At 50.8% G+C, this 70,440-nt stretch overlaps 1 protein-coding gene across 2 annotated transcripts; it reads left to right on the forward strand.

Annotated features, from left to right (window-relative positions):
- Nucleotides 1–24,110: 24,110 nt before the first annotated feature.
- On the forward strand, nt 24,111–53,354 carry FAIM2 (Fas apoptotic inhibitory molecule 2). 2 transcript variants are annotated; one of them, XM_021704810.1, is made up of 12 exons: nt 24,111–24,300; nt 27,676–27,871; nt 30,475–30,575; nt 31,039–31,103; nt 31,515–31,568; nt 37,166–37,216; nt 37,545–37,584; nt 38,116–38,153; nt 38,685–38,772; nt 39,042–39,137; nt 40,840–40,893; nt 53,176–53,354. In XM_021704810.1, the coding sequence occupies exons 1-12, from the start codon at nt 24,286–24,288 to the stop codon at nt 53,323–53,325; spliced, it is 948 nt and encodes a 315-aa protein (XP_021560485.1). In that variant the 5' UTR covers nt 24,111–24,285; the 3' UTR covers nt 53,326–53,354. The 2 variants fall into 2 exon arrangements, with proteins under 2 accessions (XP_021560485.1, XP_021560486.1); XM_021704811.2 differs by lacking the exon at nt 53,176–53,354 and adding an exon at nt 42,208–42,802 and having other exon boundaries at nt 24,206–24,300.
- The last annotated feature ends 17,086 nt before the right edge of the window (nt 53,355–70,440 follow it).

Raw genomic sequence — 70,440 nt, forward strand, 5'->3', positions numbered from 1 at the left:
CCAAGTATTGCTTTGAGAATTATATTGATAATTTCCAGCCTCAGCAGAGTGAAATTTCTCCAAATTGAAGTTAATAAAAAACTAAAGAACTATAATGACTCAGGGAAGGTTGTCTAATTTGGCATGACTGCCAACAGAACACAAATTATGTGAAAATCTCAATTATAACCATATAATCAGTGATTTTCCTATGACAAAGGCAAGAAAAATAAATTTTATTGAACAAACATGTCATCACTTATGAATTCTGCATAATTACGTATAAATTTATTGCTCAACTGAACATTGCCAGCCCATCAACAGCACTCCCAGACAAGCACAATAATAATTAATTTAGTCTTCCAATGTTTTGTCAATTTTCAGCTCTATAATAACCATAACTTTACATATTTAAAAATTTTTTGTCATTGTGAAAGTATATCATCAAGGTAGGCTGAAAAAACATGTTTTATTTAACACTTTGACACTTTGTCAGCTTAACTGATAACTCTCCCATATTTAAACACATGGTCTGGGAACCTTACCTGGGTCCCGCAAAAGTTAAGAGTGGGCCTGGTACTACACGCTGGGTCATCATTCTTATAGAAGTTGGCAAGAGTTTCCAGAATGTTCAGATCCCAACACCCCCACTCCCCCAATCAACCACTTTTCACTCAACCTGGTAATTCTGCTACCAACAAAAGAGAAGAAGGTGTGGAATCCCCATTTCAGCTGGAATTGTGGTGCTCACTGCCTTTTCCATTGTCCTAGAATTGCCTGAGCAGTGTGAAAAGTCACCATCCAGACACAAGGAACCTCTTGGAGAATGCAATGCAAGGCAAACGCTTTATCTAGGCGGAGACCAGGACAGGGAGACCACCTGAGACACTCCTCCCGTCCCCCAGCACTCTCATGTGGGCTGCAAGGATGAAGTCCAGAATGCGAATGAAGGGCAAGCATCTCCCTAGAGCACAATCATCATCCTTGCATGGGGCTAGGTCTCTGGCTGTGACTGGGTAGGGGTGCTCCAGGCCCGAGGTTCCCTGTGGCTTGCCAGGTGTGTCTGCCCAAGCTTGCCCAGACACAGTTTCTCAACATGGGTTGCCTGCCAGTCCAGGAAATCTGGGTCAGAAGGCCTTGCCCAGACCTTGGCTCTCTTTCTACACATCTCCACAGAGGCTGCTCAGGAAAAGAGCCAGGTGGGGAGCCAGGGATAGAGATGTTGGTCAGGGGGCACCCAATGGGAAACCAGCTCAGTGTCTCACACTGTAGAAGATGGCATGACAGAGGAAGCCTGTCCCCTTCACCTCATCTTCATGGTCCAGCTTGACCTCCTTGCTTTGTCTCATATTTTTGTCTCCCAGCCTGGAAGGAAGGCTAGGAAGTGGCAGAAGAGTGACCCTGTCAATCTCTGCTGTCCCCTCTGCTCAACACATATCAGTTGAGTGTTAAAGGACAGAGAAAGCCATGACCCTGGGTCCTCCTCTTCCTCTTCCTCTTCCTCCTCCTCCTCCTCCTCATCACCAGTTACCTCTACTGGGTGCTACACAAGGTTCAAAAGGTGATGCCATTTCCTACCCCTCAGGCATCTCAGGGCCAGGAGACCAGGAGGTCAGATATGCCAGTCTCCACCCAGGGTGAAACTCAAAAAGATTTGGGAGCTGATTGGACGAGGCAAAAGGGCTGAGGGAGAAGGGCAGAGATAAAGGCAGAGTTGGGATGTGAGGCAGATTGATTGTTCTGGGTTCCAGCCCAAAGAGGCCTAAGTGTTGGAGGCCCTAGGCTGTGGCAGGGTGGGGTCAGAGGCTGCAGCCATGCCCTGTTGCCAATTCAGTTCTCATGGGCACCTGCTACCTGCCAGACCTTGCTCCATGCAAAAGTGGTCTCTTTCCTTATAGTACTTAGGTTGCTTTCAACTAAGATATACATCTATTGAGCCCCTACCATATACCTGGCTTAGAGTTGGCCATCAGGGTCTCAAAGATAAATACAATTCTAAAGAGCTTACAATAGAGTGTCAGAGTCACCTGTATACAGAGGTCAGTGTTAAGTAACAGAGTGATGGGAGTAAATCACTTAATCTCCAGAGGACTTAAGTTTTCCCATTTATAAAATGAGGGGATTTGACTTTTGTTACTTACATCTGCCTGCTTCCAAAAGATTTTGAGATCGCTTCCAACTAATTACACATTTACAATAATTTTGTTAAACTCGAACTAAAAAACTGAAAAGCAGATGGAAGGAGAGAAACCAGTTGAAGGAGAGAGAGAAAAATGGAGCTAAAATGAGGTCAGATTGGGTTAAGAAGTCAGATGTCAACCTCCCTAGTTATATCGTTGCTGTAATGGACCATAAAATATGGCTCTGAGCTTCTTGGTAGCCAAGGCAAAAAGAAACAGGAAGGGTTGTATAATTACCACTATCTGGTAAAATAAAACATACCAGGTTTTCAGGAGAGATCATTTTTTCCTGGTAGTAAATAATAAAGATAATTTGCTGGGTGGGTCCTTCCTTCTATAAGTAATATAGACTACCAGAGTAGATAATGCATTTAGGGGTAGTTTTTTTTTTTTTTCCTAGTTCTTTCCTGTTTATTCTCGGCATAACATATTGAATTCTCTGTATTTCCCATATTCTTCAAGAAAAATATTTTTTTTATTCTTATGTTAATCCCCATACATTACATCATTAGTTTTAGATGTAGTGTTCCATGATTCATTGTTTGTGCATAACACCCAATTTAGGGGTAGTTTTTCCGGAACAAAAACAATGCAGTGATTTTTATATGGTCATTTCTTTCACCAAACATCAGTGGATGCTAAGAGTATAACATTAAACTGGAACTGGGCTGAAGGCATCTTTGCATATGGTCAGCTAAGCTGACGTGGTTCAACTGCACGGTTTTCTGCCAACATGAACAGATACCAACATAGAACTCTGAATAGAGGAACGGTTACAGAACAGGGTGTTTCTCCAAGCCATCAGAGCTTGAGTATTGACAAATGGTGCCAAGCAGAGAGGTGCAAAAGTGATGCCTAAATTCTAGTTGGCCTTTGTGTCTCTTCAGTTATGAGTCATATCAAACATCCTTCACAATGTTTATTGGCTTTATTTATATTAAGTAAATATATCGATATTTTTATTGATTTCTTGATAGTTCTTTTTCTGTAAACTACTTGTCTATATGCTTTGACTATCTTTTTTTTTTTTAAAGATTTTATTTATTTATTTGAGAGAGAGAGAATGAGAGACAGAGAGCATGAGAGGGAGGAGGGTCAGAGGGAGAAGCAGACTCCCCACCGAGCAGGGAGCCCGATGCGGGACTCGATCCTGGGACTCCAGGATCATGACCTGAGCCGAAGGCAGTCGCTTAACCAACTGAGCCACCCAGGCGCCCTTGACTATCTTTTTAAACTGCTTTTGGGTCCTCATCTATAAAGTGGAGATAATAGGGCCCCTGGGTGGCTCAGTTGCTTAAGCGTCTGCCTTCAGCTCAGGTCATGATCCCGGGGTCCTGGGATCGAGTCCTGCATCGGGCTCCCTGCTCAGCGGGAAGCCTGCTTCTCCCTCTCCCTCTGCCCCTCCTCCCGCTAGTGCTCTCTCTCTCTCTCTGTCTCTCAAATAAAGACATAAAATCTTAAAAAAAAATAAAGTGGAGATAATCATAGCACCTGTCTCATAGTGTTAGAAATTATAAATCAATTCATCCACACTTTGTTGTGGAGCTTCTATGGGTTTATTTATTACACTTAAATCTTTGATCCGAATAGAACTTGTTTAGGTCTCATCTTTATTACCACCCCAACAATAATTCAGGTGTCCCAACGCCATTTATTGACTGTTCTCTTTTCTCTGTCGATTGAAGTGGAAATGCTCAGACCTTTCACTAGCATTCCCAGCACTTTCCCTAACCTAAAGTTCCTTTTGGTCCTAATATGTCAGGATGGATGCCAATGCACTGGAAGAGACAGGCGTGGATGGGAGCACTGGGCTGGGAGGTAGACAACCTAGGTCCCAAATCTCTGTACCGTTAGCTGGATGAGGGATCTTAACAATTCATTTCTGCCTTGTGGGCTTCCGTTCCTCCCTCTATAAAACGAGGAGGTAAGCCTAGATGGTTCCTAAGGTCTCTTCCAGCTTTAATGCTGTTTGATTCCAGGCATTACAGAGAGCGTGTGTGCCTGAGAGCGTGAGCGAGAGCGGGAGGTGGAGGCATCTGTGGTGTGCATCAGTCTCTCCAGTGCCAACCCTACACCCCCCTCTCACCATTCATGCCCCCATCTCCTCAGCCCAAGGCCCAAAGGCCTGGGAACCAACTGCCTGTCATCCCTAGAAATGCTGGCATGGAAGGCAAGGCCCAAGAGAAGCTGCTGACTGAGGGTCAGTGGACAGACAGCACAAGCCCCTGAGAAAACCAGCCCCGGGAGAGCACTGCCGGAGTGTGCCCGTCTCCAAGGCCCTAAATCCAGAGAGGGAGGCCTGCAGAGGCCTGGAAAGCCCTACTCTGAAGGTTAGAAGTGACCATGCATGTGCAAGCATGCACACGTGTCATCCCACAATGCACATGCCCGAAGGAGAGCCAAATTACCTAGGCTTTGAGGTGAGACAGACCTGGGTTCAAATCCCTGCTCCCCATCGCTTAATCTCTGTGACTAGGGCAAGATACTTCACTCCCAGAGTGTCCTAGAGAGTGAACTTCACAAGATTTTTGTGACAACTCAATGAATTCTCACAGTGCCCGGGACAGAGTGAGAGGCCACTTCAGGATACTCCAGGTCCACTCCTGCTCCTTCCCTCGCCATCCTGGATGCTCGAGTCTTTGAAGAGGCCATAGCATGGAGCCCTGAGGAGAGAGCTGGGCTTTGTTAGCTCACATCCCTAGAGCACCCAGCATGGCGCCTGGCCCTCCATGAGCATGCGCTAAGTGGTATTAATGTTACCACTCACCCAGGGCAGCATCCAGGTGGGTGATAGCAGGACGGGGCATCCAGACCTGGAGGGAAGAGAGGCTGACTGGGAGCCTCAAGCAGGCCTGAGTGTGAGGGATTTGAAGGGCCTAAGACAATCATGTCACGGCCCCAGCGGACGTGTTGGCAACTCATCCTCACATTCGATTCAGGTCTACACAGCCTTTGCTGAGCCGTTTCCTGGCCCCACATCCCTGTCATGCCCAGCCAGCCAATAAACTGTCATCAAAGAGGTTTCTAGATAAAATCCAGGATGCACGGTTACATTTGCATTTCAGACAAACAAATCACATTTTTGTGTAAATGTGTCCTGAAGGGTGGCAGAACATGCCCAAGGTGCCACTCTGACGGGAAGATTATTTTGAGCTAAATAAAGGCCCTTGAAAAACAGCAGACGCAAGAAGAGCAGCCTCACCTCCCTTTTCTTCCCTGTGTGGAAGATGCTCTCCCTGTACCAGGAAAACAGGAAACATTCTTCAAAGGTGAGTCAAAGCCAAAAGACTTTGCTAAAATAAGTTGACTTCCTTGCCTTCCCTTATTTTGGTTTGGTTACTTCTCCCCATTTGCCTCTCTCTGTTCCACCCAGTATAAAAGCATGTGGTTTCGCCATTGCCTCGGGTCTCCGCTTCCTTACGAGGCTTCCTGTGTCCTGGGAAACTTACATACATGTGTGTGCTTTGCTCCCGTTCATCTGTCTTATGTCAATCTGATTCTCAGGCCCGGCCAAACAACCCTAGAATTCTGCCTCCCCTGCGGTCCCCAATACTGTGTGGGACATACTTACGCTAAAGAAAAAAAGTTGTTTATCTGAAATTCAAATTTAACTGGGTGTCCTGGGGTTTTATTTGCTAAAGTTGGCAACCCTAGCCATTGATCGGCCACCACAGCTTACATTTGTAGGACACTTTAATGACCATCGCATCAGCTGTGTGCTGCCCTTTGCGGCCAAGGTCACATCCGCGGGCTGCTACGATCCTCCTTTCAGCAGATATGAGCTGGTGGTACACCGGACACCACAGTGGGGGGACGTGCAGGCATTGCTGAGGGGACAGTCAGAGGCGGACGACAGGAGAGTGAGCTCAGAGGTGGGTGGAGGCTGGCTCTCTGGGAAGCCCTCAGTCAACAGTATTATTACTTCCATTTACATGCAAGGAAACTGCAGTGCATTCATTTACAAATAAAGCTCAGCGCTTCTCAGGGCCTGGGAGGAGAGGTTAACGGATTTGCACAGGGTCCTCCGCAACGGCTGACTGAACTCTGCAACCCTGGGGGTCACCTACCTCTCCTCCTTCTCACAATGCCGCCCACTGGAGAATCCTAAGCGATCCACTGTATATGAATTAGAATTTTCTGTGTGTCTGTCGCCTTCCCTACCCAGCTTCTCCCCTCCCACCCCACCCCAGGCTGGGCCCCCAGAAGGCAGGGACAGTCTTATTCCCCTTGAGAGTCCCAGTCAGGAGCTAAGAGTAGGCGCTTAGTAAATGAGTATTCCAGGGAAAGTTACTCGCAGGGGTCCTCTCTTTCCTGGATGTTATACCCTAAACCACTGCTTCCCCGGAGTAATGAGGATAACCCTGGCCACCGTTCCCCAGCTGCTCTGCTCCCTTACCTTCAGGCCACAGAGGAGTCAGGAAAGGAAGTGCAGGTACCTGGGTGGGACAGAAGACTAGGACAGGTTGGAGACACTGAGGATTAAGGAGGTATGCATACCTAGGCACGTAACCTTATGTTCGATTTAGCAGTTCTGGCAATTAGGGTACAGGTGGGTCCCTAAAATTAAAGTTCAGTGGGAAAGGAGTTAGGGCAGGGACGGGTTCAGGATCGAGATCAGGGTCAAGATGCTCGGGCAGGGCGGAATATGTCTTAGCATTTTGGAGCAGCATTCCATGGCTGTCCCCTTCCCCAGTGCAGCCCCAACTCTGGCCCCCGGCTCCAGTCACATTGGCTCCCTTGCGCGCATGCTCCCACAGCAGGGCCTTTGTGCTGCCTGTTGAATCTTCAGAATGCCCTTCGGCCAGGTGTCCACCCAGCTACTCCTGGCCTCCTTCAAGTCACCTTCACAGTGGGCCTGGCCCTTGCCCACGCTGCCAAATGCTGTAACTTCTCCCCGGGCTCACACTCCTCATTGCCCTTGCCCGGTGCTCCTTTTTTCCTTCCCAGAAATTTTACTTATTTATCTTGTTGTTTTGTTGACTAATGTATCCCCAACCTACGGAATAGCACCTGGCATAGTGGGTGCTCGATAAATGTGTGTTGTATTGAACTTGAACTGGATCTGGAAGGGACCTTGATAATCTAGTTGTTTCTATTTTGGAGTTTCCCATGGAACTCATTAAGATACCCCAATCAGGGATGCCTGGGTGGCTCAATCAGTTATGATCCCGGGGTCCTGGAATCGAGTCCTGCATCGGGCTCCTTGCTCAACGGGGAGCCTGCTTCTCCCCCTGCCTGCCGTTCCCCCTGCTTGTGCTCTCTCTGTCTCTCTAACAAATAAATAAATAAAATCTAAAAAACAAACAAACAAACAAAATGAAATACCCCAATCAGAGTCCTTTCCCTGGACCTTCTGAGTGAGCTTGAAATGCTTGCTAAGGCTTCTAATATAAAAGCCCCTTCTCTCCTGCGGTCCCCTCACTTAGCAAGGCAGGCCCCCAGAAGGGCATAGTTAGGGCCCAAGCCAGCATTCTGGCAATTCTCTCCCACTGGGGTCCTTTCTAACTCTTCAGGCAGATCTGGGCACCTCCTAATCCAGTGTGGGGGCCTTCAGGTCAGAATATTAATTATCAGAGTCCCTGGTGGTATTGATCTCTGTCTAGCTTTCTCCTAACCCAACTAAACTAGCACATAGTTGGAATTCAGTGAATTGGTTCTTATTACTTACTGTGGTAGTCTTTGTAAGCAGAGATGCCTGGGACCTAGGCATCAACCCATTTGATCTTCATCTCGCACTCCCTAACAAGACTGAGCAGGAGCAGGGCTGGAGGAATCAGGACCTGAAGGATGCCCCTGCCTCTTTCTTTCATTATGCCCTGATTTGGGGAGCAAACTCCTATGGTGTCTGGAGCACTGGGCTTGGGGCCCGTCATTAATTGCTTTGTGGCCTGAGCATATCCCATAACCATTCCAAGTCTGTTTGCTAATCTGTAAAATGGGCTAACTTCCAGGATCCACGTGAGGCTTCCATGTGACATGTACCTCTGGTAGTTCCTGGCAAACCACAGATCATCATACAAACCCAAGTTATCATGCATCAGCCTTCTTGCTCAACGCCTCCCATGGCCCCCCAACCTTCGAGAACAAAGTTGCACTCCTGAAAGCTGAGGTTCTTCTACCCAGCACCTCCCAACCCCCAAATCCATGTGCTGCCACTCCTCCCTACACACCCTTCACTCTGGCCAGAGTTAGTCACCACCCTGAATAGGCCATACCCTTTCATGCCTCCACACCTTTGCACAGACCGTTCTTCCTGCTGGGAATGCCCCCCCCTCCCTTTGCATCACCTGCTTCCTTGTCTCCCTATACCCGAGGTGGAGTTTGGCGGTCTGGGTTAGACTCCTGGCTCTGCCACCTGAGTGACCTCGGGCTAAGTTTCTTAACCTCTCTTAGCATTGGTTTGCTCATCTGCAAAATAGAGATAATAACAAGACCCACCTCTTCGGGGCACCGTGAGGATGAACTGAGATAACACGGGGCCTGACCCCTGCCTGGCACACGGCAGGTGCTCAGGATATGAGAGCTAATATTGCTGCTCGGAGTGTGCTTTTCAATACCTCCTGTATCCCAGGTGTGCCCAGGATCTCTGCCCTCCCCACCAGCCCAGGAGGTCCTGGCCTATCCTCAAGGGCTACCCGAGGGAAGTCTTTGGGAAAGCAGAGGGAACTTCCCTGCCCTTACTGATGAATAAGGCAATTAGGATGAGAGCCATAATGGCAGTATAAATAGAACTGGCCAAGGACAGCTGCATTCTTGGAGAAGAGATCTCCATCTCAGCAGGTGAGGGAAGCCCGGGGAGGGAGAGACCACAGCTGCAGTAGATTTGCACCCTCCCCCAAGTGACTGTCCTCCGTTTTTGAGGGGAAGTGCCAAGAGCCAAGGACAGCCCTGCTCGAGCTCTGGAACCTGCCCTGAACTTCTACCTGTCTGAGCCTGCCTTTTTCCTGGGTACCTCCTTGCCCAATCCCTCACTCTAATGGGGGTTACTTCTACAACCACTGATAATTCTCACTAATTATGCAACTACAGGCCATACTGTGAAAATAGGGTGCTAGCTAAAAGCCTGGGCTTTGGTGGAGTCAGGCCAAGTATCTGGCATGATGCCTGGCATGTAGTAGGCATATGATGAATGATCATCATCATCATCTCAAATCTCCACAATAACCACTGGATGACAGCATGCTTTGGAACCAAAATGCCCTGGGTTCAAGTCCCTGCTCTACCACTTTCCAGGGGTATAAACTTTTTTTAAAAAGATTTTTTATTTATTTGACAGCAAGAGAGAAGAGTGAGAGAGCACAAGCAGGGGGAGCTGCAGAGGGAGAGGTAGAAGCAGACTCCCCACTGAGCAAGGAGCCCGATGTGAGGCTTGATCCCAGGACCCCGGGATCATGACCTGAGCTGAAGGCAGCCGCTTAACCGACTAAGACACCCAGGCACTCCTCTAACTGTGTAACCTTGACAAACCGCTCAACCACTCTGCTTCAGTGTCTTCCTCCTCTCTGAGATGGGGATAAGAATAGCTCCTACTTCACTGAGCTGATATGAAGATGAAATGTCATCATGTCTTTAAAGTACTTAGCACAATGCTTGGAAGATGGCAAGCACTCAATAAATGTTAGTTATTATTAACTGCTTCTCTATTTGGGGGATGAAGAGATAGAAGAAAAGAGAAATTAATTAAGTAACTTGACCGAGGTCACCAAACTTATAAGTGGTAGAGCTAAGATTTCCACCCCAGGCTGTTCGGCTCCAAGGTCAGAGTTCTCTTGGCTTTCCCATGTTGCCCCTTATTTTTATTGCCTTCATTCAATAAACTTAAGCCAGAAAACAATTAAAAAGTATATGCTAGCTATAATGACAATGAGTTGAAGCCCTCCAAATATATTTAAATCCATGCAATTATGATCTTTAAAAAATGGATCACTTTTGGAGATGTTAAGAAAAGTAACTCATTATTTTGAAAACCGTAAAGAAAGGGAAAAGAATCAAGCCCTGACCTGCTTTTCCTGTATAGTTTACAAAAGTTAACTCAGGTTAACGAAGTAGTTGAGAGAGGGAGGTTTCTCTCTCTTTTTTTTTCCCAAGATTTTTTTATTTATTTGACAGAAAGGGGGCCCAATGTGGGGCTCAATCACAGGACCAGGGGATCATGACCTGAGCCGAAGGCAGACACCTAATGACTGAGCCACCCAGACGCCCCTGTATTTTCTTTTTTAAGCTTCTAGGGTATTCTGGGATTGGGGAATCCTGAGCCACCCAGGTGCCCCAAGGGAGGTTTCTCTTAGTAAAGGTGTTTCGGCTAGCAGACGCAGGAGGAATTACAGACTATCACTGTTTTGCAACCCCTAAAGAAATCATGGATCTGAGCGTTGATTATCAACAGCTGCTTACAATGTGTATCTCTTGATAGAAAAAACGCACCACCACGTGTGGAGTAATTGTCCCAGATGTTGAACCTGAATCGCATCAAGTTTCTACGGAGAGAGATACAAACCGAACTCCAGACTGTGGGAAACTCTCCCAGACAAATGACCTGGTTTCTTCAACGAATAAATTTAGTGCAAGGGGGGAAAAAAGAGAAAAAGGAGTACCTGTCATTTAAAAAAGACTGGAGTAACATCAATCATGTGCATTATATAGACTGTATTTGGAACCCCAATTTAAGCAGATTCTTTCTGAAATGAGACAACTGGAGAATTTGAACGATCAGATATTTGATGACATTGACACACTGTCGTTAAATTTTTTAGGTGTAAGAATGACAGCAGAACTACTTTTAAGTCCTTTTCTCTTAGAGATACATTCTGAAATATTTATAGATGAAATGATGTGATAGCTGAGATCTGCTTCAGAAGAACCCCGCGGTAGGGCAGGGCTGTAGATGAGACTCAGTGGGCCAGGCGTTGATAATCATTGAAGTGGGGTAATGAGTACGTAGGAGTTTACTATATTATTGTTTCCATTTTTATATGGTTGAAATCTTCCATAATAAAAGCTAAAAGAAAAAAACCCAAATGATAAAAAATAATTTTGTCTTTATAACTGAGTCTTAGTTATTACTCCTCTCGGGGCTTCACGTCCCCAGCCGTGGAGCGAGGGTTTGTAAACATGGTGTCGGCCATGTGCCAGGCACAGTGCTAGGCCCTCGACTGGTTCTCAGTCATTGAATCTCGGAACCATCGTAAGGGCAGGAAACCTGTATTGTGCCCATTTTAGAGGTAAGGACGCTAAGGTCGAAAGAGGTTAGTTAACTTGTTCAGGTCACACACAGCAAGTGGAGAACCTGAGATCTGAGCCCAGGCATTCCAGCTCCAGAGCCCTGGTGCTTAAGTTCTGCTGGAGGCCTCAACATGCAGTCCTAACCATCCGACCCTTGGAGCCCCTCCGGGGTGCTTTCCAAATTCACGGGCACTCCCTGACCCTCCTGCATCTGTACGCTGCCTTCTGCCAGGCAGGAGGAGGCAGGCACTGTGGGAACCTGCCAGGAGAACCCCACCTCGAGAGTGGAGGTGTGTGAGAAGAGTGCTCCTGAGAGTCTCTGACCCTTGAATTGGGCAAGGGCGGAGCCAGGCAGGAATAGTGGAACATTTCCTCCTTCCCCAGGCTGCCACGGCAGCCTTCCCCATCCCGGCCTGGGTGTGCGAAGGCCTGATGAGCCCTCGCCCAGGTGTACGTGCCTGTGGGGAGGACCAGGCCCGAGCTAGCAGGCCGATGGCGGCAATGGGCAGAATCTGCCCCTCCGAGAGGGGGAAGGAGGCAGGAGAGGATGACATTCCGGTGTCCTCACTGCCCGTTCCCAGTCGTCTCCCCACCACTGAGAGGTATAGAAGAGTTTGGTCTCCCGGCTCTCTGGAGATGACAATCTAAAGCCCTGGAGGATTAAAATCTCCAAATATTCTGAGTGCTGTGGCCACGCAGGCAGGCCGGCCCCATCTCAGCACAGTTCTCATCTCTCCCCGTCCTCTCCCTCCCCTCCTTCATTAATTCAGTGCATGCTTTCAAGTGCTTACTCTACGGCAGGCACGGTGCCTGGCACTGAGGATATAAGGGTGAATCAAACAAGATTTTCTTTCTCTAGGGAAGCTCAAAGTCGGCTAGGGAGGCCGACCCAGGAACGGAGAAATAGGAGGGTGACAGACAGAATACCTGCTCCACACTCCCTTCTCCCCAGGAGCCCCGGGGAGCCCCATGGGGCTTGGCAAGCCGTCTGCCCGCGGCCTCTCTGGGTGGGTCACAATCCCTCTGCGAGGCTCCCTCCTGCCACACCACATACCTCCCCGTGGGCCTTCCCTTAGAAGAGGAAGGAAGATAGAACGGCTCGGTCTAGATCAGCATAGTTCAACAGAAAAATAGGAGACACAAGTGCGAGTCATGTCTGTAATTTAAATTGTTCTCATACCTGCATGAAAAAAAGCAAAAAGAACAAGTAGAATTAATTTTAACATATTTTATTGAACCCAATATACCCAAAATATGATCACTTCAACATGTAGTCAATATAAAAAAATTACGAAGGAGACAGTTTTCGTTGTTAGCTTTTCATACTCTCTTGGAAATCCAGTGTGTATTTTACACTTAGGGTACATCTCTGTTTTGACTGTTCACATACTAAGTGCTCGGCAGCCCCAGGTGGCTAGTGGTTTACGATACTGGACGGCATGGATCTAGAAGATCGGTTTTGGGATTTGGTCTGCCCGACTTAATTTTGGAGCTGGAAACTCAACTCCATTACCCAAGAAACAAGCTCTGTCTCCTTGCCGGGAAGAAGTGTAGCTATAGCCTCGCATTCCTGCCCAGAACACAGCCCCAGCAGGCTTTTCCCATTTCCTGCCAGGCAGGAAAATGGGCTGAGGCTGGGCCAAGGGTGTGGCCCATTAACCAATCTGAGGCCCCTCATGCCTTTCCACTCCTTCCTCCAACCGTGTCTGCGAACATGTTGCCTTCGAAGTGCTGAAGCTACAAAATCAAGGGAGAAAAGAAAGCAGTGTAACATGGAAAAAAGACCAGAAGAAAGTATACCTACATATTTTCTTAAGATTTTATTTATTTATGGGTGCCTGGGTGGCTCAGTCGTTAAGCATCTGCCTTCGGCTCAGGTTGTGATCCCAGGGTCCTGGGATCGAGCCCCGCATCAGGCTCCCTGCTCCGCGGGAAGCCTGCTTCTCCCTCTCCCACTCCCCCTGCTTGTGTTCCTGCTCTCGCTGTCTGTCTCTCTGTTAACAAATAAATAAAATTAAAAAAAAAAGATTTTACTTATTTATTTATTTGAGTGAGGGAGAAAGAGAGGGAGCACGAACAGGGGGAGGGGCAGAGGGAGAGGGACAAGCAGACTTCCCGCTGAGCGCGGAGCCGGGATCCCAGGACCCCAAGATCATGACCTGAGCCAAAGTCAGCCGCTTAACTATATAACTGACTGAGCCACCCAGGTGCCCCAGCACACCTATATTTTAACCATGATTTTCTCTGGGTTATGGAACCAGGTAGCTCTTTTTTTCTAACTTTTCTACATGTTCTTAAAAATTTTTAAATTATGAACACATTTCAATGACTTATATAACTGGAAAAATAAATCTGTATTAATATATAGATTTTGCAAATCCCGTCTGGTCTTCAAAGACCAGTTAAAATGCCAACTCCCTTGAGGGCTCCCCGGACCTCCCTCTGCCTCACTTTCCTCTGTTGTGGTTCTTACTACAGTCTGGCCAGTCCTGAGTGTAACCATGGGCTTGTCTTCTCTCCTGTCCAGCCTCCCGAGGGTAGGGTCTGTATCTTGGCATCACCATAGGGCCTGCCTCAGTGTCTGCCTCTCAGCAGGGCCTCTCTAGCTGTTGTGGAATGGATGACTGATGCAAGCTAGAGCCCGAAGGGCTCCGACTGGACTGGACGCCTTAGGGCTCAACAGAGTCCTGCTGTTCCTTTTTCGTGGTGACCAGCCAAGCTACTCTGCTCCCTGACTTCCATCATCCAATATATCACGAAATCCACAGGTGCCAGGGACACACCTTGAGAGTTCACATTGTCCCTGGTGTGAACCTTGGGTCATACACCTCCCTTCCTCTCCTCTCCCTGTTCCTGGGTATGTTACGTGCTTTAGCCACTTGGGTCCAACCTGGGTAAGTTGTGAGCATGTCAGAATTCAAAGTCCCCCAATGCCAAAAATGCTGGATAGCCTAGAAGAAATGGATAAATTCCTAGAAACGCACAACCTTCCAAGACTGAATCATGAATAAATAGAAAATCTGAATAGACTATAACTCATAAGGAGATTGAATCAGTAATCAAAAACCTCCCAAAAGGGGCGCCTGGGTGGCTTGGTCGGTTAAGTGTCCAACTCTTGATTTAGGCGCAGGTCATGATCTCAGGGTCATGAGATGGAGCCCCAAGTTGGGCTCTGTGCTGGGTGTGGAGCCTACTTAAGATTCTCTCTCTCCCGGGGCGCCTGGGTGGCTCAGTCGGTTGAGCGGCTGCCTTCGGCTCGGATCGTGATCCCGGAGTCCTGGGATCGAGCCCCACATCGGGCTCCCTGCTCAGTGGAGAGCCTGCTTCTCCCTCTCCCTCTGCCTGCCTCTCTGCCTACTTGTGCTTTCTCTCTCTCTCTGTCAAATAAATAAATAAAATCTTAAAAAAAAAAAGATTCTCTCTCTCCCTCTGCCCCCCCCGCACCCTCCCCACTTTCTCTCTTAAAACAAACAAACAAACAAAACAAAACAACAAAAACTCCCAGCAAAGAAAAGCCCAGGACTATATGGCTTCACTGGTGAATTCTACCAAACTTTTAAAGAAGAATTAACTCTACTCCTTGTCAAACTCTTCCCAAAAAGTGAAGAGAAAGGAACACTTCCAAATTCATTTTATCATGCCAGCATTACTCTGATATCAAAGCCAGACAAAGATATTACGAGAGAAGAAAACCACAGGCCAATATCCCTGATGAACATAGAAGCTAAAGTCCTTAACAAAATACTAGCAAACCTAATTCAACATGTTAAAAGTGGGATTTATCCTGGGGATGCAAAGATGATTCAACATACAAAAATCAGTTAATGTGATACACCACATTAACAGAGTGAAAGATTTTAAAAAATCACATGATCATCATCTCAATAGATGCATTTGACAAAATTCAGCATCTTTTCATGATAAAAACTCTCAACAAACTAGGCATAGAGGGAAATTATCTCAAGATAATAAAGGCAAGATATGAAAATCTCATTCCTAATATCATATTCAATGTTGAAACACTGAAAGCTTTTCCGCTAAGATCAGGAACAAGGCAAGGATGCCCAGTCTCACTGCTTCTATTCAACATGGTACTGGAAGTCTTAGCCAGAACAATTAGCAAGGAAAAGGAATAAAAGTCATCCAAACTGGAAAGAGAGATGTAAAATTGTCAGCTTGCAGATGACATGATCTCATATGAAGAAAACCCCCAAAGAGCAGAAAACCCCATCAGAACTAATAAAGGAATTCAATAAAGTTATGGGATATAAAATCAACATACAAACCAGTTGCTTTTCTATACACTAACAACAAAGTATCTGAAAAGGAAATTAAGAAGACAATCTCATTTACAATAACATCAAAAGGAATAAAATGTCTTGAAATAGAGTTAATTAAGGAAGCAAAAGGGTCTCAAAGAGATATTAAACTCTTGCGTCCATTGAGCATTTTTCACAATAGCCAAGATGCAGAGACAAAGTCAATGTCCATAGATGGAAGAATGGATAAAGATGTGGTATACACATCGTGGATTAGTACTCAGCCTTCAAAAGGGAGGAAATCCTGCCATTTGCAACAACATGGGTGAAACTTGAGGACATTATGTCAAGTGAAATAAGCCAGCCAGGAAAGGAGAAATGCTGCCTGATACCAGTTTCATGAGGTATCGAAAGTAGTCGGGCGCCTGGGTGGCTCAGTTGGTTAAGCGACTGCCTTCGGCTCAGGTCATGATCCTGGAGTCCCTGGATCGAGTCCCGCATTGGGCTCCCTGCTCGGCGGGGAGTCTGCTTTGCCCTCTGACCCTATCCCTTCTCATGTGTTCTCTCTCATTCTCTCTCTCTCAAAATAAATAAATAAAATCTTTAAAAAAAAAAAAAAAAAAGAAAGTAGTCAAATTCATAGAAACAGAGAGTCAAATGGTGGTTGCTGGGGGTTGGGGGGAGGAGGAAATGGAGAGTTGTTATTTAATGAGTATAAAGTTTCAGTGCAAGATGAGTAAGTTCTGGAGATCTGCTGTACAGCATCATGCCTAGAGTGAACAATATCGTATTGGGCACTTAAAAATATAAGTGGATACATTTCATGTTATATGTTCTTATCACAATGAAACATTAAAAAAAAAAAAGAATTCAAAGGCACTGACCTGGGGCCAACTTGCCCTCAGTTCTAGCTTCAGCCCCTGCCGTAGGGGCATAGTCTGTCTCGCTTGTTTTCTTTCCTGGGCTCCCTGCAGTCGTCCTGGCACCCCTAGTGGGACAGAGCCCTTGCCTGGCCCAGTTTACGGGCTGGGGGTGTGGGGAGCCCACGCACGGCCCTCAGGCCTCTTTGGTAAGAGGAAACCCTCTGCTGGTTCACGTCCTGGCCTCTTTCCTGAAGAAGTCTGCAGATCTGTCTCATGCCAGTGGCTTTCAACTGTTCTGGGAAAAGGTCTTTTTTTTTTGAACACGAGGCTGATCACTTGTAACAGGCCTGAGACACGTCGCAGACTTCACTGTCACAAGTGCTGCGGAGAACGGGCTTCACGGCCTCAACCCCACAGACACCACTGAAATATTTACAAGGCTCCTGGCTCGTGAAATGGAGCTTTCCGCTGAGGAGTCGGGAAGGGACACGGTGCGTGTGAAGTATCTACAACACGTCACCCCGCTGGGGAGGGGTTCGCTTTCATCCTGGAGGCCTCGCAGCTCCGTGAAGCCACTGCCATTAACCCCATTCAGCCGGCTTCAGGGTCTGCCTGCTGACCCCATTCAGCAGCTGTGGGAGACCTTGGGCAAGTCACGTGCCGTCCTGAGTCTCCGTTTCCTCGGCTGTCGGAGGGAGACGCTAAGGGGACCTCCCTCTGTTGTCAGGCCTGAAGGAAACAGTGCATAAATGTTAGCTATTCCTGTCATTGCCGCGCTCCCCACTGCTCCCAGAGCTCTCTTCCCCACTACTCCTTCCTCCGCCTGGAACCAAAATTCCGTTACTCCTCTGGGGCCGGTTTGCTTCTGTCAGGGACCTCCTGGAAGCTGATGCTTGCTCAAGGGAATGAATTTCTAATGGTGAAATCCTGAGCCTGGTGCAGTCTTGGCTAAGGTAGAAGGCTAGGAAGGGGGTCCCTCAAACCCCACCTCTTGGACGGTTGCCTCCTGTGCTTGTGAATACAGCTGCCTTGCCTGGATCAACCTCCATCCTCACCCTGGGCTAAGCCACCTTGGGATTAAGCACAAAATTGGTGCCCCCTGTTTTCCTTCCTCCAAGCCTTGATTTGTGTGCCATTCTGGTCCCCTGAAGGGCCTCCCTTCCTCTCTCACCACCACTGTCTCTTTCTGTGGAATCCTATTCTTTTCTTCCAGATGCAGTTCAAAAAGCCACCTCCCCCAAATCCTTTCTGATCCCCTGACCAAATATAACCACTCCTTTCTCTGAACCTCCCCAAAGCACACCAATCATGTACGACTTAGTCTGAAGGGTACCGGGGAATAAACAGTCCTCTGTGCTACACCCGACACTCTAGGCTTCTAGGGGTCTTTGTCGTTTGCAATACAGGCTGGTGCTGGTTATAAGCTTCTGAGCAATGATGAGGTAGCGTCGATTCAACACACATTAGGGGCATTAGACCGTGAGGTCCCTGAGGAGGTGGATGGCCGCTCCACATCTTGGTCTCTAGCACCCAGCACAGAGCTGGCACACAGTAAGTTCTCGAAAAGGGGCTCTGCGTGGGTGTTTACAACAACAGCTCTCATCTGTCGGGCCTATCATGTCAGGCGCTGCACTGAGCTCGTTCCTAAGTGAGCTCATCGAGCCCCCCTCCCCGGTCACCCTTTGAGACAGGTGCTAACACCCCCACAAAAAAGCAAGCCCAGCAGGGCAGGGACTTGTGTCCTTTGTGTTAGTTGCTGTATATACATGATCGCCTGAGATGTAGCAGGCCCTCAATGAGTATGGGCTGAATGAGTGAATTAATTAGTGAATATCCATTTTACAGATGAGGAAACTAAGCTTGGAGAGGTTTAACGACTTGCCTAAGTGGTAAGGTCAAAATCTGCACCCAGATAGACCTAATTCCAAAACCTGTTTTATCATGGAGCTCTACCAGGTGGAAGAGGAGTGGGGGCTGGAAGGATGGAGATACACAGTCCTACACTTAAGGAGCTTTCCATTCGGTGGAGAAGCAGAAAGGCACATATAGAAATCATATGGCACAACACCTGATCATAATAGAACGCATGACCGGGGGCGCCTGGGTGGCTCAGTCGTTAAGCGTCTGCCTTCGGCTCAGGTCATGATCCCAGGGTCCTGGGATCGAGTCCCACATCGGGCTCCCTGCTCGGCAGGAAGCCTGCTTCTCGCTCTCCCACTCCCCCTGCTTGTGTTCCTGCTCTCGCTATCTCTCTCTCTGTCAAATAAATAAATAAAATCTTTAAAAAAAAAAAAAAAGAACGCATGACCGTCCCAGGAATCAGCGAAAGCCCAGGGGTTGGGAGGTGGGGAAGAGAGGGACAGGAATGTGGTTTCACACCTGTAAGCAGTCCCTGCATCAGGGTGTTGATGCTTGCCGAAGGTCTCCTGCCTCTGTGCTTTGGCAACCGTATCTGGGGAGGCAGTGTGTCATGGGGAAGGGGGGTCGGGAGGCAGGAACGGAAACCCCAGCACAGGGGAGTTGTACGACCAGGCTACGGCTGGCCAGGATAGGAGGTCCGCTTCTTCGCTGCTGGGCTGCTGGAGGGGGAGGGAGGAAGGGCCTGTTCGGATAGCAGTGAGAGGGGCAGGGGGCCAGGGACTTGCAGGGCAATGACAGGCTTTGAAATTTGTCGGGGGTGTGGGCGGGGGCAGCCACAGCTGAGGCTCAGGTAAAGCCAGGAGGGTGCCCTGAAGCCTGAGCTCACCCGGACGTCCAGCTCTTACAGCCCAGCCCGAGAAACCTGCCTGCTGTGAGCGACCTGGGCTCTAGCCCCTGCCTCTGCCCTTCCTCCTCAGCAGCCTCATATGCCCGCCCGCCTCCGCCACCTCTGGTTCTCTCTCTCCATCCCTGAGGGGCAGGGGCTATTGCCGGTTTGGAGGGGCTGGTTATGGGTGAGGATGTGGGAAGAGGTGCCTGGGTAGTTCTGCTTTTGCCCACCTAGGGAGCCCGAGAACCCCCAAAGCCCCCCTACACCCCGCATAAGTGTTGTCACTGAAATACTTGGCCTGAGGGTCCCAGAGCTGGGGTCACAGACACTTCTCATCTTGGCTTGGCCCCCAACTCGTCCTGTAACTTTGAGTTAGTCACACATCCTCTTTGGCCCTTTGCTGCTATGGCTATAAAACGAGAAGCCTCGCCTCTGTCCACACCTTCACCCCTTCCCCTCCCTGCGCTTGCAGCAAACGGAGCTGACTGGTGAGCAGAGTAGAGCGAGGGGAGGGGAGGGGCAGCCTTGCATTGGCCTGAGAGGAAGGGAGAGGAAGCGCAGGGGCCCACCCCTTCCCCTACCCCGAGAGACAGCCTGACAGCACTGCCTGCTGGTCTCCCTCTCACCTTGGCCTGGTCTTTGGAGACAGTGAGGGGGTTTTGGGGAGAGGGAAGAACTTCCTTCCGACTCCCCACCATCACCTCCAGGTGCTGCTCTGGGCCTGCTCTCCCCCTCTTCTCTCCTTGCCCTCACCGTGCAGGATATCGTCACGTACTCTGATTCAGCCACTATTCAGCTAATGACCAAGGAGTCCCAAACCTCCAAATCCAGCCCAGTCCCAGCTGCTGCACTGCTCAACTTGATGAGGCCCCAGAGTTGGGCTCCAGGACGGGAAGGGACATGGCATGCCCCTAGAATACAATGCAGGGTGCCCCCTGAGCTCTGTAAGGCTCTGCCTGGACCTCTCTTCTGGGCACCAGGAGCCTCTAGCTAACGGCCTACGGGACATGTCTACCTACATGTCCCATGGGCACCACAAACTCAACCACCCCACCCAAACACATCAGCTCCTTCCTTCCTTTTACTAATGGCACCATTCTCCCAGGGCCTCAGCCTCCAAGCCCCATCTCTTCGGAACCCCCTTCTCCCTTTATCCCACATCCAGCCTCATCAATCCTGCCCCCAGCCATCTGCCTCTCTCCAGCTTTTTTGCCACTGGATCATTTGTCTGATTTTTGAATGATCATATATGCATGGAGTACTTGTTAAATGCCTGGCTCTGCTCTAAGTGCTTTACCCATACTAACTCGCAGGTTTCATTCTACAGATTTGAGCTGGGGCAGCCTGCTCTGAAGTCTGGGCTCCGGGCTGTCATGAGAGCCCACAGAGTCTGCAAGCTCCTTACTGCACCTCAGTCTCGCCCTCCTTCAGGCCCTCCCCACGTTGCTCCCAGATCCTTTTTCCCTTCTTGTTGAAGAAAGAACGCTTTAATAACAAAAATTGCTGCAGCAGTTTGGTCCTTCTAAAGTGTGATTTCGGACCTGCTGTTCCCCTGCTCAGAAACCCTTGAAAGTTCCCCCCCACCCCCACTTCTCGTGCTAACAGGATAAAACCCATTCCCTGGGCTAGGGATTCGGGGATGTGACCCCAATAAGCTCCCTGCTCCCCTGGGGAACCCCTCCCTGTCCCTGGCTCCCCTCAGGTACCCCCCTCTTGTGGGCCTGCTCCCGCCCCAGCACTGCACAGGGGTGAGCTCTGAATAGACCTTTCCTCCTCGAAGAAAGGCTGCATGTCAGAGTCCTCCTTGAGCCACCAAAGCTTCTACCACAGTGTGTCACACGGAGGTAGGCACAACACACGTGGGACTGAGCTGCCTTATGAGGGTGGAAATTAATTATTTCATTAAACAACATTTGTGGGGCGCCTGGGTGGCTCAGTCGGTTAAGCGTCTGCCTTGGGCTCAGGTCATGATCTCAGGGTCCTGGGATTGAGCCCCACATCAGGCTCCCCCTGTTCTGTGGGGAGCCTGCTTCTCCCTCTCCCTCTCCCTGCTGCTCCTGCTTGTGCTCCCTCTCTCTGTCAAATAAATTAAAAAAATAAAATCTTTAAACAACATTTGTGGAACCCTTAAGGCTCATGCTAGCAGCTGACACTGAGAGCTTATCAGGTGCTGGGTACCATGTGAAGCGCTCTCTCTATATTATGACTTAATCCCCTCTATAATCTTAGGAAGTCAGTACGATCGCTATTTCCCATTTCACAGATGAGGAAACTGAGGCTCTGAGAGCGCCACTGACTTGTTCGAGTCATACAGCTTTCAAGTAGAGAAGCTGGGATGGGAACCCAGGCCGCCTGACTTTGGAGTCCGTGCCTTAACACCACACCTTACTGCCTCCCGAGGCCAGAGGCGTGTGAAACAAACATCCCCAACTCCAGGTATTGGCCAAAGACCATGAAATGGGGACATATAAATGACACAAGATAGAGTCCCACATCTGAGAAACATCACAGCACTGACAATGACAAAATGTCTGACGAATACAGGGACTTTGTATATTGCACTTTGCTCATCCAAACATTCATAGACAGCTGGTACATCCATGCCAGGTAGTATATTAACCCCTGATGGGCACAGACCCATCAAAGTGCCTCCTTTCATACAGCTGACGTTCTAGTAGCAAGAGAGCGAGAGAGACAAAGAGAAAGCAAAAATCTAAACAAAAGGTATGTGTCAGAGGTGCCAAGGAAGGAAAAATAAAGCTGGGTCAAGGAAGAGACTGTCCAATGAGCTGGGTGGGGGTACATTGGCAGCATTACTACTTACATAGGATCAGGAAGGCCTCCCCAAAAAGGTAATGACTGAGCAGAGCCATGAAGTAAGTGACTGAGTGAGCCATGCAGCAATCTGTAGATATTCCAGGCAGAGGACATAGCAAGTGCAAAGGCCCTGAGCTAAAAGCATGCTTAGCCCGTCAAAGAACAGCCAAGAGGCCTGTGTGGCAGGAATGGAGTAAACGGGGAGAGAAGGAGCAAGCAAGAGTCACAAATAAATTCAGGCCTACATAAATTTAGGTTCTGTGTAACACCATATGTCTGGGTAAGAGTCACGGTGAGGATTTATTGAGCACATTCCGCATGCCTAGCAGAGTAGTACTCAGTCCTGCTGACATAAAAACCGCTAGACAGGATCTCTTAGAATCTACCAGAGAGACAGACAAAGAAACTCCACAGTGCCATGTGACAGGTGCTATGAAACTACAGAATAAACATCTAACCTGGACCAGGGAACAAAGGGGCTTCCTGGAGGAGGAGGCACTTGAGCTGTCAGACAGGAGAAGAAAACCACTCCAGAAAACAGATTCAGAGAGGGAAGCGGAGGACCAGGCAGCCCTTGGGCCGCAGTGGTGTGGGGGTGGGGGTGGGGACCTATGACGACAGTTTGCAGGAGGAAGGGGTTGGGAGAAGTGCCAGGCAGGCCAGTGAGGGGATGGAGAGGAGGATGGGGGTGGGGGCTCGGGGTTTTGAGGGCTGAGAGAGCCTCTAGACAGGGAGGCCCAGGCGCATAAGTAAGCATGTGGGCAGTTGGTAGCTATGGGGGGTGGGGCACAAAGAGTGAGCTGAGTTGGAATCAAGATTCAGTAATCTACTTGCCCACCCAAGGCCCTGCTTTCTCACCATCTTTAAGTGGGTCTAGCTGGGAGGTGATAGAGAAGCAGAAGGTCAGCGGCCACCCCTGCATCTGGTCTTGGTTTCCCATCCAATCCTATGAGGTTCAGATCCTTTTAGGCAGATCTCTGAGTCCTCACCCTGGGGCAGCCCAAGACACTCCAGTAGGAGATTGCTTAGTTAATAATAACTCACATACTGACAGCACTCTGTGGTCTTCAGTGTGCTTCCCCTGCCATACCCTGCGTGTCTTACAGTCCATCTGGGATGGACAGAGCTCCTCCTTTCAGTAGGAGACGCTGCAGCTCAGAGACATTAAGGCCTTGTCAAAGTCACAAGGCCAGTGAGTGATTAAATTGGGAATCCAGCCCAGCTCTTGAGATTGCAAACTCCACAGCGGCACTGCGGCAGCTTTAGAAAACAGGGCCTGGTGATGGCCGATTCCCGAGGACAAGCCTGGGAAAGGGGATGGGACGGGCTCCAGAATGGGGGGAAGATGGAGGTGGGGTGATCGAGGCTGAGAGTGGAGGCAGAAAGGGAGCAGTTTGGGGGTGGGGATGGAGGTTGGAGAGGCTTTGAGACAGAACTAGAGGTCTTTCTGGAAAGGTCTGGTCAAATGGTCCAGCAGGGTTGAAAAAAACAGCAGCAGCATCCTCCCACACCAGGTCTCAGTGACAAGGTGGGGCGGGGCCCATTGCTCCCATTACACAGGCTGGAACATGGAGGCAAGAGAGGTGCCCACATGGCTTGCCCAAAGGGCCATAGGAACTTAGGGCCCAGGGGCCCTGTTAGAAGCCAGGGAGGGTAGACAAGCCGTGGGAGACTTTCCCCACTCTGCCATGGATGATGAAACAGAGGAGGAGGGAGGTGGAAATGGAGACAGAAATCTGGGGCTGCATCCAGAGGCGGGGAGGGGGGAGACTGAGGCTTGGAGAGAGCCTGTCAGCTGGTGGAGAGATAAGGCCCTGACACCCAGCTCCGGTTTCAGGCAGGCAGCATCAGCTGGTCGGGTGTCACGGAGTCCCCGCGCCTCCTCCCGCCCTGCGGACCCATCCACTTGGGCGGCTCTGCAGTGCGCGCTCCCTGGTCCCGGGATGAGGGGACCGGATGGAGGGGACGGGGGAGGCGGCAGTGGGCCGCCTCCTCCCCCTGGGCTTGTAAATCCGCAGCGGCCTCCGCAGCAAGCCTGCCGGCCCGCCCCCGACCCCCTCCTCCTCCCGCGCTGTAATGGTACGTTCCGGTCCGCCTGGCCCGGCTGCAGTGGATGTTGCTAGAACCCACGCGGAGGAAGGAAGAGACGCAGGCAGGCTGTGGTGAGCCAAGCGGCCGCCCCTGCCTCAGGGACCCCTTCCCGGAGACACGGCACCATGACCCAAGGAAAGGTATCGGCATCTCCCCCCGCCCCCCACCAACACCGGCACCATCCTCCATCCTCCGGCCCCCTCCCAAGCAAACTCTCTGGACCACTATAAGCATCCTCCCCTGGCGCTTGTGCAAAGGTCCTCTGTGGTCCTTGTTGAAGTCAGAGGACCTAAAGGCCCATTTCAAGGAATGGGTCCAGACTTCTTCCTGCCCAACAGGCCCACCTCCCCTCCCTTCCACCCCAGGGGGCTTTGGCATCTCAGGACCCTTCACAGGTGCCTAGGTTCCCTTAAGGAATCAGCCTGGGTGTCCGGGGTGTGGTGGGGGGGAGTGGTGGAGGGCACCTGGGTGAGCCCCGAGAGGCCATGCCTATCCTGCACCCTCCTCTGGTCCAATCCCAATCCCAACCACATTATGCTCATCTTTCGCACCCCCACAGAAACACCCCTCACCCAACTCCCTGTCATTATTCCACATCTGGACACATCCCTTGTAGTTGGGTTGGGGAGGCATTTACCATGGCAACCCTGCATCAGGATGCTCTAATTTTTGTTTTTGTTTTGGCTGGGCATGGGACTAGATGGGACCAGATAAAACGTCTTCTCTTTTTTCCCAGTTTTAGGCCTGAAATGGAGGGGAGGGGCTGGGGCAGAGACTTGGCTTGCCTAGTATGGTTATATAATGTCAACAGCCTGTGGAATTATACAACAACCAGGGCCTGGGGCAAAGGGGGAGGGTCCTCTGGCCCTCTGTTTTGAGGGTGCTAAGGATTGGGCAGAGAAAACAGAAGAGGAACCTCCCCCACACTCCCCCTTCTTTTCTCCAAGATGAGCCTCAGAGCCAATGGCATCTTTCTCTGGGCTCTCAGACCCTCCTCTCTCTGTTTTTAATCTCATGAGACCTCAAAATGATGTCATTGGGTGATACCACCTCCTCCCGTTGGGCAGACCTCACTTGGGAATGCCGGGTGTGTGTGTGTGTGTGTGTGTGTGTGTGTGTGTGTGTGTGTGTGTATGGGGGCAGGGCCCTGGAGTCTCTGGGGCTGATCAGCAGGGTGGGGGCTGGTGAGGAGGACCTGTTCTGGACAGGGCGGAAGTCAGAGGTGATAATCCATTGCCTGGGTCTGGGCTCAAAGGACCTTGGTTGTGGTGGGCTGAACTGGGTTTTCCTGGATGTGACCCTTCTGGTCTGGGTGATGGAGGAGGTCGGGGAGTGGGAGGGCAGCCGGTGAGCCAGGGCCCTATTCCCACAGGCCTGGGCTCCGCAAGGCCCTTCCCTAAGGGTGTTCACCGTGGTGAAAATGAAGAGCTTCCCCCCCAGCCCCCCCCCCCCGCTAATCCCCCCCTCCCCCCAGTCACTTTGCTGACACTGCTCCCTGTCCTGGGATGAGTGCAGTGCATTGCCCTGCCCCCTCTCCCTCTCATCCCCAGCTTTGCTCACAGGCTTTCTGGGGATGGAAAAGAACCCTCCAGTTCAGTGGTCCTTAGGGCCGCATGGAGGCAGAGATCTGGTGCTCGCTCACCTCTGGGCTGCCTCAGCTAGAAGCACCCTGCAAAGAAGGAACTCTGCAGCCTTGCTCTGCGGCCCTTCAGGCTTAACACATTCTTTCTGCAGCCAGACCTGACTCCCATTCATTTTCTGAGGTTCAGTCTTTCTGTTGTCAGTTCAGTTTTCATGCCACCCCTCCCCCGCAGTCTCCCCTGACTGATGGCGGCATTCAGGCCCCCCCCAGCCCCAGCTCCAATCCTCTCACCAAAGCTTACTGGACACTCTGGGGCAGCGAGCAGAGCTGAGTATAAATAGACTTGAGTTTTCAACCTGCCATGGTACATTTCCCTCTGGGCCTCAGTTTCCTCATCCATAAAATGAAGGGAGGGGCAGAACTAGATGCCTCCTGAGGTCCCTTCTAGCAGTGACAGCCTGTGATTCTGCTCTGGTTTGGGAGAGAAGCTGAGGTTCCAACACACAAGGCCAAAACAGGACCCTTTACCAAGGACCTCTTGCCCTTCCTCCAGTCCCCATTCTTCTTCGTGTCTCCCCCCTCCACCCCTCTCTGTTTCCCTGCTCACCCATCCCCACTTGCCTAGTGTCATCTCCCGCCCAACAGAAGGAGACCAATCCCAGTGGATGGCGCCTGGGCCCTGCAGCCCAATGGTCTATGTGTGGCTCTGTGACCTTGGGCAAGTCATTCTTCCCCTCTGAGCCTCAGTTCCCTCCTTTTAAAACAGGGGTCAAAATACAACTAGCAAGGTAGCAGGAAGATTAAGTCAAAGAATCTTTCATTCAATAATATTCTTGAGGGCCTGCTCTGTGCCAGGCCCTTCCCTGGACCCCAGGGAGACAGTGGAACCATACAGATGCATTCTCTGCCCCAGGGACGATGACCGCCAATGGTGGGCTCTCCTAAGAATTTCTCCTTCCTCAGTTTTTTTTTTTTTTTTTTTTTTTAAAGATTTATTTATTTATTTGAGAGAGTGAGAATGAGAGAGAGCACATGAGAGGGGGGAGGGTCAGAGGGAGAAGCAGACTCCCTGCCGAGCAGGGAGCCCGATGCGGGACTCGATCCCGGGGCTCCAGGATCATGACCTGAGCCGAAGGCAGTTGCTTAACCAGCTGAGCCACCCAGGCGCCCACTCCTTCCTCAGTTTTTATTCCGGCTTCAGTGTGTGCCCTGGGCCAGCCCTGACCCTCCCGGAGCTCAGTTCAACCATCTATATAAAAAGGGGGAGTCATTCCCCCCACCCCAGCTTTATTGGGGTATAATTGACAAATAGAAATTATACATATTTAAGGTACAAAACCTGATGTTTTGATATACATATATATTGTGAAATGATCACCACAATCAAGCTAGTTAACATATCCGTCACTTCACATAGTTACCTTTGTGTGTGATGAGAACTCTTAAGATCCACCCTCTTAGCAAATTTCAAGTATACAATTCAGTATTGTTAACTATAATCACCATGCTGTACATTAGCTCTCCAAAACTTATTCATCTTGCACAATGGAAACTTTGTGCCCTTTGACCAACATCTTCCCATTTCCCCCACCCCCAACCCTTGGCAACCACCATTCTCCTCTGTGCTTCTTTGAGTTTGGCTACTTTTGATTCCCAATATAAGTGATATCATGCAGTTTTTGTCCTTCTGTGTCTGACTTATTTCACTTAGCATAACATCCTCCAGATTCACCCATGTTGTTGCAAATGAAGGATTTCCTTCTTTCTTAAGGCTGAATAATATTTCATATCCTGCATAAAATAGGGAGATTCTTGTCTGTACCCACACCCTTCCTAGTGCAGGTGAGAACGTCCCAGAAATTAGGGGCTGGTGAGGAGGACTTGGAAGGCTCCCTTTCCCCGGTGACTGTCTCTCTCTGCCTCTACTCCACAGATCTCCGTGGCTAACAAGGCCCCCGGGACAGAGGGGCAGCAGCAGGCCAATGGTGAGAAGAAGGAGACTCCAGCAGTGCCCTCAGCCCCGCCCTCCTATGAAGAGGCCACCTCTGGGGAGGGACTGAAGGCAGGGGCCTTCCCCCCAGCCCCTTCGGCTGTGCCTCTCCACCCCAGCTGGGCCTATGTGGACCCTAGTAAGTCTCTAAGCTCCTGGAGACAGGAGCATTAAGGGGAGTGGTGGGCCCAGATGAAAAACCCAGGTAGGAGGAAGTTGCCCATAAATAGATGCATTGTGTGGTTGTTATATGAGGCTCTGTAGTCAAAGGCTTTGGATTTGGAGGGCTATTCCAAGGGTAGGTCAAGGAGGACTCCATGAAAAGGGAGAAACACAATGTCTACAGTCACAGTACTCTTGGATGGGGAAGAGGGGATTTTTTTCAAGCCATCAAGCTAGGGCAAATAGAGGGGATGGGGTGAGGGGGAGGGGGAAACCGGGGCCATTCTAGAAAGGCTCTCCTCAAAGAAAGGGGTGCATAAAAAGGGTGGGGAGAGTGGACACAGGAAGGGGCAGTATTAAGCTGTGGCTGGCTCCCTGTGAGTGGGAGTGCAGTGTGTTTCCATGTGGGCTGATCTGAAACCTTAGTGGAGACATGTCCCCATGAAGACCCCAGGGCTGCTGGGGGCCAGGGGTCTGAGGATCCCTTCTCCAAGCCTTTGTTGGGGACAGGAGGATATGATGTGGAGAAGGTGTGTGGATGCTAGCCTCAAAGCCCCTCACGGCCAGGCATATCATAGGCAGACTCACCCTGGTGAACGCCAGCTCCTTGCAGAGCAAGGATCGCAGCCAGTGGGAGCCCCTCTGTTAGGATGAGCAGCTTGTGGGAGCTTTGCCTCAGGGCTAGGAACATACAGCTCCCCACAATCTATAAGGAAGGGCCCCCTTCAAATCTTCCTCAGCCCCTGCGGCCTCCCTCAGCAGCCTCTCAAACCCACCCACCCACCCCCATCTTATCAACTCCCACCCTCCCCAGCAGAATTCTAGAAGCAATCTCAAGAACAATGCCTCAGACAGAGCCTCTACTCACCAGGAGCGGCCACCATGGTCCACATCCCTTACCACAAACCCCCTGGGCCCAGAGCCAAGCAGCCCTACCCCACCGTGACCTATTGGAGGGCCAATGAAGGTCTGGTGCTTGTGGGAACCCTTCTTACTGCCCCATACCCACAGGACTGCTTTCTTTCTCCTCTTCTCCCACTCTGTGGCCTGGCCGTTCAGGCTTTGGCAGGGGCTGTAGACAGAACGTGAAAGAGAAGTGGAATATTAAAGGGTAAATATTAAATATCCAGGCCCCAGGTTTGCAGTGTGTTCCTCCTCTCTCCCCTTTCCTCATTTTCCATTTCCAGGTGGCCAAGACTAGCTGCCTTAAGTATTGTTTTCCAGGGAACTGTCGGGGCAGGAAGGAAGCTCATTTTAGTCAACATGTGACAAACATTTCTAAGTGTGTGCCAAGCACTGTGTCCAGCACTCAGCTAAATTTCTGGGGATGCATTGATTTGCAAGGCTTGCCCTCACAGACCTGGCTATATAGACAAGTATGCAATGAGAGGGGCCTAGGCAGCTTGCCTAACCTACCCGGCAGTCAGGGAAGACTGCCTGGACAAAGGGGTATCCACATCGAGTCCTGAAGGATGACATGAGTTTGACTGGTGAAGAGACGGGGAAATGAGTGTTGAGGCTGAAAGAATATGATGTGCAGAGAGGCCCAGAAGCAAGAAAGCACATGGCTGAAAAAATATAGTCAGGCTGGAGAAAAGTAAGAGGGAGGAATGTGCACTGGGGCTGAAGGCTCAGGGGAGGCTTTGGAGGGTAAGCTCGTGGAGAAATTGCAGGAAGAGAATAGGGGAATTGAAATGACAGTGGACGAGAACAGAGCAGAAGCCTCAGGAATGGCCCAGCTGAGCTGAGGGGTGTAAAGGAGGGGCAGCACAGTCCCCAGCAGGCACAGAGCCGGAGGCTTCCACTTTCATCTAGTTTTGCCCCCATGAGGTGAGTATCACTGACCTATATCGTAGAAAAGACTCAGAGATGGCTGGTGACTTGCTCAAGGTCACACAGCTAGTTAGTCTTAGAGGAAGTTATCCACATGTGGGTCTGTTTGACTGTGGATCCCATGTTCTTCCCAAGGCCTGATAGCTGGGTCCTGAGTTCTGGGAGTAGGCCCCCAAACTTCACCCCCAACCATACCCTCCTCCTTGCCCTGTCCTGGCTCTTCTTCATCCTCCAATCTTCCCCCTGCCTTGCTTCCCAGCTGGAGTACCAGCAGGTCCTTCCTCCACACTAGTTCCCAGTTCTCACCCCAAGGGCCTCAGAGCAAGCTGGGGCAGGACCTTTGATCCTGGGATGGGCTAGGTGGCCCAGGGAGAGTGGCTGTCCCTCTCTGGTTCTTAGCCACAAGGGAGCCAGCATGTTCAGGGAGGAGAGTGGGGGACATAAGAGGAAAGGGTCATATTTGTTTGGCAGGGCTTGGCCGCAGGGAGCCCCAACCAGCGTGCAGGAAGGGGAGGGGAGATGACAGTTTATTCTCAGGACTCAGACAGGAGAAGCAGGTGGGGAGAGAGATCTGGGGATGGGATGGTGTTGGGGTGAGACGTTTGAGAACGGGGCTAGAGAGAAAGGCTTGCCCGGTCCAGATAGCCACTTTGACAAAAGTCAGCTCTGAGCAGGTGGCCATTGGGAGCAGCATTTAAATGATTTAAATGTATGGGAGCCCTCATGGCCCTCCTCATGTCCATCCAGGCAGCTCCAGTTATGAGAATGGTTTCCCGGCTGGAGACCATGAGCTCTTCACCACCTTCAGTTGGGACGACCAGAAAGTTCGCCGAGTCTTCATCAGAAAGGTAACCACCTCCTCCAACTGTCCAGGATGGGGGGAGGGGTTAGGTAGGGGGAATCCCTTGAGAAGACCCTGGCCCATCCCTCTGTCTGCAGATTCCTGCAGAGGCCATCCCTCTCCCCTTCTCCTGTGACCGCAGATGACAACACCTGCTGGGAAGTGTGTCCTTAGGTTTCACTCCACTGCCCCCTGCTATGCTTAAACTCATTGTCTCACCCTCTCTCCAGATACTTGGGATCCCTTGTCCTGTGGGAGTGGGCTCTGGAGCATCTTTGCTCTTCTTTCACCTTGTCCTGGGTCTGTTCTAGTGACCCCTAAGAAGGAGAGTGGAGGGTACAGGATGCAGGTCTGGAGAGGAGATTAAGTCACTGGGAAGCTGGGATCTCCCTGAGCTTCACTGGGGGGCCAAGTCTCCCTGGCCACAAATGGGGCTCCCCAAACTGAGCAGAACTCCCTCCGACCCCTAGGTCTATACAATCCTGCTGATCCAGCTGCTGGTGACCTTGGGTGTCGTGGCTCTTTTTACCTTCTGGTGAGTTGGCAGTGTGGACCGGGCACAAGGTCTGGGTCTTCCAGGGCAGCCATGGCGAGGCCAGACTGCTCTTGGAATGTTTGCCTGAAGAGATTTGTGTGGGGGCAGTGGACACCCTCGTGCTGGGGAGGAACTTCAGCGAGTGCCCACGGAGGAGTCCTCCATTCCCTGGGAGGGTGACTTGGTGCCTTCTGGGCCAGCAGGTGTCTGCGAAGCACACATCCTCTCGGATCTTCCAGCCCACAGCCCCGTGCCTCCCCATCCTAGCCTGGGACTGTGGCTGGGGCCCCCTGTGCCACCAGGGGTGCCTTCCCCCCTTCTTCCTCACAAGTCCTGTGAGCCGTGGGGGGGGCAGATGTGGAGATGGAGACAGAGGGCACATTCTGATTCTCCCCTCTCCTCTCTCTGCAGTGACCCCGTTAAGGACTATGTTCAGGCCCACCCAGGATGGTACTGGGCATCCTAGTGAGTATTCCCCAGGCCTCCAGGCCCCTTGCCAGACAACACTCAGTGGCACAAGGTGGGAAGTCTCCCCTGACAGAATCCAAGCCCACGGCCCCTCTCCACCTCCTCACAAGAGAAGGGCCAGGAGGGCCCTTCTGGTGTTTAGATCTGAGACGGGGCGAGGAAGACAGGCATACGTTCTGGTGCTTGCACAAAGAGGGGAGGGTGGGGCTGGGGCCCTGGCTGGTGAGACCCAGACCTTGGCCCCGAGGGGAAGCGGGGCTGGAACACCTTGGCCCACACTAACGATGATGTTGTGACTCTTATTAATGTTTTGTTATTAATGCCTATGAATTATTCATCATAATAGCTACCACTTAAAGAGTGCCTAACAAGGGCTGGGCCTTGTTCTGTGTGCTGGATGTATGGTATTGCATTCGATCCTCGAGTCAACTGGGTAGGATTACCTCAGAAAACTTAAGGTTCAGAGAGGTTGAGTAATTTGCCCAAGGTCACAGAGCTAGTTAGTGGTGGAGCTGGGATTCAAATCCAGGATTCAGGTTGAGGTTTGTGCTCCTCATCACTCTGCTTGGCAGATTCCCTTCTTCTCAAGCCATTTGGCTCCTGCTTGTCCTATGCTTTTTAAGGAGCGTGGCGGATAACTTAAGAGAAGAGCTTTGATGGTGTAGGTGATTCTTGGCCCTCTTATCTGGGCAATTTGGGGTCATTCTGGATAATTCTAGGCCAGAACTACCCTGGGCTCAGAGCAGAACTGCTCTCACCTAAGTCTCCTTCCGCACCGCCTGTGAGCCCAGCCCTATACTGGCCACTGGGGTTGCTGGGGAGGAAGCCTCTGCAGGGGAAGGTAGTGAGCAGCACAAAGCAGCATGGGAGTGAGCCCGAGATACCCAAGCCCTCAGTCCACTTCGGGGACTGGGGTGGCTCAAACAAAAGCACAGGAGTGGGACTGCCCATGGTCCATTTGGTAAATAAGGGACAAGACTGGCAGAGGACCGGAAGGCTCCCTGTTAGGGAATCCGAGACACCTGAGAGAGCCGTGGAGCCTTACGGAGTGGAAACTGAACGTCTGGCGAGGCGCTGGCCCACTACAGCTGTGCTAGGCCTGCTCTTGGGCGGAGAAATGGTGGAAATGTTCGCTCGGCCTCCTGCACCACCCCAAGTCCAGAACAGTCTGAGAGTGGGCCTTGAATTAACACAGGCCAACCATAAGCTGACAGCAAGGAGGCTCATCCTAGCCTCTGCGGCTCCTTGGAGGAGCAGAGGAGTGGACGGGTGGCTCAGTCAAGTTGGGAGTCCCAGGGGAGGAGACATTCACACCTGGAGCCTTTCTTAGGGCGTAGGACCCAGGGCCTGTCTGCAGACGCGACGGGGAGGCACTGTGTGGTAAGCTCATGAGACCCCAGGGACTGGCCGCCAGGCCGGCCCACATGGCAGGTTGGCATGGCGCCCAGCACGTCAGCACCACCTGGCAGACTCAGGTGCCCTGAGGACTCGGGAATGGAGTCCCCAGGCCCTTCACCAGGCCTTCCACGGGAGGGTCGGCGGGACTCCACGTCCTGAGCAGATGGAGCACCCCGGCCGGGGCACAGCCGGGGAATGAGCAGGCTCGCAAGTGGGGGCAGAGTCCACCCCACTGAGGGCAGGCATGAGAATCTGGCCTGTGGATGGTGAGATTGAACAGCCCTCCTCCTCAACATCTCTAGACAGAAAGGAGAGATGTTCCCCCCGGCTTGGTGGGGGGGTGGTGGAGAGAAGTTGGGAGTGGGGATGGACCCTGTGCTTTTTATGGGGTGTCACAAAGCCTTGGAGGTGCTTGGGAATTCCAACACCAAGATGCTGCCCTTTTCTCCAGAAAGCCAGCCTGTGGCTCTGCCCTGCCCTACCCCCTCCCCGCCCCTCAACTTTGCCCCCTGAATCCGCTTCTGGGTCTGAGACCTAGTGGGTCTCACCTCCTACCACACACCAAGCCCTTAGTAGCGATAAGAGTAAAACCACTCTTTCCCTATGTGTGAGGCGCCATGCTAAGTGCTTTCCAGGTATTTATCATTTGATCCTGAAAACAACCCTACCAGGCAGATACTATGATTATCCCCATTCTACAGATGAGGATGTGGGGTTCGGAGAGCAGTTACTGCTCCTTAAGCAGTGGAGTCTTGTGCACTTCCCCTAAGTGCTCGGCTGGCCCAGGATCGGCCCTAGAGCGGGACACGCTGAGGGAGGACACTGGGTTTGGATGCTGGCCTTCACCTGAGTCTCACTCCCCTGTTCTGGAACTCTATAAACAGACGGTGGCTCCAGCCCAGGCCCTGGGGCCCAGGCTCTGACATGCAAGTTAGTCTTTCTTTCACTTCTGTGACTCATTCTCTGCCCCCTGGGATGGCGGCCTTCCAGCACCCCCCTCCACTCACCGCCTTCTCGAGGCCCCAGTCATCTCCCTTAGCGGGCTCTTGCCATATTGTCTGATTGCTCCCTCTGAGCCCTGGCGGCCGGGAAGGAGTTGGGGCTGTTGGGGGCGGGGGTGGGGGGGCCAGGCAGAGGAGGAAACGGTGAGACCAGAGCTGGGAGAGGTGGGTCAGAGCCCCACCCCAGGAGGCTGTCAGTCTAATTGTAATAACAACTCCCATTCTCAAGTCCGTACCCTGTGCCAGGCCCTGTGCTAACCGCTGGAGTGCGTGCTCTTGGCCAATCCAGCTACAGCCCTGTGAATTGGTACCAGTATTGCTGTTTTACAAAGGAGGAAATGAGGGGGCTCCGCAATTAAGTAGCTTGTTCAAGGTCACACAATCAAAGTGGCAAAGCTGGGCTAAGAATAGGGGAGTCGGGCTCCAAAGCTGCATCATAACCCTTGGGTGGTGTCCCTCTGCCCTTCCTCTGACCCCTGGTCTTGAGGGCTGAGGAGCTGAGGGCCAGGGAGGAAAGGAGACTGAGCCCTTGCCCTTTGGAAGCTCCCAGTCCGGTAGGGAGACAAGACTCACACCCAGGATGCACATAGACAAGGGTATTATTATTATCAATATTGCCGACGTGACCAACCAGTGACTCAAGTTGAGACCAGAAGAGAGCAGATCTTGGAGTTTCTCAACTGGGGCAGGACAATTCTACTGTCCCTCACTGGTCCCTGGCACTAAGAGCCCCTTAATCACTGTGACAACTGTCCCACATCACTTGAGAGCCTCCGAAGTATAGGAGAAGGTGAAGATGGAGGGGTCCTATTTGCCAAATCCAATCGGCTTTTCTCCGTCCCTACATCCCTTATGCTTTTGCATTTCATCCAGAAGTATTTAAAGGTCACCTAACCATTGCCAGGCCCCGGGGTAATTGTAGGAATGCAAAATGAGTAGCTCACGCCGGGTGCTACATCTGGGTGAGGGTTCAGATGAACAGGCCCGTAGGGTGTGTGAGTGCGGGCCTCAGTTGAGGAATGCCCATGGTGCATGGAGGGAGCCCCTCTAACCCAGGCCTCGGGCGTCCCTGCCAGTCAGTCCTTTCCAGCAGAAGCACAGTGTGGTGGGCATGTTATGAGGGTGCAGAAGACAGGGGGAGGTAGGTGGGGCAGATCAAGCAGGGCCTTGCCAGGTCTTTGGGAATTTTAAACAAGGGAGTCCATTGGTCAGATCTGTCTGTCGCTTGGAGGGTGAAAGGTAGGGCTGGAGGCAGCAGGACCAGACAGGGAGAGGTGGCCCCACCTAAAAGGGTGGAATTGGGCATGGAGAGAAGGTGACAGATCTGTGCGCTGCCTGGGTAAGAGGATCGGCAGGTCCCCGTGATTAATCGGGCGAGGCCGGGTGAGAGTCAAGGATGCTGAGTTCTCTGGTTGGGCCACCTGAATGTGCATGACGTCCTTGACAATAGGAGATGCAGGAGCAGGGGCAGGGAGGAGGGCGAGTTCACTCCTGACCTGCTGGGTTTGGCATGTTTCTGAATGGCTATGTCTGCCGAGTTGGCAGTTGCCTATGCAGGTCTGGGATTGAGAGGGAGCATCTAGATGAGAAACAAGGGTGTGGGAGCCGTGAGCATTTGCCTGCTAAAGGGAGTCCTGTGGAAGAGCGAGCCCGCAGGGAGAGCATGAGGGGAGACAGCCGGGTGGGACTCTGTACCAAAGGAACAGGGAATATTTAGATATCCTGAGGGAGACTGGGAAGGAGTGGCCAGGGAGGTAGGAGGGGGCCCAAGAGTTTGTCATTGTGGAACCAGGGGAACAATGGGAGTGATCAGATGTTGAAAAGTCAGGTAAGACAGGGACTGACAAGTGTCACTTGGATTCAACAAGGTCACAGGGATGTGGCAAAGCCGGCTCTCATTAAGTGGGGCTGGATTTGGGTTTGCAGGGTTGGGGAGTAATTTGGAGATGAAGAAGGAGATAGTGAAGCGGGGACGACTGTTTCAAGCTTATCTGTGAGGGTGGATAAAGTGGCAGTAGCTGGAACTGGGGAAGACGTGGGCCGAAGATAGAAAAGAGCTGAGGAGGGTTGTGTGGAAGGAGAGGCGCCAGTAGAAAGGATGAGGTATTAGAGATAGAGATGGTGGGGCAGCTGAGCCTGGGATGGTTGGCTTGGTCTGGGATGGAAGGACAGGAAAAAGGGCACATAGATGCATGATACGATGTTTGCAGGTGGCAGCCAGGGAGCCAAGGGAGCCCCACCTCATCTCAAATCTTTCTGGAATGCATCAGGCCAGACCATGCAGGAGTGAGGCAGCCTGGGAGGTCTGTGGGTGGAGGAGGATGGTTGGAATTGCTGCTGTGGGGGATAGGTGACGAACCGAGGAGGGAGAAGGGCAAGGATGGCAGGCGCCATGTTGAGAGCCCACTGGGGGCTGGAGACCATTCGCTGGTGGTGGCACCAATCTAGGTAGGCATGAACATGCCCCTGGGGTCCTCAGCTCCTCATCTTCCACCTCCTAGACTGGCCTTCACCTCCACTGCTCTCTAGAAAATCCTCAATCCTCGGCGCCTGTCACTGTGTGGCACTTGAGCTCCCGGCCAGTCGTCTGCTAGACATGGCCACCTGATCCAGAAATTCATGCCACAGGTACTTCCTGCTTGTGCCAGGTCCTGGCAGGACAGATGAGGGCCCTTCCCTTGATTCAACTGCAGTCTAGTAAGGTAGACCAACAATAAAGTGACAAGGTGATTACAAGTAGTGAGAAGGGCGGGAGGGGACTGAGGCAGTATGGGCCACTGGTCACAAGCCAGGACTCTGGAGCAAGAAGGTGGAGGATTGCATCCATTAGTAGTCATAAAGCATTTAGCACTCTGCCTGGCACATGGAAAACACCGTAGACAAACTTTCTGTGTGAAGTATTGAGAGTGTCTGGGGAGGCCACTTTGGATCGGGTGGTCAGCTGCCCCGTGGCACCCCAGACTCAGTATTTCCAGAAGCTCATCCAATGCCCATTCCTGTCTTTTGGGGATTGGACCACCAGCCTGCCAATTGCCAGGTTCTAGGATGACTGCCGTCTTAAACACCCTTCCCCCAACCTGATCCTACTGCCTGGCACCTGTGGGCAGGGGTGGCAGAGAGGAGAAGGAGCAGGGGACTGGGTGAAGGGGCCTCAGGGGGCACGGGCTGACTAGCCCATCCATCTGTCTCTCACAGCGCTGTATTCTTTGCGACCTATCTGACCCTGGCCTGCTGTTCTGGACCTAGGTATGTGATGGCTCGAGGAGCAACTTGTGGGAACATGAGCAGGATCTGGAAAGTTCTGGCCTCGGTCTTGCCCTCCCCCAGTATTCTGTGCATCTCTGAGAGGTCTGGGCTCCATCAAGCCTGCCCCTCCCTCCTTTACTTGGGGCCCCTGAGGTAGCAACAGAGCAGCGTGGATCCACTGATGGGGCTACCTGGGGATGTGGCTGAAGGAAGGGGCTCCAAGGAGTGGGGATGTGGTGAGGCCAAGACCTCTTCCCTGCGGCAGTGACCCGGCCTGTGGCTTTCGGTGCCCCCCATTCTCCTCTGAACTCTGTGGCTTGTCTTGCAGGAGGCATTTCCCCTGGAACCTGATTCTCCTGACCATCTTCGTAAGTGACCGAGGGGTGGCTGGGGACAGATGCTGAGTGGAGGTGGGGGGGGGGGACAGAGGCTGGGCTTCGAGGGCCCAGAAGTCTGGGTTGGGGATGTCCAATGTGAGGTCACTGGTTGGGGCAGGGGTATTTTCACCCCACTTCTGCTACAGACGTCTCATCCTCTCTTTCCAAATGGTCTTAGTCTCTCCCCGACTCCATCCACTGTCTCTTTTCTTTGTGATGTTGTTTTTAAGAGGTTTGAATGAGGCATCCTAGAGCTCTGGATAATGAAGAGTGGGTTGTAGAGAGTTGGGGGGTGGGGAGGTGGAAGCAGGACTGCAAAAGAAAGAAGGGGACAGGTAGGGCAGGCCTGTCAGGAAGCTCCTCACCAGGCCTGAGTTGTGGAAGTGAATGTGTGTGGGGGCGAGGCAGATGCAGAGCTGAGGGCTGTGCACCAGGGGTGGAGACCCAGGCTGGGCCTTGAAGGTGTCTGGGCCCCCAGAGGCTGAGTTCTGGAGCATTCCCTCATCCTGCTTCTCCTTCCAGACCCTGTCCATGGCCTACCTCACTGGGATGTTGTCCAGGTAAAGGGGACAGGTGGAGGGGGACAGGCCACACTCTGAGGGGAGCTGCTCCCAAACACATCCCTTCAGAGAGCATTCAGATGAGAGGGGGTTCAGGCAGGCAGGAAACATTGGCCTGGAGCCCTCTTCTCGCACACTCCGCTCCACAGTGACAGCGGGACCTGGCCAGGTCGGCGGGGTGGAGGTGGGGAACGGAGGGGAGCAAGGTGACCTCTCTCGAGCTGCAGCCCGAAGGACCCCAGACTGTCTGATCACCCCATTCCCTGTGAACCACCTCCTGGCAGCAGCACAAAGCCCCCCACCACCCTCTACTCCCACCTCTTCAAGATCCTTCTAACAGGAGTCTGAGTCTAAGCATGCTGGGGAGGGCAGGGCCTAGGGAAGAGGCTGGGAAGGCAGGGAGAGGGAGGACCATGGGAAGTGGGGGAGGGTGGGGAGCTGAGGTCAAGGGGTCAGGTGCTGGCAGAAGGGGAGGGCCGGGGAGACCGGAAGGGCTGCCTGAAGCTGAGCCCCTGGCCCCACGTCCTGCAGCTACTACAACACCACGTCCGTCCTTCTGTGCCTGGGCATCACGGCTCTTGTCTGCCTCTCCGTCACCGTCTTCAGCTTCCAGACGAAGGTCAGCTCTGGGGCTGGTGGGCAGGGCAAGGCCTGTGGGATGGGGGGCTCCAGGCTTGGGTCCCTGGCTAGGGAGAAGTGAAAGGGGTGAGTAGGATCTGCGGAGGCCCCCTGGAGGAGGAATGCCGGCTTCTAGGGGGGAGCGTGAGGCTGCCGTGTAGGCCTCCGCCCTCTGGCCAGCACACCAGCACACTGCCCAGCTGGGGCCCCCTGGGAATGTGCAGCCCTCTTGGGCAGGCCTAACAGCTGACGCCTGTCCCATCCCTGCAGTTTGACTTCACCTCCTGCCAGGGTGTGATCTTCGTGCTGCTCATGACTCTTTTCTTCAGTGGACTCATCCTGGCCATCCTCCTGCCCTTCCAATATGTGAGTCCCCCGGGTCTCCCAGTGGGGCCCTGGGGAGGGAGGGAGAGCCCACCTTGCCCAAGGGTGCTGTTTCCTCCCCCGCCCTCCAGGGAAGGCCCAGAGCCAAAGGCCTACAGCCCGCCATCCTGTCCAGGCCTCCTGGCACCTGCCCTGGGCTTGTTGGCAGGATAAGCAAACCAACAAGGAGGCTTTTCTTGGCAGGCCTGGGCACCTGCTTGCACCATGAGCCACATCCGCTTCACCTTTCTCATCCTCCCCTCTAGGGGGGAGGTGAGGCTGAGGTGGGGAGCACAACACATTTAAACCCGGGGCAGAGAAGGGAGCACAGGAGCACCAGAGGGCCACGAGGCCCAGAAGGGCCCTGAGCAAGGGCCCCCCGGAGCTCTTGTGGGATCAGTGAAGTCCAGAGAGACAGAATCTGGCTGGCCAGGCAGTCAGGAGGTGGGGCAGTGGGGCTCTGAGCATACCCCCACCCCATTAGAGTATCAATGGGGCCAGCCGAATCTCAGCGCCGGTTGGCCCTGGGAAATCCAACCAGGACTGCAGAGGGCTCAGTGGTGACTGAAGCAGTCAGGCTGCTGCCAATGGAGAAGGGGGCAGATCGAGGGCATCACGGGAGGGGACTGAGATTTAATCCTGGGAACCCCAGGGATGAGGCTATTAGACCCCTGCTAGAGGGCTCAGTTCTTCCGCCCCCCAGCCCCCACCCAAGGCTCCTCTTAGCCACTTTTGGTGCATGATCCCCCCGCTGCCCCTTTTCTGCTAGGCTAGGAGCAGCATTCCTCACTCTCCCCTTCCCCCACCCCATCCTGCCCAGCTCCGGCCCCCAGGGTATTGGCTCCAAGTCCAGGACATCAGGATTGATTCTAGCATTTCCTTGGCACTTCCCAGGATCCTGTTGACAAAGGGAGGGACTGGAGCTGGTCTGGGGGCCCTCTGTGTATCTAGGATGGGGGCACGGTTACAGGAAGGGGCCTCAGAGCTTCAAAGAACCCTTTATTGACTCAGGGCAGGCTAATGGGATGCTTGCGTTTCCGGGACTCTTCTGGGGGAAGGCCCTATGGAGGGGGGCATGACTTGAAACTTGCAGAGTTTCCACACCCACCTGGGTGCCCCTGAGACCTAGGGGGAGCCAAGGTTGGGCAGGGGCGCTGTTCCAGTCTCTGCAAGCAGTCCCATCATGCACACCTGGAAGGGACTCCAGAGGACTCTCCCGCCGACACACATCCTTGAGCCCCTTACCCCTTCAGACAAAGCTCGGGAGTTCCCCTACAGAGGAACAGACAGACCCCACACAGGACAGGGATGAGTTCGCACTGGGCGGCGGGGGGAGGTCGCAACCTGAGGCCAGGCTCAGGCTGGGAGGATGACAGGGGTCCCACAGGATGAGTCTCCCTCATCCAGCCTGAGTCTGGGGCTGTGTGTGCAGGGAACAAGTACCAGTCACCTGGGAATGGCCCTGCCAATCCCTCCATGATCACTGCTATCCTGGGGTTCCCCAGACCCACCCTGAGCCCACAGAGAATCAAGGACCCCTCTCTGTTCTGGGGCTTCTTAGGGACTGCTGGGGAGGGTTGGGGGGTGCTGTGAGAGATGGAATCCACTACGGAGATCTGTGCTATGTCCTCTGCTTTCTGGACTAAGCCCTCCTCCCTGCCCCTCACCCCCACCACCCTAAACCCTTTCCATGTCTGCTCCGCAGGTGCCCTGGCTCCATGCAGTGTATGCCGTGCTGGGAGCGGGCGTGTTTACGTTGGTGAGTGTGGCTCCCTGGGGGGCCCCGCCTTCTCAGCCTCTGATCACCTCCCCGGGTCCGTCCTCTGTCCCTGTCTTCCTCACAGTCCTCCTTCCTGACACCTTGTGAAGCTCCTGGGGGCGGGTCAGGGCTCAATGCCGCATTTAGGGAACTCTCTCTGGTCTCCAGAACACGCACCTTAGCTGGGCAGGGAAGGAGGGAGGTTGTAACAATAGGATTAGAGCTTTAGCCAGAGCTGAGAAGAGGCACCCCTGGGTCCTGGGGAGGGCCAGTGCTGCTTGTGGGGGTGGGAGACTGAGGGTGCCCTGGCCACGGGGACTAAGTCATTGCTGTCCTAGGAGTAATGTGGGAAGGCTTCTTGGAGTCAGGGAGATTCCAAGTGTGAGAGATGCACTTAGTTCAAGCTCGCTCTTGGTTGTTCTCACTGGCCTGAGAGTGTTGACGACAATGAGGATGACCATGATAACAGTAATAGCTAATATTTATTGAGCACTTCCCCCCACCAGCAAGCCTTCATGTGCATTTCGTCCTCACCAAAACTCTATAAAATAGGATCTATTGTTATCAGATTCAGATGAGGAACCTGAAGCTCAGAGACCAAATGACTTGGCCAAGTTCACACAGCATCCTAGGAGGTGGAAGACCCCACTGGGAACCCAGATGGTCTGGTTCCAGAGCCCCACTCTGGGTCTGAGGCCACATGGGGAGGGGCATGGGGTGGTTGGAAGCAGAGGCCCAGGAGACAGGAGGTAGCCAGGGGCAGACAACTGCCTGGAGCAGCCCACCACAGGTCCTTTGCTCAGGTGGGCTCCGTGCACCTGAATGTGACGGTGTTCCAGGACCCCCACCCCCGAGGTGGGCAAGCTCATCTTGGTAACATCTTCTCAGGGAGCACCCAAGGTCAACATTCACTGCCAGCACGAGCAGCCACCCAGCCCTCCGGCCCTCCTTCATTGGAATGCTCAGCTCAGTCTGGCCAGAGTTCTAGGCTTATTCACAGGTTCCACAGGCTTGTGGGTGACAGACTGGAAAAAATGGAGGGTCAGAACTAGGAGCAGATATTTTGAGGGGTGTGGTCAGGGTGTGGTAGATTCATTCATTCATCTCCTCGGGTGTTTATTGAGCAGCTACTATGTGTGAGGTGCTGTGCTCTGTGCCCAGGATGCCACGGTCAACAGGAGGGGCACAGTGCGTGGCATACAGTGGCGTTCAGGAAATATTTGTGGAATGAGGAAATGACCTTCAGGCTTGGAACCTGAGGCTGGAAGGGACTGAAAAGGAATCTAGTGAAACTCCAAACCCTTCCTTTTATAGATGAGAAAACTGGACCACAAAGAAGTTGAATGACTGGCAAGATAAGGGCATATCAACTAACCGTGGCCTTGGTCAAGACTAGGTTGACCAATTTATCTCAGTTTACCTGGAACTTTCCCAGTCTGAGCACTGAAAGTCCCACTTCTTGAGGGAACCCCTAAATCCTGGGCAAATCGGGAAGGTTGGTCACCACACTGCACTAACTTCTCTTGGCTCCTGCTCCAAAGCTCTCTCCTGCAGGCAGTACCTACTTAAAACAAATTTCAGTGAAGAGGATGGATGGGGAATAGGGCCAGGAGGAAAGAAAGAGGCAGGGTCACCGGGGGGTGGGGCGGTGGGGTGGAGCGAGCCTGGGAGGCTTCGGAGGGCAGCTTCTGCCAGGGACAAATGGAAGAAGAGGGGTCGATATGCAGGGCAGAGTGGGAGGCAGATGAGCATCAGTGGGGGGTTGGGGAGGTTACTTGGCTTCATGTGGATCAGGTCACAGCTAGTATGTCAGCGTAGCGGGAAGGCTGTACATACAAATAGGGCTGGATGAACAGTAATCTCTAAAATTTGTTGAATAATCCCCTGTGATATTAGAATAATAAAAATAATCCCAATCATCTGTTCCACCCTTTACATTTTACAAAACACTTTCACACCTGTTACTTCGTTGGCTCTCCACCACAACCCAGGGAGGGAGGAAGTGGGAGGATGTTATAAGACCTGCTTTCCACATCTGAAGCCCTGGGTGTTTCGGGCTGGCACAGAGTCCCGTTGCCGGTAAGGGGCAGATTTAGGACAGGACCCAGGTGTCCTGTGCCCAGCCTGGTGTCATTTCCAGCACCCCTGTGCTCCCCCTCAAAGAAGACAACTCTTATTAGCTCGGAGGTGGGGGGAAGCTGGGGAGCTCTCTGCAACAACCTCCCTGCTCCCCACCCCCACCAGCATTGCCCTCTCTCCTGGATTATTCCCATCAGCATGGAAACAGGCTATAATTTCTCCCGTCTGGAAACACACACACACAGCCCACTCTTGACCCACATCCCCTTCTAACACCCCCATTTAGAGCAAGAAGCTCTAATAAGGGAATCTACTCTGACTAGAGGCTTCCCCCTTGGAAGTAGAGCATTCCTATGAAACCTTTCGTAAACTAGAACGGTGTAAACTCAACAAGCAATGACCATTCATTTATATGGAAGGGATTTTGAGTGTCCCAGACTCCAAAAATAACCCCTCTTAGGTTTTTCTGCTACCTTAGGACACATCTTGCTGACCTTTGGCACAAAACAAATAGAGATAAAACACAGGAGCTCACAGACATGGCTCCAAGCTGCGGCAGCTTGATGCCGAGATGCTGGGTGTGGTTCCGAGGCCAGGAGCTTGGGGGCGCCGCTCGTTGCTCAGGGTGCATGCTGCCTCAATAACAGCTCACTGCAAAGCAAATCCTGGATGCTGTGGTCGATACTTCTTTTTTATACAAGTGAAAATCCTCTTTGGATTTCTTTTGGTTAGTGAAATCAGGTACTACTGCAGGTCTTTTGTAAAAATGAAATGGTGTAACTTGAATTTTCGACAAGAGGGGGTACCTGTATTTCCAATTTGTCTCCTGCTTTCTCTCCTCCCAATCCTTCTCCAATTCTCTGAACCCTCTTAATGCTCTCACCAGGGTCAGCAACGGGTTCCATGTTGCTAAATCCAGAAGTCATCTCCCAGCCCTCGCCTTGCCAGACTCAGCTTCTTTGATATAGTTGCTCATTCCTCCACCCAGAAGCATCTTCTTCCCTGGGCATCTTGGCCACCAGCTGCCCTGTTTTCCTCCAGCCTCCATGCTCACCCTGAGTGCCATGGGGCCATCAGCTCTTCTCTCTCTACCCTCACTCCCTACGGGATCTCAGACTGTCTCAAGACTTTGAATACCATCTTTAATGCGGATGGCCCTAAAACTGATCTCCAGCCCAGACTTCCAGACTAGAATTTCCAGTTGCCTACTCAGTATCCCCATTTGGAAATCTACGAGGCACCCCAAACCTATTATGTACAAAACCGAGCGCCTGCTTTCTCCCTGAACCCCTGCTTCTCCCACAACTTCCCCATCTCTGTCAATGGCAACTCCTCCTTCCAGTCACTCAGGCCAAACGCCCTGCTGACATCCTCCACTCCTCCACTCTCTTCACGCCCCACATCTGGCCCCGCAGCAAATTCTGTTGGCTCCACCTTCTAGCCAGAATTCTGACCACTTGTCTCCACCTACGTGAGGACTCCCTGGTCCATGTCCCGAATTGCTCCCACTGGTGGGGCCCCCACAGTCAATGCTCAATGCAAGCAGTTAGAGTGATCCTGTTAAGGGTGAATGAGGTCAGATCATTCCTCCACTTGGCCGTCAGAGATCGCTCCCCAGGCCCCTGCTGACCTCACCTCCTCCCATGCCCCCTCCCCGACTCTGCTGCCTTCTTGCCGCCCCTGACCATGACAGGCTCACGCCCGGGCCAGCACCTCTGCACCTGCAGCTGCCTCCGTCTGTCCCCTCGGATCCACTCACAGCTCTCTGTGTCCCCGCCTTCAAGTCTTCACTTTGTTTACGATCCTGTGTGACTGTGCACGCACACACGCCCACACGTGCACGCGCGCACACCCACACGTGCGCACACACACACACACAACTCCCTACTCCTCTTCCCTGCTTTATTTCTCACCATAGCACTTCTCATCCTCTGACACATTCTTATATTTTTCTGATTTCTTTGTTGATTGCTTGTCTCCCTGCAGCAGAATTTAAGTTCCCTGAGGGCAGGGATTTTTGTCTGGCTCGTTCTTCGCCGCATCCCCAGCGCCTTGAATAGTGCCCGGCACCCAGTAAGCACCCCGTTGATATTTGTGGAAGGAGTGGAGGCCTGAGAGGCCCGGCCAGCCGAGGGGTCAGGGCTGGCCGAGGTGCTGGTCAGAGCAGAACAAAGACAGCCTCGGTGGTATAGTGAGTCACAGGGAGGAAAAGCCTCGGTGCCTAATGACCAGTTAATGTCTCATTAGGAGAACAACACCCTGAAAGGTCCTGCTCCTCCTGCCGATTATGTAAACAATGGTCAGGAGTGCATGGTGTGGTGTGAATACCCCAGCTCTGTTCCTTGCCCCTTGTTCACCTGGGTCACCAGGAGGGGAGACGTGCCACAGGTCCTCTGGGCCCCCTGGGGTAGGATAGAGCTGAGGAGGGGCCCTCGATTCATTCTCCTCCCTCCTCTGAGTTTCAGGTGGACAGAGGCCATCAGAGGCCCAGCCCCACAAGAACTGTCTTGGGGCCTTTCCATTAACCCCAACTCAGAATGTCCTTGACCTCAATCTGACCCTGCTTCCTGGGTCAGTTCTGTCCTGTGGAAGCTGTGGTCCCCTAGTCTCTTCATCTGCCCACCCTGGCATCTCCCACCCCAGGCTGTGGAGAAGTCTCAGCACCATGATGGGCCCTCCCAGCATTGCAGCTAGAACGACAAGATGCCACTCAGAGCATCCCTGCCCAGCTGCTGCAAGGAGGATGTGTGAGAGAGGAGAGAGGCGTCAGAGGAGGTCCCAGACCCCAGGGAGGAGCCCCCTCCCCCACCCAATCCTCCCAGCCAGGGCCTTGGAAGGGCTGCTAGAATCAAATGGTCTCCTCTCTTAGAGACCTCAGCCCCTCCCTGACAGTCTCTGTCATCTGGGAGGGCAGAGCCGCCAAGGTGGATGAAGCTGAGCTTGGGGGTGGGGAGCCCAGGCTTCTTAGAGCCGAGGTCCAGCCTTGAGGAACAGGCCCCTCCTAGGCCTCACCTGTCTAGCCTTGGTGCATTCTCAAGAGGCTTTGGATTTTCTGCCTCACCTCTATCTCATACCCCGCACTGGGCACCAGACACAAATGCCAGTAGAAGTGGGTGAGTCAGCCCACGGGTACCTCAGGGCGGCCTCATCTTCCTCACCCATTTCATTCCCTCTTCTTGGGTGCTTTCATGTAGAAGCTCATGGAAGATCAGGCAGGGGAGCATGAGGGCTTGGCTGGGTGGGATGATGGGGCAAGGTGGAGGGGCTGGGACAAAGCAGAAGGGTTGGGGCAGGGAGAGAGAAAGCAGGTCAGGCCAGCAGGTTTCCCACTGTGGCTGAGCCTCTGTGCTCACATGGCTCTACCTCAGAGCTGGCCCTTCTTTTGGGAAGCTAAGTTCTCCTAGCCGCCTAAATTGAGAAGCCAAGCCAGGAAACTTAGGGAAGAAATTAGGCATAGGATTTTAGAAATTAGGTGACAAGCCCAGTAGGAACAAAACTCTCCCCTGCCCAGCCTGGCCAGTATGGGGACCTCAGAAAACATCACAGTCTCTGTGTTTTAAGGAAGATTATCAAGAAGCTGTGTGGATAGGCCGGAGGCAGAGAGACCAGTTAAGAGGCCACTGCCAAGTCCCAGCATCAGGGACAGGGTGGCAGAAAGAATATGTGGTAGAAAGAACATGTGTTGGTCAGAACTGGACGTTTCAGGGCCCGATGGTGTTTGGATGAATGAAACTTAGGTAGGACGATGCTTTGTTTGTGGAGGTGCTAGGCCCCCAATACTGGATGTTGGCCCTTGACCATGGGAAAGATGCACACAGCCATCTGTCCTCAGCCCCTGGAAGAAAGGAGGGCGGAGACCGAGTGCTCAGAGCTGGCATGGACCTATTTGTGCTGAGGCCTCGAGAGAGATGCCCCCCCCCCCACATACACTCCCACATACCACACAACCCCCCCCCACACCACACACACCACACATGCACCACACACCATGTTTGTACACACTCACACACATAGACAGGCACACAGTGTTAGCTGCCAAAGCGGGATGAAAGCCCCATTTTCCTGACTCTCTCAGCCCAGTATTCTTTCAACACTACCTCCCTGTCCATTCCACAGGGAAAACAGAGGCCTCCCGACCGACTCCCTCCACAGCAGAAGGACCCAGAGAGGCTTTCTCAACCTCTGAGACCAGGCTTGTAGCAGTTACTTCCAGCCAGTCCCAACAGAGAATCTGTGTCCCCTGTGTCCCCATGACTGGCCTGGGCCAGCCCCACAGCATCTGGAAAGAGACTCCTGTTTGCCACCACCCCACCCCTCTCCCTGCTTTTCTAGTCAGGGCCATGATATATGCCTTATCTTCTTCACAATTAGAGAAACACTTTGAAAAGCAAAAAGGGCTACACAAACCCAAGGCAGGGTATGATTTTATTTTAGTCTTATCTTTATTTCATTCAGAGCTTAGAGGTTCTTTTGCCTCAGTTTTTTACATGAGCCTGAAAGATCTTATGGGAACCTTCTCTGTTCTGCCACCCATCCTCCGGCCACTAAAACAGCCCTAACACCTCCCCTGAGGCCTCATCTGCACCCTCCAGAAATGGAGTGCTTTCCTCTGAGGGCTGCAGGTGGGAGGGTGGATTGCCAAGTGATTGCTCCTTCAGGGGGAAAGTGCACTTGGTGTCCCCCTCCCAGGACTCTCCTCAGTTTCACTTTCTGAGGCACTAATCCTCAGCAACAAAGCCCTGCTCAAATCAAGCCCTTCAAACCGACATCTTGACCTGGAGAAGGTGCAAGAAGCCCCCCTCCCAGCCCCCAGGGATGGGGGACTGACGGGGAGGGGTGGTTCAGAGTTCCTGTAGGGCGCAGGGCCAGGGAGTATCTAACTGACATGCTGGGGCAGGGAAGGCACGAGTCACTGCTCTCTTATCCAGAGCAGAGCCAGGAAGAGGTGCTATCAGAAGGGCCGGGGAGCTCTCTAGGTGGCCACATGCGCTCTACCCAGACAATTTTCAAGATCTAGCTCATCCTCTTACCACTGTGACCTTGGGCAAGTTACTTGACTTCTCTGTGCCTCAGTTGCTTCATCTTCAAAATGGGCTACTATGAACTATTCCACAAAGCCGTGGTAATAACTAAATAAGACAATATACGAAAGGAAAAATGAAAACAGCCTAGCACCTGGAACTTGGTGCTTTCTCAACTACCATGATAGCTTTTATCCTTATTGCAAATGTTAACCTTGTAACTCAGAGCACCAAATTTTGGAGCAGAGTTCCTGGGGTTCAAATCCATTCTCTGCCACCTTCTAGCTGTGTGGACTGATAAAATTATATCACCTCCCTGTGCTTCCGTTTCCTTATCTCTAAAACGCAGATAATAATAGTACCTACCTCATAGGTTGTTGTGACTTGCAAGTGAATTAATATATGCAAAGCACTCAGAAAGTACCTGGCACATGATTAATCAATAATATCACCTGTTAGTAGTAGTCAGTTGCAAGATTGGAACCCAGGTCTGCATGACTCCCCAGCCCGTGTTTTTAAGCACTGTATTACACTCATGCCCTTCCTCAGAGGACCACACAGGGGCTCTTTCACACACTTTCATGTACTGCTCCCCTTTATCCTGGGGCAGGCTTTCTGGCTCACGTGCCTGCCAGACCCTGTTTCTCCAGTGGCCACCTGGAGGTGCTCCCCAGGACCCAGGGCTGCATGCAGATGCTGTTTTGCCATTTAAACTGTTGACACTCGAGTATCTTCTGTTGGCACCAGGCAACAGTGGACCCCAGGTCTCCACTCACTGCCTCTCCTCCACTCCCCTACTCCCTCATCCTGTCCCGCATCCCGGCCAAGGACACAAGGGCTGGCAGCCTCTTTCTATAGAATCCCCCAGGAAGGGGGATTCTACAGGCCAGGAAGCCTACAGCGCTCTTGGCCTTGTGCTCTGTTTGTGCTTCTCTTCCCCCCACTTCCAGCCTTCCACACACACACACACACACACACACACACATGCCCCAAAGCAGTGTCACATGGTGGAAGGAGAACGGGATTTGGGGTCTGTCCTCTTGGCTATGTGAAGTGAGCAAGTCACTTACACTCTGTGTGCCCCAGACTCCTCAGCTTCATAATGGACATGACGACGGAACACCTGTCCTAGAAGCTTGTGTGAGGATTCAATGAAAAGGTTCACCAGCTCTTTTTTTGTGTGTTACTTTAATCCTTCTTTTCAAAATTTCCAATTAAATAATATATGATTACATTCATTCATATATTTCAGTTAATATAGATAAAGCAAATGTCACTTGCATGCCCTTCGCTACCTTCCTCAGTGGTAAGTGCGGTGGTCAATTGTCTCTCCTTCCAGACCTTTCTATATTCATTTTATAGGTATATGCTTTATGGGCCTCTATGACATAGTCTTGTGCAGGTATTTTGTTGTTGTTGTTACAGAAAGGGGACTTTATGATGTAGATTTTTCTGCAGCCTGTTCTTTTCTCATGACGGCCTATTTCAGGGATGTTTCTGCCTCGGTAGGTGCTGCCCACGGTTTATTTAACCCACCCCGGTTGCGCGTTTGGGGCTTCCAGCCCTTCACTGTCAGAACCAGCACTGCTGCACGTGGCCCTGGGCGTGCGCTGCTTGGCACACTCAACACTGACATTTCTGTAGGATGGACACGGTTCCCGTGTGATTTTTTTATGCTGATTCAAACATGGTAACCCCAGCTTTTTGTATTCAGTGCCTGTTTGTTGCTGGCTCTGAGCGGGCCTCTGCCTGGCACAGCTCCCCAGTGTTTCTCAGCCTCACCTCTGGGAGGACAGCAGACATAAGCCGAGGTCCTGGACACAGCAGCCTCAGGCCAGGAGTGTGGCCAGGGGGCCCTGACCGGGCCCAGCCTGGCCAACAGGGTGGACGAGGCAAGCTGGCCTTTGGCTCCTCTGTCCTCTGTGAATGACCCCCCCCCCCCCGCCCCGTCCCCACCAGCCACCCCGGCCTGCTTCTCTATCAAAATGGGAGACAGATGGTCTGGATCCAGCGCCAGGGAAGTGACCGTCAGCAAGCCCCTCACTTGCTCGAGACGCCTTTCCTCGTATGTAAAACAGTGATAGTAATACCCACCTCCTATGAAGTGAGCTGAGATCAAGGATTAGTGGGTGAAAGGGCGCCTCGGAGGTAAGTTAGTAGCCTCCTAGTCCCCCTCTGCCTCTTGGCCCTGAGCCGTGCCCCTCCTCCCGTGTGCTCCTCCTGCAGCATCTCATCCCGTGCTCAGCTGGCTGCCAGCTCAAGCACCTGACCTTTCAGGCGTCAGCGGTCAACCCAGCTATTAGCTCGCAACTAAGATCTTAGCTGCCAAGATGTTAACTATGACCAACATAGCTGCTCTCAACCGAGACGTTAGTTAACAAAGCTCACCATCACCCAAGGTTATCAGGTTCCTTTCCCCTGCAGTAAGTGCATGCTCATAATGGAATCTCTGATAATTTGCTTTCATTAGACCGCCGGCTGTCTGAAGGCAAGCTCCCTGGAACCTAGTAGGTGCTCGATCAATACTGTTGGGACTAAATGAGCGGAAAGCCGTCAGCTGACTCGCAGGTGTGAGGCTGCAGTGCTGGGTGGTACCAGGCAGTGCAGTTGAAATCTGGGCCACGCTATCCCAGGTAGCACCACGTTGATAAGCATCCATGGCCACAGGTCAAAGGCAGGGGCAGAAATCATTTCATTCCTCTTTTCTGCAAGAGCAAAGCCTGCTGGCTGCTCTGGGAGGCCTCCTGGGTGGGTGCTCCTTGGAGGAGCCACCCCCAGAACCTGGTCAGGTCCAAGCCTTCTAGGTTGAGAGATTCAATTTCATTAGCTCACCCAGGGGTGACCGGGCTCTGAGAAATCAACGAAGCAAGCCACTGATTGATAAGCCAGATCAGCAATTTATTAACTTCTGCTGGCAGCATGGAGGTCCCTCTCCTTGCTCGTTCTCTCTGGAGAGGGGAAAACTTCCGTGGGAATCCAAATCCAAATCAGAAGGAGCAGAGCAGAAGTGAGAGAATAATAATGCTTGATGCCACATACACTGTCACACGTTTACCCTCAACACCACGCCGTGGTGTGGTCATTATCACTGTCCCATTTTGTAGATGAGGACACTAAGGTCAGGCGGGTGATGGCTATGGAGGGATGGAAACAATGCTCAAATGCAAATGTTCTGACTCCAGTCCTGTGTCCTCATGCACCCTCCCCTCAACGCTGCTGAGCTCAGGGAGCCTGACCTGTGCTGCACAAGGCCCCCCTCAGCCCCCGCTGTGGTTCTCCCCATTCCTTCTGTTAAGGCTACACAGCGTCCCCTAGAAACATTTCTGCCTCCTTGATGGGCCGCCGGAGACCCCTGGGTCTCGGCAGCAGCCTATGACATGTTCTCAGGGGGGCACCTTTCCTTCTGCAGATAATAACTACAAGCCCACATTAACAGCCAGCATTCATTAAGTTCTTGCCACGTGTCAGGCACCAGGCCAGGCACTCTGTGCGCATCCTCATTCTCGCAACCTGAGGAGGCAAGCACACTCATCTCCCTTTTCTAGATGTGGACTCAGGCTCAGGGAGACTGCCTTGCCCAGGGTCCTGGAGCTAGTGAGGAGTGGAGCTGAGGCTGGATTCAGTTCGGGCTGACTTTCAAGCCCGTGCTCATAATCACCCCCACCCCCCCCACCTTCCAGGGTGTCATGCCTTGATGTCCCATATGCTGGAGATGCTCCCTATCAGAGCCTCCGGCCCCTGGGCTCTAGTCCCTCTCCTTCTGTCCCCTTGCCCCCTGCTCCTGCCATGCTGAATTCCTCACTTTCCCCACCATGGCCCACACCTCCCCAGGCCTTCTCAGTCTAGCAAACTCCAACTCGTCCTTCCAGCCCCAGGTAAAATGTCATCTCTCCTGGGCCACCTTCCTCCTGCTCAATCAGCCCTAATTATGGCATTTACTGAGTTTTATTGTAATCACCCCACGAAGCGGTGAGCCCCAGAAGGCAGGCACGGCATGGTGGTGTCTCTGCCAGTAAGTTGCTCGCACCAACTCTTGCCTCATACATATTTATTGCATGATGAATGTTCCAGAGGATTCAAGGTACATAGGTCTTCCACACACAAGTGACGGAAGAGCTGGGCACAGCCCAGTTAACAAGAATGTGAATGGATCTAAAGAATTCCAAACCCATGTGGGCCAGTGGTTCATAACCTCTGAGATACTGGTGGAACTTTTGGGCTTCTTTTCTCCCAGAAAACTACACTGTACCTGTGAAGCGTCACATGCTATTTCTAGGGGGTTCTGCTTCCTGTGCTTGGACCCCAGGGAATAGCTAAGTTGGTGTAGACAGTAGGAAGGCCTGGTGAGGGGGCAGGAGGGGGGCAGAGAGGAGCTCTCTCTAAGGGAATCGCTGTTCATAGTCTGTTAGGCCAAGAAGGTGCCCTGGGAAGAGAGTGTTTCCTGGAAGGAGACACATTAACCACTGGTGCTGCTCACAGACAGCGGAACAGAATGCCTAAGCGTGGGGCCCTGTGGAGCCAGACTGCTCAGGTTCAAATCCTGGCTTTGCCACTTCCCAGCTCTGTGACCTCAGGCAAGAGCTTAACATCTCTGGGCCATGGTTTCCTCTAGGAATAATCCCTACTCAAGGGATGTTATTAGGACTAAGTGGGCTAATGTCCACAGAACACAGAGTAAGTGCCTATTCTCTGCTCACTGTTAAATGAAGCATTTGTTCATCTTCTAAGGGCAGGGCCCTGAGGCAATGGCGAGAAGACTAGGCCTCAGCTTGAAGGTCCCTTCCTCCAGGAAGCCTTCCCTAGCTCCCTGCCACACTCACATAGGTCAAGATCCTTATTATTAGCCACCCTCCTGGGACACTTCCCATTTCTCTTTGGTTTCCCTCATATTAACGATTACTTCCACTCTAGACTCTAAGGCCTGATCTTGTCTGTCTTTCTTGACTATTTCCCTGTGCTTGGCACATAGTAGATGCTTGGGGAAATAGGTGTTAATTAGGGACGGGAGGTGTTGAGAAAGTTCCAGATTCTGGGCCATTCCAGGAGGGTCACTGAGCAGCCAAGCAGCAGATGATGGTAACAAAATCGGGGAGGGGGGGAGGCTGGATGGGGACACTGAGCCCCCTCGGTCGGTGACACAGTGCTGGACCTTCTGACTTCTCTCTCTTCCCCCTTCTCTCAGTTCCTGGCATTTGACACCCAGTTGCTGATGGGTAACCGACGCCACTCACTGAGCCCTGAGGAGTATATTTTTGGAGCCCTCAACATTTACCTAGACATCATCTACATCTTCACCTTCTTCCTGCAGCTTTTTGGCACCAACCGGGAATGAGGAGCCCGCCCTTCCTTCCTTCCTTCCTTCCTTCCTTCTTCCTTCCTTCCTTCCTTCCTTCCTTCCAAGAATGTCCCCTTGCTGGTCCTCTGACCCTCCCTGTATTCCTGCAAGCCCAGATATAAAACTAGCTGCCAGCCCATCCTTTGGCCTCCCCTCAGCCCGATGCTCATCCTCACCCTCTGCAGCTCGTACCCAAGCATTAGGGGCCCTGTGGAACCGAGGTCACACACTCCCCCTCTGTGCTGCCCCTTCCCCCCACTTAATCTCCCAAAGTGGACAGTCAAGGCCAGAGGCTCCCCTGGGTTTGAGGACCAGCAGGATTTCAGATGTGGGAAAGAGACCCCAGGAAGCCTAGCTGAAGCCTGCACCCCACTGAGGTTCCTCCTAAGGCTGCCACAGCTATGTGACCTTGGGGCACACTGTCCTCTGTCCAATCCACCCCTCTGTTCTTTCCTTCCAGATCAGGCATTGACACTTATAAGGGGGTGGGAGGAAGCGGGGCGAGGAGGTGAGGCTGCTTTGCAGGTGGGGGATGTGAGTGGACCGAATGGTTGTCCCAGGCTGCCCATCCTCGCAGCGTTGAGACCAGCAGCTTGTTCTAGGCACTTGAGCCCTGGGGCCCGTGGGAGAGGGACAGGAAGCCATCTGCACTTGCCTTGGTTTACCCTCCTGGGTCATGACAGAGCTTTGCTGGGGTAGGAGGTGGGGACAGGGGGCTCTGCTTCTAAGTGGGGACCTGTCCAGGGGTTGTAAGGGAAGGGGGAGCCGGCAGCCCTCTGGGAGGCGTGGGCTTTGTAGTAGCACCAATTCACTCAGATCTGCATCTCCCTGGGGGGCGTTTGAGGTTGGCAGGACTGACCTTCTCTCACCCTCTTCTCTGGAGCCCCTGGGTTGTTCCCCACCCTAGGCCTGAGGCTGAGTGGAGTGCTTGGGCCCTAGAGGATTGGATGCTCTGAGAGAGGGATGGTTATATTGGCTGCTGAACCAGCCCCACGGGGAGGCAATCCTGCCCTGCCCTGAGTCCTTTCTGCACTTCTTTCCTAAACTCTCCCCCATCCCCTGCTGCCATGTGCCGGCTGATCCCCAAGCCAGGCCTCCTGAGGCCTCAGTTGGCAGTGCCCATGTCCCTCCCCCTGGCTTCTCTGGCCACTCAGCCTGGAATCCTAAGCCCCCTCCATTCCTTATCTCCTTATCTCTCCAGCTTGGAAGCTGTTCAGCTAGAGCCCGTCCCTCCAGCTGGTCCCATGTGATGAGGTCTGGTCTCCTTATCAGCCTCCAGGCAGCTGAGAGCTGAGACTTGGGCAGGGTGTGCGTCAGCCAGCCAGCCCCCTGCAGGCCCTGCTGGGGAGGGGACGAGGGGGCCACACCTGGGGGAAGTGTGTAGCCGGTGCCTCGAAGCTGGCTCTGGGCCAGTGGAAAGTTACCGGGTGGGGTCAGGGAGGTTCAGATACCTGGACCTTCCCTTGGCCTCTCCCTTCTGGGCTCACCTCTCTCCCCTATGCTGGGGGCTCTTTTGCTCTTGGAGAGAGTGACTAGGTATGTTATCAATCTGTTTTGACTCTTCCTTCAGACCACCCTTCCTGTTTTCAGCTTTCAAGAAATATTGCAGAAGCCTTTGAAGTTTTGTTCCACCTTGGGCATTTGAGGAAAGAGGGAAGCAAAAACAGATGGTGGTGTTTGTGTATGAGACAAAGGCAACTGGGAGCATGGCTGGATGCCTACTGTGTGCTGGTCCCAATTAATCCATTAAAGCAATCCTATAAAGGGAGTAGTCTGCACATGCCAATCGCAGAGGGAAAAGCTGAGGTGATGGAGAGGATCAGGAACAAGACCAAGGGCATACAGCTAACCTACTAGGTTGGGGCTAGAATGAGACCAGGTGGTCAGGCCAGACATCTCCTGATGTCTCTGGAGATTTGTTGTCCTCTGTGCCACCCCTGGCCTCCCCCCTGCCCCCAACTACCACCACCAAATTTTGTACTCTGTCATTTCCACCTTTTAGACACAAGCTGGGGAGCAGGATTCTGGTGTCTGATTCCCAGTCTCACTGCCGCAGGGTCATGGTATTGAGCGAGATGGAAGACCTTGGTCTGCACAGTGGAGGGAGAGGCGCCAGAACACTTGTTTCCACTGACTTCCTGGTCTGGTTGCCACCTTTCCTCCAAGGCCCCTTCACTTCCTCTCCTAATCTCTGGCCCCAGTTCCAAAGGGCTCACTCAGCCCGGGCCTTGGCCATGCTTCCCAGAATCCTCTCGTCCAAGTCCTCTTCTTCCTAGGACAGTTGATGCAGAAATAGGATTGAGAAGCTTAAATCCAAGGCTGAGCTCCGAAAGCTTGCAGGGAGGAGGTAAGCCCTCAGCAACAAACCTGACAGGGCCACTTGGGCATTCTCAAAGCAGCGAGAATATGCCGCAGAGCCTCCTGCTCTGGGTCCTGTGAGGGATCCGGGACATGCCGAGCCGGCAGCAGAGCCAGGGCTGGGGGCCATGCCTTCCACCTGCACCGAGGCCAGGAGGAGCCCCAGGAACACCTGGCTGGGGCGTGCGAAGGAGGAAGGGCGGAGGAACAGGAATGCAGGATTAGGAGAAACTGAGAATCCCAAACTGAGCAAGTGCCACAATCTGCAGAGGAGAAAGAGAACCTGCTGGCCCCTCACATGTTTGGCAGGGGTGGGGCTGGGCCCAGGAAGGGGTAGGTTGGATTTTATAGAGCTCAAGGCAGCCAGGAATCTGACCATCTGGGATGGGAGGCCGGAGGTTTCTTGCCAAGAGGAAGACAGATCAAGAGATCCTCTGCTGGGATTGCAGCTGGGGTCCCCGAGGCACATGGGACTCCCCAGACTCCTGCCCCAATTCCCAGGCGCGTGTGTGGCTCCTTTGTCACCTGAGGAAGCCCCAGGAATCTTGATTCTTCCTCCCGGGGGAGTCCCAGGATTCTGACTGGGAATCAGACACCAGAATTCACCAGAATACCCCGATTTCAAAAAGGCCCTGCCTCTCCCTCCCGGACCCTCCTGGGAGGAGGCCAGGACGGAGCAGAGCTCCCTGTGGGCTGATTTCACACAAGCACTTTGCTGCCCCGCAGTGGCTGCCGGAGGAAAAGCAGGGCCTGGTTCTGCAGGCGGGAAGCAGGCGGGCTGTATGGCCTGAGGTTTCAGGCAGGATCTGGCTTTCATTCGTGACCCTTCTCAGACCTCCGCAGACCTCCCTCCTCATCAGCCTCCGATGGTTGCCCTTAGTCCAGTCGTTGTCACGTCTCTGTCTGCTGGAATCTACCCTGCGCCGCCCGGGCCCCAGAGCTTTCTCCCGAGAGACTGAGGGCAGAGACCTACTGCCACTCACAGCCCTTCTGGCCTCAGCTCCTCCAAGCTGCCCAGGGTCCGCGCCTGCTCCCTTCCCTGGCCTCGCCTTCCCGGTCCGTGACTGACAGGAGATAAGAATAAAATTATGACACCTGAACCCTTTCCTTCGCCTGCCTTTTGCTTGTCACCTCAGATGGTGGGGGAGTCCGTGTGAGGTTTAACTCAGATTCGATGTGAAAGGTTCACACCAGCGCTGATCTCCCAGCATAGCTAAGTGTGAATTACATCTCCACACTTACCTTGCTGGGGAAAAAGAAACACTGGGGGCGCCTGGGTGGCTCAGATGGTTAAGCGGCTGCCTTCGGCTCAGGTCTTGATCCCAGGGTCCTGGGATCCAGCCTGGAGTCGGGCTCCCTGCTCAGCGGGGAGTCTGCTTCTCAATCTCCCTCTGCCCCTCCCCCCCGTGCTCCCTCCCTCCCTCTCTCTCTCTCAGATGAATAAAAAATAGAAAAAAGAAACACAGGGCGCCTGGGTGGCTCAGTCGTTAAGCGTCTGCCTTCGGCTCAGGTCATGATCCCGGGGTCCTGGGATCGAGCCCCGCGTCGGGCTCCCTGCTCCGCGGGAAGCCTGCTTCTCCCTCTCCCACTCCCCCTGCTTGTGTTCCCTCTCTTGCTGTGTCTCTCTCTGTCAAATAAATAAATAAAAAATCTTAAAAAAAAGAAAAGAAAAGAAAAGAAACACAGGTCCTCCTGTCAATATATACCCTTTGCAGAGGCTCTTTGGATGCTTGCACCTGTCACCGCTCAGCTGGAGGTGCCCCTCTTCTACTTCTGTTAGAAGAGCCTTCCTTATGTCGACCCCAAACCTGTGTCCCTAGAAGGAAAGCCTATGTTGTAGCTGGAAGGATCCCCAAGAGCAACAGCTTTAGGGGTCACCTCTCCCATGAAGCCTTTCTCAGTCCCTCCCCCAGGTGCCCTGGCCATCCCCTCCTCGGAGCCCCCCTCCCCTGTACCACCCCAGCTGCATTTTAACCTCTCCTCCTGTCTGCTTCTATGTATGACACTTGAGCTTGCTGCTGGAAGTGTGCACACTGGTGTGTGCGGTTATCTGCCCCCTCCCCAGAGTAGGAGTCACTTTGGAGTAGCTTCGGTCTCTGCTGGGGCTGCTTGCAAGGTGTGGTGGGGCATGAGCTGCCTTAGAGGGGTGTCTTCTGAGGTATGCAGATGGATAGGGCATGTTTGCTGGAAAAACACAGGGGTGTGGCACATGGCCCTAATAATAAGGTTAGCACTGGCTCCTGCGAGTGTCAGCTCTGTAGGCTGGGGAAGAGGAAGAGAAATGGCACCTGCCATCACTTTTGTTCTTGGAGAAGTCTCTCAAAGATCCCTGCCCCTTTAGTAAATAAACTTCTCTCCTTCTCATATACCCCAGGCACTTTTCAAACTACTGCTTCTGTGCTGTGTCTCAGGCAGGCTTACTTATGCTGATTATTTAATGATGGGGACCCCATTTCCCATCTCCCATCTCCCTCCAGCTCTCCCAGAGTTAAGCCCAGATTCTTTTTTTTTTTTTTTAAAGATTTTATTTATTTATTTGAGGGAGAGAATGAGATAGAGCATGAGAGGGGGGAGGGTCAGAGGGAGAAGCAGACTCCCTGCTGAGCAGGGAGCCCGATGCGGGACTCGATCCAGGGACTCCAGGATCATGACCTGAGCTGAAGGCAGTCGCCCAACCAACTGAGCCACCCAGGCGCCCGGAATTATTCTGTTTTTAAGCAGAATTTGGAGGAGACATAAAAAGCTCCATGAGAATCTTTCGAGCCAGCAAAGAATTCTCAAAGTAATAAAGGGCCCAATGGCAAAAATCAAATCCAGGACACTATCAGGAAAACACGGTCTCCTGGTAAAGACAAGGACAAAAGTGTGATTACAAAGCCCTTTGTTAAGACCTCAGAAAGATCTAAGATGGGGCCTCATAGAATCTTTCCAACAGACGGAAGTACTCCTAAGAGTCTTAAAGGTGTTTATTGCACAGGCCTTCTGCTAAACAATAGGGCTTCTCACGATCTTAAAGATACTAGCCTTCAGCAGCTTCCCTGGGGGCCCAAGACAGAGGAGGCCTTGCCTTAGATTTATGAGTGCAACTTGTCTAATGAAGCTTGTTACTGCGCCCCAGTAAGATTCATAGAAAAACCAGAGGTTTGTTTTTTGGTTTTTGGGTTTTTTTAAGATTTTATTTATTCATTTGAGACACAGAGATACAGAGAGAGAGAGCATGAGCAGGGAGAGAGGCAGAGGGAGAGGGAGAAGCAGGCTCCCCGCTGAGCCAGGAGCCCGATGTGGGGCTCGATCCCAGGACCCTGGGGTCATGACCTGAGCCGAAGGCAGACACTTAACCATCTGAGCCACCCAGGCACCCCGAAAAACCAGAGTTTTTAAGATTTATATTGGGGTGGGGTTCTGCACACAGCACAGAGTCTGCTTGAGATTCTCTTCTCCCTCTGCCGCTCCCCCACCCTGCTCTCTGGCTTTCTCCCTCTCTCTCTCTCAAATAAATAAATAAATCTTAAAAAAAAAAAAAAAAAAAAAAGCTTTGTATTGGTAGAAGCACCACCAGCTCAACCTGAAAGGGAGAGGAAATAATACAAAATGAAGAGGCCTTTGGACCTATGTCTGTCCTGCTATTATATGCCGTGTGTGTGTGTGTGTGTGTGTGTGTGTGGATGCAGGTAAATAACTTTAGTTATTTAATAAGACATATATTTATATGTCTTTAGTTCACATTTAGTTCAGATTGAGAACAGCCTTACCTAAGGAACCAAACCTGAGGAGCCTCACATGCACATACACTTGATTTAGATGTGATTCTGGACCTCAAGCCTAAACCTGATGTAGTAGGGGAATGAAACTTTGGGAGATCTTGGGAGGGGCATGAGGCCAGGGGGTGGAATGGAGCAGTTTAACACAATGAGCACAGTTCTTTGACTAATGGAATGTGATGGAAGGGCTATTGTGTGTGTTCCATGAGTTCTCTGGTGCAGCAATTCTGACAGAAGTCCTGGTTGACCCTGATGGGACCTCCTTGATTCGGAAGCTAGCTCTTCACTAGACCAATCCCTCTGGCACTGGGATGGAAGGCACCGAGTGACTGGACCCAGGTCATATACACAGCCCTGAGCTGCACTCATGGATGGGGATAGGGAAAATGAGGGGTATTTCCCCAAAGGAAAACCAGAGTATGGCTCCCAGGAGAATGCTGAATGACATATCCACCACCTTAAGACAGAGAGTCTGTTGTCAGGGAGCTCCGTCAGGTACGGAGATGACAGGGAAGTGACTGTCACATGGTTAAGTGCCACACTAGTGTAGTTAGATGAAGAGTTAGGAAAGTCTTCTCCGAGAACTTTGAGCTGGATCTTAAAGGAGGAGCAAATTTAAAGGAGTCAAGCAGGCAAGAGAGAAGAGGGCCATTCCGACAGAGGGAACAGCTTGAATAAAGGCCTGGTGTGTGTGTGGTTGGGGGGAGGTTGGGGGGACCAAATAATCGGCACTATGTGTCTCTTCCAATGTGATGTACTCACAAGGACACATTCTGCCCCTGTAATTCCTACCAAAAAAACTCAAAGCCTGAGTCTTTTTTTTTTTTTAAAGATTTTATTTATTTATTTGAGAGAGAATGAGATAGAGAGAGAGCATGAGAGGGGGGAGGGTCAGAGAGAGAAGCAGACTCCCTGCTGAGCAGGGAGCACGATGCGGGACTCGATCCCAGGACCCTGGGATCATGACCTGAGCCGAAGGCAGTCGCTTAACCAACTGAGCCACCCAGGCGCCCTCAAAGCCTGAGTCTTATGAGAAAACACTAGACAAAACCAAATTGAGGGATATACCACAAGCTAATTGGCTTATAGTCCTTAAAAATGTTCTCAAGTGAACAGGTGATTGGGTATTAAAGAGTACACTCATGATGAGCCCAGAATAATGTAGAGTTGTTGAATCGCTAGATTGTACACCTGAAACTAACATAACACTGTACTTAACTACACTGGAATTAAAACTAAAAACAGTACAAAAAAAGATCTAAAATTTTTAAAAATGTTCCGAAATGCAGGCTTCTGGTGTTATCTCCAAAGGAGGTTATGCCCACAGTTGCATTTCAGTGAGTACTATTTTAAAAGTTAATTTGTTTAATGTTAATTAAATATATAGATACACACATACATTTTATGTACACTTATGGATAAGAAAAAATCTAGATGGATATACATCAAAATGTTAATTGTGGCTATCTCCAGGTGGTACATAAGACTTCAGGTCTTTTCTTGTGGTTTATCTAGATTTACTAAGTTTTCTATACTGAAAAATTATGTAACTTGTATAATGAAGTATACTAAAAAGAAAAATTCAGAGAATAGGGACACCTTGGTGGCTCAGTCAGTTGAGCAGCCGACTCTTGATTTTGGCTCACATCAGGATCTCAGGGTCATGATCTCAGAGTCCTGGGATAGAACCCCATGTCAGACTCTGCCCTCAGCCGGGCATCCACTTGAAGGTTCTCTCCCTCTCCCTCTGCCCCTCCCCCTGCTCACTCTCTCTTTCTCAAATACATAAATAAATCTTTAAAAAATATTTCAAAGAATTGGGGCGCCTGGGTGGCTCAGATGATTAAGTGTCTGTCTTCAGCTCAGGTCATGATCCCAGGATCCTGGGATCAAGCCCCTTGTCAGGCTCCCTGCTCAGCAGGGAGCCTATGTCTCCCTCTCCCTCTGTCCCTCCCCGGCTCGTGCTCTCTCTCTCTCTCTCTCTCTGTCTCTCTCTGTCTCAAATGAATAAATAAAATCTTTAAAAAAAAATAAAAAGGGGGCACCTGGGTGGCTCAGTCAATTAAGCATCTGCCTTCAGCTCAGGTCATGATCCTGGGGTCCTGGGATGGGGCACCATGTCAGGCTCTCTGCTCGGTGGGGAGCCTGCTTCTCCCTCTCCCTCTGCCGCTCCCCCTGCTTGTGCCCTTTCTCTCTCTGTGTGTCAAATAAATAAAATCTTTTTAAAAAAATAAATAATAAAAAATTCAAAGAATCAACAGAAAAAAGAAGGAAAGAGGGAAGGATGATTGGAAAGAAGGAAAGGAGAAAGGGAAGGCAGATGGGAAGGAAACTGGCAGTATTGACAGTTACCAAGTATCACCTACTTCGTGCATTGAGTATCCTTTCCCAGTCTTTTTTTTTTTTTGGTCCTCTTTGTAAAACAAAAAAATGTAAAACTGTACATTGTTGAGAATCTATTCCTTCTTTATAAAACAAGCATTCATTCTGTTAGATGGCATTTATTTAGCTGCCAGCACTGTACCAGATGCTGGGGATACAAAAGACAGGACAGGGTCACTTCCTTCAGTAAGTTCAGAGTAAATAAAAAATTGCAATCTTGTATGAGAAAGGCAGTAATAGACACACATCTAGGTAGAGGGAGAGAAATACTCTTTCTGAAGAAGAGTGGGTGGTGATGTCTCACAAAAGAGGACACACACGAGCTGGGTCTCAGGAAAGTAGCAATCATGGGGGGCAGGGGGAGGGTAGAATCCAGGCCCAGGGAACAGCCTGTGCAAGGACAGGAGCCCCCACCCCACACATTAGGGACTCTGAGTGGTTCAGCATGACTGCAACAGAGATATTAGAATGGGGTGGGGAGCGGGTGGAGGAGTGGAAGCTGAAGAAACAGGTCAGTTTTTAGAGGACCTTGCAGATCATCTTAGGCACTCAAAACATTGTCCATGGGCCAGCAGCCTGGCATCACCTGGGGGCCTGTCAGAAATGCAGATCCCAGGCGCCTGGGTGGCTCAGTCGGTTAAGCGGCTGCCTTCGGCTCAGGTCATGATCCCAGAGTCCTGGGATCGAGCCCCGCATTGGGCTGCCTGCTCCGCAGGAGGCCTGCTTCTCCCTCTCCCCCTCCCCCTGCTTGTGTTCCCTCTCTCACTGTCTCTCTCTCTCTGTTGAAAAATAAATAAAATCTTAAAAAAAAAAAAAAGCGTCTGACTCAGCTCAGGTCATGATCTTGGAGATGGAGCCCCGGGTCAGGCTCCTCGCTGAGCGTGGCGCCTGCTTGAGATTCTCTCTCTCTCTCCCTCTGCCCCTCCTCCCTTCCCACTCATGAGAGTACATGCTCTCTCTCTCTGGGAAAAAAAAAAAGAAAGAAAGAAAGAAAGAAAAGAATCCAGACCCCAGACCTCCAAATCAGAATCTGCACTTTAACAAGAGGTTTAGGTGAGTCATTTGCATATTCATGTTTCAGGAGGCACCAGGGAGCCTGCCAGTCAGATCTGTCTTCCCTTTGTGTCCTTAGTAGGGGAGAGGAGGTGGGTCTTCATCTTCTCTTCCTGGTTTCTTCACCAGCTCCTCTGCCTCCACTAACTTCAAAGCACCCCAGGCCTCCAGCCTCTGTTCCCTTCACAGACCTTGCCTCAGCCACACTGTCCTAAACACACCTTACAAAACCCTTGACTGTAGGGAACCCCTTGGATTTGAAAGGTGGTAAATGAAAAGGTAGGATTCTATGATTCTATGAAAGAATTCCTTGCATAGCATGGTAATCTTATGAAATTCATTATACCCAAGCAGTGGTACATACTGAAACTGTACATAGGTTCAAATAACATTTAGAAAAATTTACAGATGCTAAGTCCATAGTGCATTAAGAATGGGAGCTGAGGATGCTTGGAGACATCATTCCTGACCTTTTCTTTGTAATAAGCTGTGTTGGTTTTTTCTTTTTTTGAATATAAAAACTAATACATGTGCATTATTGAAAGCATGGGAAATACATTAGTTTGAAGAAGAAAATAAAAGGGCAGTCAGAGGGAAAAACAGAAAGTTTTCAAAACAAACTGGGAGGGGCGCCTGGGTGGCTCAGTCATTAAGCGTCTGCCTTCAGCTCTGGTCATGATCCCGGGTCCTGGGATTGAGCCCCGCATCGGGCTCCCTGCTCAGAGGGAAGCCTGCTTCTCCCTCTCCCACTCCCCCTGCTTGTGTTCCCTCTCTTGCTGTGTCTCTCTCTGTCAAATAAATAAATACAATTAAAAAAAAAAAACTGGGAAAGAGAGATGGAAATCAGGGCATGCAAACACACACACACTCTCTCTCTCTTCCTCTTCCACCCACTCCCTGGGTCTGATATGGTTATATCAATAATTATGAGTTGATCAATATTGAATGTTTACATATTAAGACTGTAAACCCTGTTGACCACAGGCCTATGTAGTATATGGTGATTACTTTTCCTTTCTTGCACAACGTTTTGCTTTTCTGGAGATTAATCAGTTATTGTTAGTTGTTTGTACATTTACTTTCCTATGTCCTTATTATTTTTCTTCACCACCTTAAGTGGGTAAATATCCTCCCAGTATGTTCAAATATATTAGATGTTCTATCATTTCATCTTGCTGACACCATATCGTCTTTCCAAATCTTCTGACTTCTCTAGCCTGCACTGGATGCTCCGGAGCTCTGTTGTGCAGCTGTTACGCAGGCATCTCTCCTCATCTCCATCCTGGGGAATCCCCTTCACCACCCTCCTCTGTTGGAAACCTGCATTCTAGATCCCATGAACTTCCCTTTCTCGGGCTTTCTACTCATTTTAGTGGAAAACCTTTCCCAACAACTTCCTGAGAAAGAGTTGATGGGAAATAATACTTTTGGTTTCTTGCATGTCTAGAAGTGTCTTCATTTTGTGTTCACAATTCATCATTTGGCTGTGTATCAAATGAAAATTTGGAAATAACTTTCCTTCAGAATTTCTCTGTCTGTCAAATAAATAAATAAAATCTTAAAAAAAAAAACCTTTTTATTTTAAAATAATTATATGTGCAGTGAGGTCCCATACACCCCTCACCAGGTTCCCTCAATGATTACATTTTTTGTGATTATAATGCACTACCCAAACTGGGACATTAACACTGGTATGTGTGTATATAGTTCTGTGACATTTTGTCACACATGCAGATTCATGTAACTACCACAGCAATCAAGACACAGAACCAAAAAAAAAAAAAAAAAAAATGACACAGAACCGTTCCATTGTCACAAACATCTTCCCTGAGCTATCCCTTTATGGTCACATCCACCCCTACCATCCCTGGCAACCACTAATCTGTTTTCCATCTTCTGTAATTGTTTTTTCCATTTTGAAAATGTTATATAATGGAATCATATAGTTTTTATCTTGCAGGGATTTTTTTTTCACACAGTATAATGCCTCTGACATCCATTCGAGCTGATGCATGTATCAGCATGTATCTGTCAAATGGAATACTACTCAGCCTTGAAAAGGAAGGAGCTTCTGACACACGCTACAACATGCATGAACCTTGAGGACATCATGCTGAGTGACATAAGCCAGCCACAAAAGGACAGATACATGCTGATACATGTTCTTTGATACTTTGTTCTTTTTTATTGCTGAGTAATAGTCAATGCTACAGCTGTCCCACATTTCATTTAACCATTCACCTATTAAAGGACATTTTGGTTGTTTCCAATTGTTGGCTATTACAAATAAAGCCCTGGGGTGCCCTGGGTTGGGCGTCTGCCTTCAGCTCAGGTCATGATCTCACGGTCCTGGGATCAAGCCCCATGTGGGGCTCCCTGCTCAGTGGGCAGTCTGCTTTTCCCTCTCCCTCTGCCCCTCTGCCCTGTTCATTCTCTCTGTCTCTCTCTCAAATAAATATAATCTTAAAAAAAAAAATAAAGCCCTATGAACATACATGTAAAGGTTTTGTGTGGATATAAATTTTCATTTCTCTAGTATAAATGCCCAGGAGTGTGATGGCTTGGGTCATATGGTGTTTGTTCAATTTTTTTCTTTTTTAAACAGATTTATTAAGATACAATTTACATAACGTAGAGTTCACCCATTTAAAGTGTATGAAGTAATATTTTTTAGTATATTTAGAGCCCTTCCCCTCTTCCCCACTGACCCACAATGGACTGTGACAACGAGGGAGAAATAACCCTTTATTATATTATGGTAAGGTACTGAGATTTGGGGATTACTTGTTACAGCATTTAGCCTGCCCTGACCAATTTGGCTCTGTCTTTGGAGAAACTGCCTTTACCTCCTGGATCTCAGTTTCCTCATCAGAAAATAAGGGGTTCAAAATAGGGGTTCTCTTGGTTGCGTTTCAGCTATAACACTCCATTTATAAATTGTATGGTTATTGTTTCCAAGTGGTTTAAAACTCTGCAAGGACTAATTATAGAATTTCTCAACTATAATAAGGAGTAAGTTCTCCATTTACAGATGGGTTGTGTTCCAAAAGTCCAGACAGAAGTCCCTTGTTGGAGTTTCTGGAGTGAGAAAATAGACTTGATATTTTAAAATATACACAGACTCCTGATTAACCCTCAGTCCTGAGGCCCTCTGACCCCCAAATGGAGGCAGTGAGTGAGGTGGAAAAGCAGGGAGCAGGGGCTCTAGGGCATGATTTGAAAGGGAAAGAAGGGAGAGTAAGATGGACTAGACCATGGGCCAAGACATCAGCTGCACAAGGTTCCTTAGGAAGCCATAGAAACCATCATACATGTCAATCGTTCCTGACTTATATAACTCCAGTTCTATATATACACACCTCTGCATTTTAACTGTTCTTGGGTATATGTTCTGTGCAGGGCAGAGATGAATTTGCCATGGAGCTAATGAAGCTCAAGCTTCAGGGTCCTCATTTACTAATAGAACACTTCTAAGGCCCTAGAAATGTGTCTACAGGGTCACTTGTTTTTGTAAAATTTGAAAAAATATGATATTTTAAGTACAGGTGGTTAAAACTTGGATTTCCACTTCGATGTCCCTTCCTTCACATTTGCCCTTGTGTTAAATGGCACTGGAATGGCTACAGGCATTTTTGGAATCCAGCTAAGGGGAAGTTTAGTTGGAGATACACTCCATTTAGGATCTATTCACATGGTTTAAAATTACTTCCATGCATAGCTGAACTTTTACCTGCTGAAGGAATAATTCTAGAAGTCTCTTATCCACCACTATTATGACCTAGAGGTGCAAGGCCAGAGTTCAAATCAAGATCTAAACCTGTCCTACATTTAGCCCCTGGTACCAGAAGTATGCAGGAGTGGAGGAAAAAATAAGGGTTAGAAGATGTATGAAGCCAGAAGCTAGTCTGAAGAAAATTCTTCCAATTGTCAGCTGTGCAAAAATATAAGCAGAGGATTCTGTCCATATTGACATCTAGTCAAAGTAAGTTTTGCCCTGTTGGCAATATACTCAATAACATAGTATATCATTATAAATGTACCATACATTCTTTTCTTTTTTGATGGGAACTGTTCAAGATACAATTTCTAAGAATTCTTATCTTTATATTTTTTTGATGACACAAATTACCAAGATCAAAGCAGATAATAAAAAACTCATAATACACCAATTATAATGAGGTTTTCAAAGGCAAATTGGCTAGTAAATGTAATCAATTTGAAGAGTATATCTAAGATTAGTCTTTGCACAGGAAAAATTTTAAAAGCTGACAAAAACCACAAAAATCACAAAAAACTCCCATAATAATTTGATGAATTAAATGCTAGTCACACTTGAATATTACTTTTTTCTTACATTTTTGGCTACATACTCTTTGGTTGCTTCTTCATATGACAATGATTTAATAATACCATTTTTTAGAGAGGACAAAAAAGATAATTCAGTATTTTCTTAGCATGGCAGATTAAATTTGCCCTTTATTTTTTTGTAAGATTTGCTCATTTGCGGGGAGGGGCAGAGGGAAAGGGAGAGAGAAACCCAAGCCAACTTTGCACTGAGGGTGGAGCCCGACGCAGGGCTCAGTCCCATAACTGGAGCCAAAACCAAGAGCTGGATGCTTAACCAGCTACACCACCCAGGCACACCCAAATTTGCCTTTTATTATTTGATCATTTAGAAAAGTCTCTTTCAGGTTCACAATTTGTTATTGGCAATGTCATGTAAATTTAGTTTGTCATCAAACTGGGGAAAAACTTGATCAAGTTTCTTTCATCTATGAGCTAAAATTCCAGAGCTTTTAAAAATGTGTAATTTGGGGGCACCTGGGTAGCTCAGCCGGTTAAGTGTCTGACTTTGGCTCAGGTCATGATCTTGGGGTCCTGGGATCGAGCCCCGCATCGGGCTCCCTGCTCAGCGGGCAGTCTGCCTCTCCTTCTGCCCTTCTCCCTGCTCATGCTCTCTCAAATAAATAAAATCTTTAAAAAAATAAAAAATAAAAATGTGTAATTTGTTGTGATTTATTTCCTCATTGTAAATAAATATTCACTTTTACATGTCTCTGTATTTGTAATCTTTTAAAAAAAATTTTATTTAAATTCTAGTTAGTTTACATACCATGCAATAGTGGTTTCTGACTCATCACTTACATAGAACACCCAGTGGTGCCCTCCTTAATCCCCAACCCTCATCTAGGCCATCCCCCACCCACCAAGCACATCCACCCCCACAATTGTATAAGCATCAGGCTCCACAAAACCTGGCCAACTGCAGTGTTGAGCATGCTCCTAGGTGCTGCTATAGCTATTTGAGGTGTTGGGGTGACTCAGGCCCCAAGCCCAGGAGCTGAGTATTGTCAGGTCATCTGGGCCAATCAAAAATGAAAAATGGACACAGGTTCAAAAAGTCACCAGAGTGGATCAAACTAAAATGCCTCTTTATGGGCTCACCTCTGAGGTATTTTAGGTCCCCAGTAACATTACCAGACCCACCTCTATCTTTGCTTCTCAAGGATCCCAGGATGAGGAGGAGCCTGCCATTCCCCATCTAGACCTGGTGACTTTTTTATCTTTCTGGTGAACAGTGTTTCAAAAACTCAAAAACATGCCCATGTCCTTAATGAAATCAAACACCTTAATGGCAATAATATATACTGTGTTTAAAAAAGCAAACAAAAAGCGGTTACAAAAGCAAGGTGATTCCAGCGCCTTGAAAATTAAGGGTGGTCAAGGGTTTGTGCTAGCGCCATCTAGTGACAAAAGGAGGTAAGTTCGGCTCGCCAAAATGTCAAAACACTGGGGAGAGAAATGGTACCAGGGCTGCTGTTCCACCCCGAACTTTTTCTGGAAGTTGTTCAGAGTACTGTGGCTTACTCAATTCCACTATGACTTTTGGTCTTTAACTTATGTCCCCAAATAGATCAGGCAGAGATGGAAGTATGAAGTACAAACTGGGAGGGCAAGAGACAGGGCCCATTTTAACCTCTGCCGCTTAAAATTTTACCTGCAGATAACACGACCTGCAGAGGTCATACTTCAGTTCCTTAAAAGTTCAGCAAGCCACTGGCTTCATGTAGCAGGAGGCCCTTTAAGATGGCAGGCCAGGTGGGGAGAGGTCAACACAACTCTGCTGACCCCTGGCTGAACCTGTTGGATATTCTGGGCTATCCTGGCTTCTAACTGGAAACTGCTACCTGGGCTAACCCCTTGGTCTCTCTCCTTACCAGCTCTGTTCTTTTCCTACCTCTGGCTCAGCCCATATTTTGCCTACCTCCATTCCACTTTGTCTGTTTCAGTTCAGCTCCTTTCTTCCTTCCATTCTAATTTTCCTAAAACAAACCTGGCTTTAGTATCTACTTGCAGCTTCCACTGAGTTTGTTTTTGTTCTCCTAAATTTTACTTCATGTGGTAAGTACACTTAATATGAGATCTACCCTCTTACCAGATTTTTAAGTGTACAGCACAATATTGTTATCTACAGGCACAATATTGTACAACAGATCTCTAGGCCTTATTCATCTTGCATAACTGAAACTTTGCAGCCATTGATTAGCAACTCCCCCTATCACTCTCCCCCCAGTCCCTAGCAACTACCATTATATTCTTTGTTTCCATGAATTTGACTATTTTAGATACCTTACATAAGTGGAATCATGAAGTATTTGGCCTTCCATGACAGCCTTATTTCACTTAGCAAAATGTCCTCAAGGTTCATCCATGTTGTCACAAAGGCCAGGATTTCCTTCTTTCTTAAGATAAATAATATTCCATTGTATACAATACCACATTTCTTTTATCTATTCATCTGTTCAATGGACACTTGTTTCCACATCTTGACTCTTGTGAAGAGTGTTACAATGAACATGGGAGTGCTACTATCTCTTCGAGAACTTGATTTAAATTCTTTTGGATAAATACCCAGATATGGGATTGCTGGGTCATATGGCAGTTCTATTTTTAATTTTTGGAAGAATTTCCATAGAGGCTGCACCATTTAACATTCCCACCAACAATGTACAAGGGTTCCACTTTCTCCACATACTTGCCAAAACACTTGTCTTTGTTTTTGTTCTTCGATAATAACCATCCTAACATACGTGAGGCAGTATCTCATTGTGGTTTTGATTTGCATTTCCTTGATGATTAGTAACATTGAGTGTCTTTTTACATACCTGTTGGTCATTTGTATGCTTTCCTTTGGAGAAATGTCTATTTAAATCCTTTGCCCAGGGGCGCCTGGGTGACTCAGTCGTTAAACATCTGCCTTCAGCTCAGGTCATGATCCCGGGGTCCTGGAATCGAGCCCCACATCAGGCTCCCTGCTTAGCAGAAAGCCTGCTTCTCCCTCTCCCACTCCCCCTGCTTGTGTTCCCTCTCTCACTGTGTCTCTCTCTGTCAAATAAATAAATAAAATCTTTAAAAAAAAATAAATCCTTTGCCCAGTTTTTATTTATGTTATTAGTTCTCCAGCTATTGAGTTATAGGAGTTCCTTATACACTTTGGAAATTAATTCCTTACCAGATCTATGGTTTGCAAATATTTTCTCCCATTCTTTAAGTTGTC

Source organism: Neomonachus schauinslandi, chromosome 5 (assembly GCF_002201575.2).
Source record: "Neomonachus schauinslandi chromosome 5, ASM220157v2, whole genome shotgun sequence".
Taxonomy (NCBI): domain Eukaryota; kingdom Metazoa; phylum Chordata; class Mammalia; order Carnivora; family Phocidae; genus Neomonachus; species Neomonachus schauinslandi.

Excerpts from the sequence above, each read along its gene's own strand:
- FAIM2 (XM_021704810.1), top strand. Across the intron at positions 27,872-30,474 it reads CTGGGCCTATGTGGACCCTA|GCAGCTCCAGTTATGAGAAT; the intron begins GTAAGTCTCTAA and ends ATGTCCATCCAG. Across the intron at positions 31,569-37,165 it reads GGATGGTACTGGGCATCCTA|CGCTGTATTCTTTGCGACCT; the intron begins GTGAGTATTCCC and ends TGTCTCTCACAG.